Here is a 72,089-nt window from a genome sequence, read left to right as displayed (position 1 = left end):
CTGGAATGTTAGAGAGTATAACCCCTGGAATGTTAGAGAGTATAACCCCTGGAATGTTAGAGAGTATAACCCCTGGAATGTTAGAGAGTATAACCCCTGGAATGTTAGAGAGTATAACCCCTGGAATGTTAGAGAGTATAACCCCTGGAATGTTAGAGAGTATAACCCCTGGAATGTTAGAGAGTATAACCCCTGGAATGTTAGAGAGTATAACCCCTGGAATGTTAGAGAGTATAACCCCTGGAATGTTAGAGAGTATAACCCCTGGAATGTTAGAGAGTATAACCCCTGGAATGTTAGAGAGTATAACCCCTGGAATGTTAGAGAGTATAACCCCTGGAATGTTAGAGAGTATAACCCCTGGAATGTTAGAGAGTATAACCCCTGGAATGTTAGAGAGTATAACCCCTGGAATGTTAGAGAGTATAACCCCTGGAATGTTAGAGAGTATAACCCCTGGAATGTTAGAGAGTATAACCCCTGGAATGTTAGAGAGTATAACCCCTGGAATGTTAGAGAGTATAACCCCTGGAATGTTAGAGAGTATAACCCCTGGAATGTTAGAGAGTATAACCCCTGGAATGTTAGAGAGTATAACCCCTGGAATGTTAGAGAGTATAACCCCTGGAATGTTAGAGAGTATAACCCCTGGAATGTTAGAGAGTATAACCCCTGGAATGTTAGAGAGTATAACCCCTGGAATGTTAGAGAGTATAACCCCTGGAATGTTAGAGAGTATAACCCCTGGAATGTTAGAGAGTATAACCCCTGGAATGTTAGAGAGTATAACCCCTGGAATGTTAGAGAGTATAACCCCTGGAATGTTAGAGAGTATAACCCCTGGAATGTTAGAGAGTATAACCCCTGGAATGTTAGAGAGTATAACCCCTGGAATGTTAGAGAGTATAACCCCTGGAATGTTAGAGAGTATAACCCCTGGAATGTTAGAGAGTATAACCCCTGGAATGTTAGAGAGTATAACCCCTGGAATGTTAGAGAGTATAACCCCTGGAATGTTAGAGAGTATAACCCCTGGAATGTTAGAGAGTATAACCCCTGGAATGTTAGAGAGTATAACCCCTGGAATGTTAGAGAGTATAACCCCTGGAATGTTAGAGAGTATAACCCCTGGAATGTTAGAGAGTATAACCCCTGGAATGTTAGAGAGTATAACCCCTGGAATGTTAGAGAGTATAACCCCTGGAATGTTAGAGAGTATAACCCCTGGAATGTTAGAGAGTATAACCCCTGGAATATTAGAGAGTATAACCCCTGGAATGTTAGGGAGTATAACCCCTGGAATGTTAGAGAGTATAACCCTGGAATGTTAGAGACTATAACCCCTGGAATGTCGAGGATGATATAATGAATGATGAGGGCTGTGATGGTGTTTTGTCGATCACACATCACGTGGAAGTTGTGTGCACAAGGTGTTCTAAATGACATATTTGTTATACTAATTAAGACAATTATTTTTTCTGTTTCTCTGCTGTGGTTATGTGTCTGAAGGCTGAAGGCACATGCTGCTTTATGGACACATTCATTGACTCTATTTGGTTTAGCATGGTTAAGTGTCCTATCAAAAGATATTGTCATTTAAGGACGTGCTTCGTGTGTGTAATGTATGCATGTGTGCCCATGGTTCATATGTTATAAACGAGCATATTGATAATATTGATTCTGCTGGTCTGCAAGTTATGAAATATAAATATAGATATAAACTTTACAACAACTATTAAACAACTTTTTTCAGTTTATATTAATCACTCTTTTTGGCATGGATGTTAGCGCGCACGGGGAAGAAACCAGAGTACCGATAGAAAACCCACGTGGTTGGGTATAGGTGGCCCCGTACATTTTCACGTTCGATCGGGGAATCGAACCCCGGCCGCCTTGGTGAAAGACGAGTCTTTCCCACATGACCATCCAAAACCGAATGTCATTGATAATGTATTGTTTTTATTTTCGTAATGGTATAAGTTGGATGAAAACAATATATGATAACTTACGTCATATCATACTGTGTGTAGAAACATTTGCCATCTACTTAGAATGAACTAGAAATAATTGTAAGCCAACTAACACCCCCGCTGCTATATATAAACCAGAACGGTAAGTTAAAGGCTTACTAAGGCAAAGCATTACAAAGCAATCCATCGTCTCCCATGCCCCCAATAATGATTTCTTTATCAAGTATACAGGTCACTGACATACTTCCTGTAGTCCCTCCCAATGCCAAAACAAACCATATCTGTAAACTTTCTTCTTTGAAAATGGCTGAGTAGATTAGGAGAAGTTGTCAGGACAAGGATTTTTCAAAAGCGGGCCACAACTCTATAAAAAAGGGGTTGGAAAAAAATACCTGGATGCACAACATCAGGGGGTAATTATCATATCTGGAAACTTTCGTTCAAATTGGCTGCATAGTCTTGGAGTAGTTGTCTAGACAAGTATTTTTCAACAAAGGGCATTTACTCCAAAAAAGGGACGGATTGAAAAAAGTATACCTGGATGCACAACATCAGATGGTAGTTATCATATGTGAACATTTTCATTGAAATAGGCACCCAGAAGTTTTGGAGAAGTTGTGCGGGTAAGCATTTTTCAACAAAGGGCAATAACTCCGTAAAAAGGGTCAGAATGAAAAAAATAATAATACCTGGATGCAGGTGGTAGTTATCATTTTTGAAAAATATCGTTGAAATTGGCTCGTAGTTTTTGAGGAGTTGTCCGGACAAGCATTTCTCAACAAAGGGCCATAACTTTGTAAAAAGAAAAAGGTCAGAAGGAATTTCATTTTTAACCCGGATGGACAACTTCAGGTGGTAGCTATCATATCTGGAAACTTTCCTTGACAATGGTATCAGTTAGTTATGTAAAAAATATTGAGGGGAGAAAGAAAAGCTACAATTGTGTATAAAAACAGAAGATGATGCTGATATCAATGATGTTAATTAGTTGATACTGTAAAATAATATTATAAAAAATAAAAATAAAGCTGCGATAGTATAAAATAGAACAAAAACAAAGCATAAGAGTAGCACGAAACAATTTTAAAACTTCATCGGTATCAATTTCTTCCATGTCCCTGTGCCATCAGCAACCTGAATCGCAATAATTTCACAATCGAATGCACCGTGCGTAAGTAAAGACTCTAGAATCGAACGCGCCCATCATAACCTTCCAACATGGCTGCGAGATCGGAGGACGTTATTGCGGATAAATGGGACAAATGTATTGTGGATACTGCCCTTAAGACCAGTAAGATTTTTGAATTTATTTTAACAATCAATGACTGCTATAAAAATGAATTGGCAAATATTTGTACTTTGATTCATGACTGATGTGTCAGTTTGGTACTTTTCTCCAGTGTTACCTGTTTTGACGCATTCGATGTTTACCAACCAGGTTTCTCATGAAAGTTATGGGACATTGGTATAACAGTATACAGGTACCGCTACGTTCATACCGTAACTATTCTGCTAAGTAATATTATTGTAGTATATATATATAGCCTATTTACAATCAAGCAAAAAAATACATGTCACTCTGGTACAAAAAAATAACTGGCCACTTACCGTTTCGGTTAGGGAGAATATCTCTTCAGCTCATTTGGTAGAGCGTAAGACTAGTAAACCAGAGGTCCCTGGTTCGAATCACTAGCAGAGGCATTGAAAAAATATTGACCTCTGTTACATACATTGCATTAAATTAATGCGATGTGCTATAATGCCTGATAGAAGAAAGAAATCAGACTTAATTTTAATTTAAATATGTACAGTATATTTAAGATGACCACAGGTCTATCCTTGATAAGACTAATTTAGTACTCTTTACCCGGTACAATAGCTATATATGTATAGTCTACTGATAGTCTGAATTTTTACTCACGTTGAAGTAAGAGACAATTATATAAGTTCGTGTTTATTTCTGTTCCTCAGTCTCCGGGGCCACCATTGGAGGAATATTATCACTGACAAGATTTGGGAAAACTAAAGGTAAGTTGACTGACAGATCGGAAGAGCTTAAGTTAAACCTTTCAACCCTGTGTAACTTTAGTAGACTCGACCATGCATTGATCTGGACGAGTCCATTGTGGTCTAGTGGTGAAAGGGTTAAACATGTTTTAAAAATGTATTGATGTCAATTTATTTCATCATTTTTGGGAGGCCAAACAAAAGAACCTGTATTTATGATAAGGGTGTGTGTACAAAAAGGGAGTATCAATTTTTGTTTTTTAATTATTTTTTGTCCTCGAGAGGAAATGACGTAGTGGGGAAAGATTTAGTGGTCAGACAGGATGTCTGTTGTCACTTCACTTTCTTGTCCAGAAAATAGCCGGAATTTCCTCTGTCCCTGACACCAGACAGACATTTTGACAGATAGATTGCTATCAGACAGATAGATGGCTATCAGACATCTATCTTTCAAAATGTCTGAGTCTGGTGTCAAGGACAGAGGAAACTCTGGCTATCCAGAAACTTACTTCAGAAGGAATGATTGCACAAAGCTCCAACTTGGTATGTGATTTGACCTTGGGAAGAATAATAATTCAATTTCGGATAATTTGTCACTGTAACTGAACATAAAAATATCCCGAACAAACTTTGAGACAACAGATTCAAACTGTAATGAGAAATAGTTCACTAGAACAGCCCTTCCTAATGGAAATCCCTTTATGTATCAAAATTTAATGTTGCTCAGGGTTTTTTTCTGGGGAGGAAATGCTGGTGTTTCCAGTTACCTTAGACTGGCTACCAGCCCCTAAGATTTATGAAGAATTTCTCGACTGCATTTTACTACTAGCTAGAGATTATCTCCCCCTAGTTTAGAGCTTCGGTCTAGAATCAGACATCCAAGTGATCAAAATAATTATAGATAAAAAGAAAATCTTAATAATTCCATATTCTAGAGACGGGGGGCCTACCCTAATTTTTTGTGTCCACCCTAAACTTTTAAAGTCAATTTTCAAAGAAGCACTGTTAAAATCAAGATTAAAATACAAAATATTTTGTTAAAATAAAACTTGTTAGGTACCTACCTACCATGATTTTTTCCAACAAGTTACAGGAAACATGTTTTTTTGTGTCTTGCCTTAGCAACCCCAAGACAGAGACTAGAGGTGATTTATCATTGTGATTTATCATTGTCCATCTCACCATTGTCTCCGCAAAAAAAACTTGAGTTCTTGTGGTCTTAATCTACTAAAGTTTCATAACGTGTTTTCTCACTGTAATAATTTGAAGGGTGAAGGTCAAATTCACTTGAACAGTGCTATAAATAGAAAATGAGTTTCAATGACTCAAGTTGAAATTTGTCGATCAAACTCAAAATTCAAATACTACTTCCTTAACAAAAAATCCTGCTTAGGATTGGCTGTCAGGTCTGAAGGTCTCTGTTTCTAAAAATAGAAAATTATTTTTCCACCCACTAGCTCAAGTTGGCTGGAAACACTCATTACTGTTTCTTACTGAAAACACTCGCTTGGGATTGCTTTTTGGTATCAATCAATACTCAAACAGTCATCGACTTCAAACACTGATTTGCGATGCCTTAGGCCAAAAATAATTATGTATGTTTTCCGGTTTCCTTATCGACCCTAGTTTTTCGTGCCTACCCTGAAGTTTTTATTGGCATTTATTGATAAGCACTGTTAAAGTCAGAACTCCTGTTCTTTTTAAGCATAATAAAAATCTTTTCAAATATTTCAAGCACAAACACACATATATTTTTTTTTGCCTTATTCAAAATTGGTTATTTATGATAAATGTTTGCATTTAACACTATCATCTACAAACCATTGATGTTGAAAGTGACCTTAGGTAAAGAACTAATAGCCTTTATTTTCTTGAACAGGTGGGACCCGGTGGTCGCTACTTTTCTTTACTGGTGTAGGATTTGGGATGGGACTAGCCAACTGTAACAATGAATTAAAATATCCAAAACTCTTGAAGCTGAAACAGGTGAGGATGCACTTAATTTGGAAGTGTTTTTTTGTTATCTTCAGATGAAGGTTGATGTTCAATATTTCTTGTTGAGGATATATAACTAGAGTCAGTTTTCAAACCATTACTTGGTATATGTCAATATATTTCAGGCATCCATATATAATAGATTGATTGTCAAAAGCAAAATCTTTTCTCCAATGTGTTATGTGGTAATTTACATATGGTAATTTGTGACATGTGATTAATGATGTGTGTTGTATAGGAATATAAACTACTGTAATTTAATGCACCTTCCTTACAAAAGTACCTCATGATCATTCAGAACCACAAGTATCTCCACAGAAAGTTACAATAGATAACATACAGGTTTTACTGCAGATCTTTTGTAATAATATGCACAAAGAGATTGGAAATATTTCATAAAATACATTGGTTTTATTTTCAGGATGCTGGGACATCATAGTGATCATGTAGAAGTATCAATGACATTTGATTGGATGAAGAGTTGTGAGACATATTTGTGAGCTAAAACAATATAAGTACTACTGACCCTGATGTTTCAGAGTTTGTAGCCTTTCCGAGTGGGAGTTATTCCCCTTGGACCATAGAGTGCAAACGATATGTATAATACACTATTTTTAACCCACCTGTAACAAATGGAGACAAATCTTATGTGCTGAAGATAGTAAATACTGGGAAAGAGGAAAACCTGTTTTTATTTTCTGATGACATATTTAACCTGTGGTTAATTTATGTATGGTTCTATATAGTTATGAATGGTAAATTATAATCTAAGAGGTTTAATTTCCTTGAGTAAAGGTGTGGTCACTCTACTTCATGTTGATCCGGACCAGCTTTTGCATACAAGTACAGTAAAACCTTATTACACTGTCACCATTTGGCAATATAAAGAAGTTTGCCGATATGTAGAGACAGACAATAATGGAATTGTTAAAAAAAAATAAAAAGGGGATCCGATCTGGATGAGTCTACATTATTGTCTACAATGTTGAAAGGGTTAAAAGCATTGATGATAAGCGACATTGTAAATGAACCAAGGGATGTTATATTGAGATGTGTTATTAACGTAACACATGTCAGTCTATTTTACCATGTTTCAAACTTCCACAAATAGGTCTTATGATAACTTACTTAATTGAACAGTCTTTCTCACTTAAGATCCAAATTTCTTGCTCTGAGGTTTTGAGACTGAGTGAAAGTTCCAGTCAGTCTTCATATACATCATGATCTCGTATTCCAGTCTCGTTAATTGTTGCAGGAAAACCTTGAAATGTTAACTCTAGAAGTTAAATGTGAATTCATCTGAATTTGAAAAATGTTGTCTTCTCAAAACTGCTTAAAGTATTACATTTTGTAGGCTTCATGATTTGTTGGTGTTCCCCGGGGGAAATTCAGCAAGCTGAGTGAATGAGATAAAAGTTTGGGAAGCAAAACCAAGTAAAACACTTAAGAGTGATTTACTCATTCACCCCTGAAATTGCATAATGAGCTATTCCAAACTTTGAACTGTAAGAGCTTAAATGTGTTTTCAGGGGTAAATGAGTTAATCTTACAGGGTCTGACTTTCATGATTTGTGCCTGTACTCTAAATTTTGTTATGTTTTTTTTCAAATAACACTGTTTAATTTTTTTTTGATTTCATTATTATTTTCACATTGACAAATAGTCTGTATAGAATTAAGGTAAAATATTGGGACTAAGGATAAAGGGAAAGCAAAATATATAACCGCAATAGTAGAACACACTGTAACAGTTATAAACACCAGTAGCAGAAATATTGCATTTTTTTTTTACCAGCAATGAGGTAGATGTGTAAAGAAGTTATAATCTTTGTTTTATTGTGAACAATACATAGTTAAAGATGAATTCTGTTTTCACTTATTTTTGGTTATCTATGATTCTCAGATAACTATTATATACTTCTGTAGACTTTCCGAATTGAGCCAGAGTATCTGAACTTCAAGTCTGGTCTTAACCTTATCTTTGGTTTCAAAGTTTGTTCAAATGATTGACCTTGACCCACATCTAAGGTTGATTTATAGGTTTTACGTCCGCTTCACTACTGAGTAGTTTGGTTATCCAGCAGACTCATCCAAGGTTTGGTATGGTTTGGTTTGGTTTATTTTTTTTTAGCATCCTATTGACAGCTGAGAATATTTAAGGACCAGTCTTCATGTGTGTAATATATGCGTGTATGTATGCTTTTGAAGGTATGTTGGTGTATTTGCCTCCTTGTGATAGCACAGATCTGAAGACGACTTCAGAGTGCTACCTCACTGTATTCAACCTAGTGACGATTTACTGAAATGGAACTCAACAGTATATATATAAATAGAATGGCTACACTCCAAAGACCGGCCCAGTGTAATAGGAGTTTAGGAAAATAAACTCTCGATAAAGTTTTTAGCAATCTGGCCTGAAGGGCCTGGTGAGCTGATGTCATGATCCGGCTTCTTGATGACAAAAAAAGTCTCAGGGTGATGATATTAAGCCAGAAGCATGGTGGAAGATGGAACTCTCAAAATATTCAAATGAATGACCTTGAGCTACTTTCTCGGTCAATGGGGTGAAATGGGTTTAAATTTTTAAATTACTTCCCCTGAATAAGTTTTGGGGCGTTTTCATTTGAACAGTAGCATACTAGGTTAATCAGTCATCAAATTTGTTAAAATGAATGGCAATACCATTATTTAAAATCAGAAAGTCACAGGGGCCAAATTTGTTATAAAATGTTTAAGCAATTTCTCCTGAATTGAATTGAATGATGTTGACCTTTTCAACTCACAGGAGTTAAAAGTGCTAAAAGTTTGAATGAATTCTTCAGAATGACCAAGAGACACATGGTGACGATATTTGACATACTGGGATGAAAAGCTACCAATATTCTGTTAAAACAAATGTCCTTGACCCACTTTCAAGATCACATGGGTCAAAGGTTTAAAATCTTTAAACTCCTTTTCAATAACCAAAACTCACTGGGATTTTTGGCCAGTATGGCCATTTTGTTAGAATAACCTTGACCTATTTTCAAGGTCACAGATATCAACTAGGTTATGATGTTTAGCCCTTAGTTTTAAATTGTCCATTTTAATATATTTGACTTTCATCCACTTTTAAGGTACAAGTGGGAGATTAATATCAGGTGAGCACTGCAGACCTGTTATGCTCTTGCTATCTTTTCTTTTCTCTTCATAGAACTGTTAAACTTAAAAGAAATAAACACTAAGTGAGCTATTAATATTAAGGTACTTGGCCCTCTTGATTAGCTGTCAAACAGGGATAAGGGGCATTAAAGCGAGACATTGGGGAAGTGTGTCGCATTCTGCTTATATGTCAGTAGCCTAAAGATGCAGTGTGTTGAAATCCTGCTTAAATTGTTCTGATTTACATTAAAGCAACGACACGATAGAAATTAGAGGAACAAATGTTTTATTAACATTTAAAAACAACAAGTTAACAACAATATAGACACGTCATCTTCAGCACAATGTCGATTGAAAGTTGATTTCTTTTTTTTAAAAGCTTGTCTGAAACTTCTATTTCTTTGAAATGAACATGCTTATGTGGATTAAGAAAAAAAAAACTCACAAATAAGTCTACGGTTACATAAACATTATTAATAAGTATATGATTTCATAAACAACAATGAGCTAATACTTATTATTTCTAAAAAAAACAAAAACATATCGGACTTTGAATAAGGTACCTTGTAATACTATGTATTGGTATATAAAGAGCAGCCTTCATCGCGTAATTTTGGAACAAAAGCAGACAGAGATCATAAGACAACTGACAAAATGACCTACAAATCTTAATTATTTTGGTAGATCACCTGCCGAAAGGGAAAGTGAGCTTATGCCGTAGCCCTTCATCCGCCTATACTTCGTTCGTCGACTACTTTTCCTTAAACAATTTCTTCCTGAAGAACCAAAAGGCTTAGAGTAAAGATGTTTTGCTTATAGCTTCCTGGGGTAAGACCTTACAAATGGTTCAATTAAGATGACCCTTATTTGCATTCAAGGCCACAGAGGCCTAATATGTCAAAGGCTTCAGACAACTTCTAAAGAACCACCAGGCATAGTCATTAGAGTCATGCTGTTTGGCTGGCAGCTTCCTGGGATAGAGCAAACACAGGTTGAACAGAAGACTGACCTTGACCTACTTTCAAGGTAACAAGAGGTCAAAGATGTTATAAAATCACCATGATGTACAATGTAACCATACTTTTGCCTTTTTAAATAAACTTGAGCTTGTCCGTCTTTGAAGGTCAAAGATGTGATATGAATAACAGGTAATACAGGCCTGCTGGGCCTCTTGTATGTATCTTAGTCAACTAAATATATAAAAACTTATTTATAAAAAATGTACACATAACGCATCGAATCACTGTTACTTTGATGGCATTTTGGTGTGGTAATTTCGTAGCGCGAAAATGATGATTTGTATTAAAAAATATGCTATTTGGGTTGAATGAAATAAGAAAAAAAGAACGGAAAATAAAGAAAAATATTGTACATTTTGGAATAGAACATCATCGATATCCAGGGGTTACATTCACTTTCGCTCTCTACACCGCTGGAATATGTCGTAGCAAAATTGAAGGTTCAGTGAACGATGTACATTAAAAGAATCTCGCGGTCACATAACGGTAAAAATTGACAGGCTTTGAAGTCGGGCGTCTCTCCTTTGTAATCTTTAAAAGACAGGTATCAGCCTAGCGATTAGTCAGGTTTTTTACGTGAAACCAATCAAGCAGCTTGCTTCGTGTCTTCAATTTTTCTATGACATTCCAGGGATGTAGAGAGCGAAAGTGAGCGTAACCCCACGATGTCGAGGATGGTAATAGAACTGATAAATATAAATTTTGACGAAATTCATAAAGCAATATAATGACCCCCCTACCACTGTCGAAATCTGTAACAACGTGTTGGAAACAGTATTTCCGGCATAACTAAGGTTTGGTATAACGTTATGTGATTGCACAGGATATATCTCTGAATAAATGTTTTTATAATATAAAGTAGTTTTCAAAACCTTTTGCCATTTTAACAAATGGATTATATTTGTGAAACAGTTTCCTGCCATATGCGCCAACCTCTTAACTCGGCGAAACTCTACAACTACAACGTACGACTACTATATGGAGATGTATGTGATAACACACAAGACGTTATTCTATCCTTGGAAAAGACCGAGTATATGGGTCTTAAACTCCAGAAACAACATTGGTAGGTCGAGCAAGATGAACCCACCGAAAACGACCGTGAGTACGGATGCTCCTAGGTATCCCATGGCGGCCGAGGAGGGTCGAGGATCACTGGCGCAGGTTATCCTACGTAGTGTTCTAGATGTATTCTTCTTATTGACACTCGTGGCTCTCCTCAAGTCGTCCAGCTTTCTCTGCAGCTTCTCTGTAATATCAACTTGGTTAACGATGTAGTTTGGACAAGAGCAAGGGCCGCAATAGTTTTTGCTGTGGGTATAGCACGACGCACCTAGAATATACAACAACACAAATATACTCGACATGATACCTACGTTAGCTATACTTGTCTAACGTCCTATTAACAGCTAAAGTCTATAAGGACGTGCCTCCATGTGTGTTGTGTATGCGTGTATGTGTGCTGAAGACAGGGTATGTTGGTGTACCTGCCTCCTTGTGAAAGCGCGGATCTGATGCCGACTTTATAGTGCCATCTCACTGAAATACCATGCCGAAAGCATCCAACACAGCATTCTGCCCGGTCACATTATACTGACAGCGGGTGGACCAGTTATTGCCATAACCTTAAATGCTGAACATTAAGCAGGGAATAACAACTACCATTTCAAGGACTGCGGCATGTCCCGGCCTGGGGTCAGAACCCATTGCCTATGTCTAGCAGCACAAGAAGCAATATAACCCGCACATGGAACTGTATATATGACAGAACATCTGATCAGTACCAAACCTGAGTATGGTAATACCAGTAGTGAGGTTATTATTATACAGGTCAGGTCAACAACAGTAACGGTATGGCAACTGAACATTGTTGATTGGGACACTATTTGTAGTTGTGTTGTGAGTGTGTGTAATGTTGTGTAATGCTATTTTGTATTATGCATTGTAAATATCGCACTTTTGTTACTTTGACTCGAAGCAATAAAAATACTTGATCTTCTCAGTAACGACATTGTAATTCCCCTGTAATATTATGTCAACTTGGTAACGAAACAGCCACTCGCCCACACTTGATGCAATTCAACTGCATCTAACGTCAAAACACTAACGGTATAGAAACTAAAATGTTTTATAAAGTATAATTTTGGTGTTGCAAAAAGACATGATTTTGAGGAAGACGAATTAGAAAGAATGGCTTGGACAAATGAAAAGAATTGTCAGTTCATACGATAGACTTACTGTTTGTCAACTAAACAAAAATCATCTGAACATTGAATTTTTCATGTGATGTCAACAAGAATATATAAGTACAGACCATATTTTATTTATGACTTGATGTGTACTAATGATAACGTTAGACGTCTTTCCCTTTGTGTATCATCCCGTCCGTCCTCGATATCCAGGGGTTATGCCCACTTACGCTCCCTGCACTCCTGGCATATATCACAGTAAAATTGAAGGCATAAAGACAGCTATTTGATTGGTCAGAGTAAGCAAACCCTGACCAATCGCTAGGCTGACACCTGCCCTTTGAAGATTACACAGGGACGACATTTAAAGTTAGTAATTTTTTACCGTTACGCGACCGCGATATTCTTTCGCTGTACATCAAAGGATCGAACTAGTCTTCGAACAAGGTGGCGCACACTGATCCTTCTATTTTGCTATGACATACTCCAGGGGTGCAGAGTGAGTGTAACCCCTGGATAAACCAAAACATATCCAAATCCATGGCTGAACCTTACCTCCTCCCTTACATGCTGAGCAGATGACGCCATTGTATGTAGATACGTCACAGACGGAACTACTCCAGGTGCCGTTACCATTGGTGACCACGCACGGACCGTTAGGCTGTGTTGTGTTGATACCATTGTTCCAATCCTGAGGGCTGCCGGATGACGTCATGATTTTCCCACTGGTATAATTTACTGTATAGTCCAGATAGAAAATGTTTGCATTACTACAAAAGAGAATTGAATATCATGTCATGAGCTACGTCTATAACGATTGCATTAGTTGATGATATTCCTATATTGTTTTTTTGTGTGTGATTTAATGCCCTACTGATGCAAAAACAAGCCTGCCCAGGTCAGGAAGGCAATGGGTTCTGTCTTCAATACCAAAGTCTTTAAAAATGGTAGTTTTTATTCCATGTTGAACGTTCTGCATTGGGGGTTAATTGCAACAACTGGTTCACCCGCTGTCAGTATAATGTGACCGGGCGGAATGTTGTGCTGGATGCCTTCGGCATGGTTTTTCAGTGAGATAGCACTATCAATTCGGCATCAGATCCGCTCTATTACAAGGAGGCAAGTACACCAACATACCCTGTCTCCAGCAAACTTGCACCGTTACACAATACACATGGAGACACGACCTTAGCTGTCAATAGGACGTCAAACAAAATAAAACCATAAAACCTTAAATTTCATACCAATGATAATAAAAGAAGTAATAGGAATTCAGTTGTTGATATATGTCGGCTTAATCTAGATTCAAGACCTGTTATAAATCGGTGAACGTTTTATGATTATCAAAGTTTAAGAAATTGAATGATAACTCTTTAGTTAAACACGCATACAAATTTTAAAAACAATGAATTGTGACTAGAAAATGTGACTTGAACGTAAAAGTAATATAACAAAGCAGGTGACAACTTGACCCTTGACTTGCATTAACTTTATGTATTAAATGTTTAATCATAGTTTTTTTCGAAATCTAATTGAAAGATTAGGACTAATGGTATTTGTTTTATCATAATGTATACATTTTACTTTAATTTTGATTTTAGTAACTAAGAATCTTTAATGCCTGATCGATGAAGCTTGACTGAACTGTGTATTGGTAGCTTCCGGCATTGTTTCTAGATATGTTAATCGTCCTTCACACTTTTACATCAAATACTTTTGAAATTCATATAATCAATGAGTTTTTCGCACATATCTTCATTTTCAACTGTATTTTGTGATATGGATTTTTTGTTTTGCCCCACAGCATCACCGAAAAGTCCCGGAGAGACCATTCTCGATACTCCAGGGATTACGCCCACTTTCGCTCTGTACACCCCTGAAATATGTCATGGCAAAATTGAAGGCTCAGTGTGCGCCACCTTGTTGATGAGACAAGAAGACTAGTTCGATCCTTTGATGTACATCAACAGAATATCGCGGTCACGTAACGGTAAAAATTGACAGGCTTTGAAGTCGGCCGTCTCTCCTTTGTAATCTTCAAAGGACAGGTATTAGCCTAGCGATTGGTCAGGATTTTTTTACCTGAGACCAATCAAACAGCCATGTTCGTGCCTTCAATTTTGCTATGGCATATTCTAGGGGTGCAGAGAGCGAAAGTGAACGTAACCCCTGAATATCGAGGATGCGGAGGGACAAATAAAGTGCAGTGGAAGGGCTAAGTTCACCCTTAGAGATACACTATGGTAGAACCTGCCGCTGGATTTCTTTATCCCCGATGCTTGCCGTAACCTTCATAGTCACAATTATTGTGTTTGAGTAGTGACATGGTTAATAAGAAATACACTTTACTCAGAAGTAATATATTCGAAATCGACCGTTACTCTGCAAATTTCGGAAAGTCAAGTATTTAAAGGGTTTAACGAATCTCCCCTTCTGTTTCCACCGTATAGTTTGGACCTATTTCGATTTCCAACTCGTTGATCCCAGACTCATCGGTATGCTGTTTGGTGCAATGTAGTTCATTTTTGCCATACTGTATATAGGTCAAAATTTATTGCGATTTGGTTAAGACACTTATTAATACAATTTGATAAAATTATTGCATGATTCTAATGTGCATTAATAAACAAAATAGGAAAAGTTGTTGACATAATTAAATATATTTATAACAGGTTCACAGTGACCTACTTATCGACTATGTGCTACTTTTTATGATTCGCAGCTTTAGTGATACACAATACATCACAATTATGAAGAAACTTGAAAAACAATAACATGTAGTTTTGTCCAAAAGAGAACATTTGTTTGTGAGTTTGGTCCCCCACTTTACCCCTTCATATTTCAGAATGGTCTTCAAGCTGAACTTAATATCTGGTCATGTCATGATGGCATAACTCCAAGGTATGTTTATACAAAAAAAAGGAAACTGATCGGTAATAGTCACCAGAAGGCCCGAATTGGCACCCACCCTTTTATGGGTGTTACCACCTGTGTGTATCTTGTATAAAAGTTTATCTTTTTAATGTGTCATATTGGATTTGTTTTTATTTGAAAATTTGAAAATATTTCTTTCACCTTTTCTAAAACTGTAAAATCAACTTAAAGTGATGCTATTTTATGGCTGCGCTGTGTTACCTGGTTGAGATGAGATCGACAACAACCTCATTAGCCTCTGAGTTAGGTATGATAGGCAGTTGTCCTCCCTGTTGTAAACAGGTATCGTAAGCCTGGTTTTGTATCCTGGCAGTTGCGACTAGCAACCAGTAACAAATCACCTGTCCGTGGTGATTGTACCTTTGTGCATTTATGGGACACTTTGATCCTGCTGTTGTCGGATTAGTTGACTGTGAGGTTGTTGTTGTTGTTGTTGTTGTTTTAGTTGTTTGTGGGAGGGTCGGATTTGTGGTTTGCGAGCTGGCGGTCGTACTCATAGGTTGGGAGACATTGACCATTATTGAAGATTGCGGGGTGGCATGTGTAGTTTGCGGAATGGTCACATTGGTAGGTTGTGGAACGGTCACATTGGTAGGTTGCGGAATGGTCACATTGTAAGGTTGTGGAACGGTCACATTGATAGGTTGCGGAAAGGTCACATTGTTAGGTGGTGGAATAGTCACATTGGTAGGTTGCGGAAAGGTCACATTGGTAGGTGGTGGAATGGTCACATTGGTAGGTTGCGGAATGGTCACATTGGTAGGTTGCGGAATGGTCACATTGTAAGGTTGTGGAACGGTCACATTGATAGGTTGCGGAATGGTCACATTGGTAGGTTGTGGAACGGTCACATTGGTAGGTGGTGGAATGGTCACATTGGTAATTTGCGGAATGGTCACATTGGTAGGTGGTGGAACGGTCACATTGGTAGGTTGTGGAACGATCACATTGGTAGGTTGTGGAATGGTCACATTGGTAGGTTGTGGAAAGGTCACATTGGTAGGATGTGGAACGATCACATTCGTAGGTTGTGGAATGGTCACATTGGTAGATGGTGGAACGGTCACATTGGTAGGTTGTAGAATGTTCGGACTTCCGGTTGTTGGAATGGTCGTCGCATTTGATTCATTTTTTGGCCCTTTAAAACAGAAAACAAGCTAGCATTATGTAAAAGCTAGAACCGGTATCGATGTCAAAACTAATAACTTTTCATGAATAACTCAGATACAAGTTTACATTTTTTGTTTATACTGTATAATTCCAGTTTGACTCACCGTGACATCCATTCAACGGTTCTACACATCCATCATGTAGCGGTTCTTCGTCTCCCATACACACCTATAACAACACAGAACCGAGTATGTGATATCATTGTTATATCTAACATATCAATACATTGATACATACTGTGGCTACTAGTCCCTCACCGGTTATCCATCCGTTCGTCAGTCGGTCCATGCGTCACTTTGTCCAGGGTATATTTTGATTTGAATGGCTCATTGTCGAGCACTAAAAGACGATATCGTCACCGACAACATACAGAGGCGTGGTTCTATGCTATCACATACAGTTGCCATTTTGTATGAGGGAACTGCTTGAGATGGCAGCGTGTCGCGTTCTAACATTAGGACTCCTGATCTACGTTTGACATATTTATGGCCCTTAGTTCTTTGTGGTAATATTTGTATCGAGTTTGGGGTTGTGTATTGCTTTGAATACGCTGCCTTGTTTCGTCAACCACATTTGATATATACACTTATATTTTGTTGTGGTTCATTTTACAGATTCGGATGCTACAGAAGGGCGCCATACGGTAAAACGAAAGATTCCTTTTCTTGTAAACCATCTGTAATGAATCCTTCCACGAATACTGTACTTGGAAAACACGCTATTGCTCATGTTATTGTTTGCAATCGTTAATAACGAACTGCTCTTTTATTGAAATAAACTTTTGAGACTTATGGGTTAGAATTCGTAGCATAAAGTTAGAACAAAGATGTTACTTATGAACATTGTTTAAATTGTTTGATTCCTAACTTACTTGGGAAAGGCAGAGTACAAATTCTTACAATACTAACTAATAATTCTAGGTTTTTATATACCGCTTTATCACAACCTAGTTTGTAGGTCGTTTCAAAGCGGTTTACAAATTATTACCCGTGGTTATAGGGCTTTTGCAACCAGCTAATATCTTCTATAACTTTCAGTGTAGCATACATCCGGTGCTGCCATTTCGGTGCTCAAAGTTAGCATTCAACAATTCCAGCACCGCACAACAACGTACTCATTTAAAAGCTGAGTAGACTGAAACAAACGGAGTAAAGTATTTTGTTCAAAGATACAACAAAGTACCGTGACGTAACTCGAACCCACAGCCCTTTGGTCACGAGCCCGGCGTCCTACCACTAGACTACCGATCCTACTGTTACAATGTGCCTATCAAAAGTAGTAAGCCGTCCCGGTTCGTCATGTTGTAAATATACAGTGTCCTTTATTTCAAGCCGAGAAGAGTATATACGATCTATTTTGTCAATGTATGTCTTGTTATTTAAAGACAGCATATTGCCGATAGAAGTGAATCTTAAATTGAAGGAACTGCATGAGGTTTTGTTACCAGTCCAGATAAGATCCTCGATAAATATAGCCTGATATGGAAACTGAAGTAAGTCAACTAGAAGAGTAGCACATATTGTTCCTATATAAATGCCAACAGTCTCCTGGAAAATCAATTCAGCAAAGATCTTTCGACCAGAATCATTTTCACAATTTTATTCTCATTTACATTCATGGTTTTCGTGGTTGCTATTGAACCAATGTTCAAAATCCACATTCCACTTTTTCAGTATGCATAGTCACAAAATGGCTGTATGTTGTATTTGGTAGCGTACCAATTGTAGTAGCGTAACGTTAAATCAACAACACTAAACGACGTTACCTACCGTATGTTGTCTTGGAGTGTTCCTGCCGAGTGATGTGATGAAGAGTCTATCATTATTATCTTCACTCCACATATACCCACCGAAAAGGTATGGGTCCTGTGATTTTATGAAGTGCACTGTATTATTATAGAATACATCAGCACCTCCCAGACGTCCGACACCAACAACGTCGTCCACAAGACGATCGCGAACATCCATGGTGACTGAGTGTTCATTCACCTCAAAAGAATCTTCACTTCCATTGTTGAAAGTAATTTTGACTTTCATTGCCATGTCTTTGAACGCGGCCGCTTTGTAGTCATTACGGAACATCGACACAGGAGTAACATAGTACATATTATGATTGTCTGCTCCGTTGTACGCCATGTGAACTACAACAATAGGTTGGCTTGATACCACGATTTCATTGACAGCTGACATGGTAACCACATGACTATCCCCGCTTTTCCTCAGTTTTGTTTCGTGGCAAGTATCGTCGGCATAGGTGATGACAGTTGTGTTTTCCATTGTCGACACAATCACATACCCCTCAACCGAAAAACGTGGTTCATTGAGTGCCATGACGATGTACTGTAGACCCATGTCTATCTGTCCGGGGACCTTATCAGAGCGGTAGTCAGGTCCATTCTGGGTGCTGCTATAATCACACCCAGAGAACATACCTATGGGTACATTCGCTTTAACAGAGGTTCCCGTCAAGTCTGCCAAACTCTCTACCAGAGCAGCGCTGTACGCCAGGATTTCTAGCACGAGGGTGTCTCCTCCGTAGTAACTAATGGCATTGTAGGTAGTGAACAATGTGTTTGTTTGGCTTGAGGGGAACGTTATGCGAACTTCTGAGACGGCGTTTGCCACCATATGTAGGACGAAATAATTGGAACAGTTGGGTGTAACGGGAAAGAATAACTTCCTAAAAAAACCTACGTGGAATGGTTTGATGAGATTTCCGAGGTTTGGAGTTACACTGTACATCAACAGAGAAATATCATTACTGCACTGGACTGATATGGCATTGTTTTCATACACACCGGTAGCGTCCATATTCATATCGGTCGGTAGTGTTATAGTTGTGAAGCTGGAGGCCATGATGGACACATCATTGGAGTTGTCAGCCATCAGCCCAGAGGTATCGTTCTTTAGCCCCTTGATTGTAGCGACAGCAGTGAATGATGAATTGTTGAAAATGACGACCTCAGTGACAGCCACACGTGAAGTAGAAACAAGAAAGTACGTGCTGCTCGTTGCCGTAGAAACTGGATAAACAACAACACAAATGAATTACATGTGACGTGTAAATATATATGCGTTATAAACAAAGCTGAAACTCTTTTTATCAATGGAACTGTTACTTTTACCATCAATGAAACTGATGATATAAATCGCTTAATTTTGATTTTGAATTTTGTTCAAGTTGAGTTGGTTTATTTGTGCTTTATGCCATATTAACAGCTATGATCATTTAAGGACGAGTCAGATTTTGGTGGTTGAGGAAAGCCGGAGTTTCCCAGAGAAAAAAACTCCGACCTTCGGCCAGTACCTGGCGACTGCCACACGTAGGCCTCGAACACGCGACCCAGTGGTGGAGGACTAATGATCGTAGATGGTCAGACACCATAAGGGCCTATCACCTAAAACGGAACAAAAAATAAACAACGGCGAGAAAATCGGCAGAGCTCCGTCGAGTAAGCACTTGAAAAATCTAATTGACCATAGCAAAACCGATGTAGTTCCGGCGTTGCCGTTGTGATACCGTTGTTCTACCGATGTAAGAGCCGATGTGCTACCGAATACCACTTTTCTGTCACTTCAGTGTTACCGATACGCTGTCGATGTTATACCGAGGAACCGCCGTTGTTCTACCGATGTGCCACCGTTGACCGGAGCTATAGCGGAGTGATACCGTTGCGGTGCCGATGTTACGGTAGTACATCGTTAGTACATCTGCGGCGCATCATTACTACTTCGGTGGTATTCGGTAGTACTACGGTATCACATCGGTACCAGTACGGTACACATTGAGGCCAGCGGAGAGCAGCCGATCGATTACGGGGCGCTACCAGTGCTCTAGCGACATTAACGATGCTACACCGGAGTTCTCCCGATGTACTGCCGTTGTAATCTCGTTGCTCGTTCCGGCACCACAACGGCGGACATTTTTGAGCATGTTCAAAAATTTCTACCGTCACCTGCCGTTTCTAAATTTTTCGCCGATGCTCTGACGATATCCAGACGATATCCTGACGATGTACTACCGTTCTTAGCGATTTGATACCGTTGCGCTGCCGTACTAGTACCGATCCCCGAAAATCGCCAAATTTGTGCTCCGGTATGGCTCGGCGACCCAAATCTGCTAGGTGTGACAGGCCCTTTGACCACTCGGCCACCGCGGCCATCTCTGATCAAGTAGTGGCATGAAGGAAAACGAAAAGAAATATTTATACCCATATACATCTCTAAACTGTTCAAATGAAAATTAAGGTAAACAATGTTTCATTATAATCAATTACATTATGAGGTACATTGTTTTTAAGTTGGTAAGTAACTGTATGGTGGATATCATCAGGACACACTGGACCTTACAGAGTATTCAGTTTTGCATATGTTTTATGAGGAATGATGATGTTTTCATTTTGTTTTAAAGGTTTTTTGTCTCGCCGCCACGAAGTAGCGGAAGCGAGACTAAGGTGTTGCTTTTTCCGGCGGCAGCGACGGCGGCGGAGGCGGCGTCAGCATTAAGTTTCTGCGTCTAAGTTAATTTCACTAAAAGTATGAGTGCTAGCCCAACCAAACTTGCACCATATATGCATAGTAGGTAGTATACAGTTGTTTCATGCCTTATCAGTCGGCCTCGGGAAACAGTTCATCTGGAGGGTCCCAACTCCTCGGGAAAATAGTTTTGACTGTTGACTGATAAGGCATGAAACAACTGTTTTGTTACTTGACCAATGAAAAACCAAAAAGTTCTATGTCGAATGTGATGTTTAGATCTACCGACAGACAACCGTCAACAATCCAGTACCAAAAACGCTTGGTCATCGGGGTGCTTGTAATTATAGGTGCGTTCGATTACCTAACATGTGACCAGTCAACAGTTGCACGCGACCAGTCAACAGTTTCACGTGACCAGTCAACTGTTTCACGTGACCAGTCAACAGTTTCACGTGACTAGTCAACAGTTTCACGTGACCAGTCAACAGTTTTACGGTGACCAGTCAACAGTTTTACGGTAGCACACATTACCTATAGTTCGTTTGGTGAATTGTCTGGGAAACAGTCGAAATTTATTAATATGCATTTATATAGCGAGTCAGGTAACAATACCTCTTAACCCATATGTCAAATGCTGGATGCGGCCTATCTTTCATAGTCCATTGTCTTTGTTAGCATATCCATCAACATTAAGTTTTTGCGTTTTAATGTGCATTGATGGTCATAGCGGGGCACAGGCAAGACATATTAATCCGAATGGCCTGTCTTGTTAAAGAGGTTGTTTTTCTTTATGTGCTTTGCATTACCATGATGTTTTTGTTTTTTTTTATTGTTTTTTTTACCTTTTTAGCTAAGGCGTTAGCCGCCAGCTATTGGTATTACTTTAGTTAATGAGCTCAAGATATTCATAAATGTCGATTTCACACAGACGGCCTCTAGCGGTACCCACTGGTACTAAATTGAATCATATACCGGACCTACTGTCTTTATTATGCGTAACTTTGGACTCAAATGCACTTGAATGGCTTGTAAATATCATTCCTTTCCTTTGTAGAACATATGATCTTATCACAACGTCGTATTCTTATTGAAAATGCACCCTGTTTATCTCAATCGGGAACTGCTACTTGACTGTAGGTCATGCATGCTACACGCAACTTCCGGTAAAAATACTTCAGTTAATGAGCTCAGATATTCATAAACGAGACATAACGTCACCTACCAGTAATACTAAACAAACTGCAAATAAAATCCATTACCACGGACTCAAGTTCACTCACACGTCATTGGATATAATCTTATTCTTAGTAAGAACTAAGTATCCTTCTAAAACTTCGTATTTACTCTTGGAACTGTCGCTGGATTAACCCTTTACACGGAAATATTGTCCTGTGATTGGCTAAAATTGGTGACATTTACGTCCCTGTTTACATTTATATATTGCGTGGTCAGAGCTATGAAGCAGTCCTGTTCCAACTAACTGAGGAAAATCAAAAGTGCTAATCAGTAATAATATATATGATTCACGCTTCATATGATTATAATGTTATCAAAATATTGCATATTCGTTCATCGTTGAAATAACAAATCCTTACTAAAAACTCTAAAAACAGAAACGACGGCCATGTTAGATCACGCGTGATGTTATCCGTTTCCTTATATGGCCTTCACGGCCAAATATAGTATTACTACTGATGCGGTCATGTTTACTACAATTTCCATATTTGGTCATGACACCCATATTTAGACGTCTGACCTATATCGGAAAGATTGAGGAAGTTTCCAACATGGCAGTCAATTAGGATTTCGCTTGCACTTGTTACGTAAACTTGATAATTTAACGAAATATAAGGCGGAGTATAACTTACAATTATGTAGGAGATCAACATAAAAAGTTCATATTACAAACCTATTAATGGATACGGATCCTGTCAATTAATTCTAAAATCGCCTCCGTGTGATTCACACCAGGCTTGCCTAACTAAAATGGGATCAACCGGCCGGGGCAGATGAGACCGGGAATCATGTTAGAACTAGCCACTGTCCTTCTCTAGTTCCATATTGGTATTCTAACCTGAAGGCTTTTTTTACCTTCGCAGTATTATCATTTTGTTCTATTTTCATCATAAGATATGCTATTGCATTTTTATATCGCCTTCTCGCTAATTACAGCTCAGCCAGAAACGAAAATATGCTCCGATAGGCCTACATTTTATATGTCTGTTGGTGTGATTTGTGTTTTTCGTTTATTGAAGTATTACCATATAACAGGACTCTTTTATTTCAATATACACAAAAACAACAACACCTTCGGAATGATTTCAGACATATACTGCGGGAAAACACGAGTGATCTCCCTTACATTTAGACATGCGCACATTTTACTTTCGTTTTGTGTAGGCCTAGACATCATTCGCAACGCGAAGCGGAAAAGACGAAAATGCAGGCGAGTGTTGACTTAATGTTAGGCATGTTGTTTAAGCAGCATTGACAATGAACAATATACATACACTTCTGCAACGTTTACCTACTACTGATTCATAAATAAGGCTATGTATCCCGATTTCGGTGACTTGTGGCCAAGCATGCGGCCGAAGCCGCAGAGAATGGCGCATGTTGTCAGCGGCGATGACAAAAAGGAAGGTGCTTCTACGGTATGTATAGCAGTTATTATGCAAAAACAAACATAATAAACGGACGTTTTACTCTAGTGAATTACAGCGTCACGAGGAACGTCTTTCTCCAGACGTGTTGCAAAATTTTCGAACTGCTTAGTTGCAAACTGATTTCACTTAAGCGTTGTTTGTGAGGATATTTGGCCTTACATTTCTTCTCATTCAGTTAAAAAAAAACATGTTATAAACATTGTATTATTAGATTCATTGTGATGTTGGCTTTCATTGAAGTTTCAATTGTTATACTACTTGATGTTTTGGAAACTTAAACAAGTATAGTAGTTCTAAATATTATGAAATGACAGAAACATTAGGCCAAACAAATTACTTGTGTTTCTACTATCAGAAAAAAATAGGGTAGGTATGTATTAGCTAGGCATTTTATTGTTAATTTGAAAAATATCTTTACTGCGCTAATATAGAGCAGGAGTTCTGACTTTAACAGTGCATATAAAAACTTAAGGGTATTGTAGAACACAAATCTGAGATAAGTCTGGTTAACCACACTGGTGTCGAACACACCAATAAGTATAGTGTGTATAATATATCATAGTTTATACACATCATATTACTATTAGTGTGTCCAGTATCTGTGGGGTTAGCATAAACTCAATATTTGTTTTAAACTTTTAATTGGCCTTATATAATGATCATTTATAGGTCAGACAGGGTTTGGTTTCCAATTCGGAAACTAGACCTGTTAAAACAGTTATCATTTGTAATTTAGAGATTAAATATTTCTAAGCAGAAAAAAATGAACTATAAATATTTTTCAACCTTTTCTGAGTTGTACAATTTTAGAGTATCTTCTGTCTGAAATCTGAACATAACTTGTTTTATGATAAATGTGTAAAACAATTCCTCATACTGGGGTAAAGTTTTTCTATATATAGTCCCAAAAACTACAGATAAAATCCTTGAGCACGTACAAGATACAAAAATATATATTTTACGTCCATTTTGCAAAACATACAACATAAGCTACAAAGACAAAACATGAGTATAATAACAGAGACCAAAATATTACAACATGGAAAAATAAAATAAAAACATGTATGTACATGTAGTATACTGTAAGCTCAGAAAAAGAGTTTATCACTTGGAAAGCACTTAATAGGCACATTGAACACGGTAAGCACATCAGCACATGGTAATTTAAGCACATTTAGAACATTTGCATACAGCACATAAAAAACAAAACCATAACATGGAAAGCTTATTAGCACATAGTAGGCACATTTGCACATTGTAAGCAAAATAAAGGAGTGCAATGGACATCTCCATGTTTCCTGGTTAATTTCTTCTTTATGGAAACAACCAGGGGAGAGTGATGTTCTGCTTCATCTTTTGTATTAATGAAAACCGTGAATATCTAAGTGCGTGTGTTTAAACTAATTTTGTTTTGTTTTTACTGGTACCTTTTTATGTACACATGTTTTACCACCTAAGGAATTAGATGTCTTAAGCCCCCATATGATGTGCTGTTATAAGTTGAATTTAATGTACATTTTGTTTATATTTAGTTCTGCTACCAAAGAGATTGACTTATTGAAATGTTTTTGAAACATTTTAATGAACTCCTCAGCTTTAATGCCTTATTTCTCACTATACAAGCTCATATTGCTATGCCTCCTATTTGTTTGAATATCATCTCTAAACATTATTGCTGGTGCAGAAATTATATGGTAACTATGTTCTATTTTAGGGGGGGAAAGCAATCAATATTACAACAGACAGGGATGGTTATTGATGGGAGAAAGGAGGATGAGAAATAGGAACTGTACCAACTCTCTCATACCTTTGAGGACTTCATGAACTTTTTCAAAAGGCTGCAAGAACTATACCAACAGTGACATGACATTTTGAAATCTGTCAGTTACTTTATAGAGGAGGAACCTCTGACTAAATCATTTTCTCTCAGACACATGAAAGCCGAGTCCACAGATCCTTCCATCAGCGAATAGTTCAAATGTAGTTCAAATGCTTTCCTCGCAAACTTTTCCTTAATGGAGAAGTCAGTGATCTTTACTTGGAACAGATTGAATCTGTGAATATTGATGCTGAAAGCCTGATGAATGTGATTGAACAGCCCCTACTTGATGCTGAAACCCTGATGAATGTGATTGAACACCCACTACTGACTAAGGGCACAAATGTTGGAAACAACGTTTGTTTTGATCAATATAACACTATGGGTGGTGGGAGCAAATTGGAAAAAAAATTAAAAGTATGTTTTTAAAGATAGAAATACTGGTCATGGCTTCCTTTTAGTTTTTGTCCAATGAATTAAAAGTCAACGCAAATGTTAAGTAGTAAAAGAAATGTAAGATCCCTGGTATACATTGTACTTTTAACAATGCTTATGATCAATATCAATAAAATAAAATAAAAGTTATAATATGTAACTTGATATTTGTTAACTTCGCTCGATTTTACTGTGTCCAACATTTGATATTAAATCTTGTGTGATATATGAGAGGGATAGCACACAAGATTGTATCAATGTCAATGAAAGCAATTATTTCTTAAGTTTTCAACCATATTTCTTGAAACTTCATTTCTAAATTTCATACATCAATTGTTCAAGACAGTTTTAAGGTCAATTTCATTCAGTCAAGGTGAAGGCTACAGCTTCACAACCTGTTCATGTACATGTGACAGAGAAATTGTCAGTGCATTCCTAACTAAGTATTCAAACCAAATTTTATAAACCTTGATCCATCATTCTCAACATTAAATCATGCACTACCTGTTTGCATATACACAAGCAACCTCAACTTTCAATAAGTCCTGTTGTCAACATTTGTTGCACAATGCTATCAGTTCTGAAACCAACAATCATGACAACTGTAATAACATAGTATGTGTTCTAGCTGGTACATTTGCAGTACTCTTTTGAAATGTATTTGAAATTAATATGTGCATCTTATTTCAAATGCTAGCCTATGAAGATGATAAAGCTGAACATATGCTATAAAGTTGTTGTTTTCTTTGTGAAGAATTTATGCAATGGAAATAGAGGGAAAATAATGTAACTCTCCTAATCTTGTGTGTGTGTGTGAGTATGTATGTTTATATTTTGTTTATCTTATTCAATATTGAAACATACAACAATGTATCATATTGAATTAGAGTGCTTTTTATATTATTTGTTCATGGGAACACAGATTCAAAATAGTTCCATTTTTCATAAGAAGAGACCTTTTCACTGCAGTGAATATGTAAAACACTTTATTTAAAAGTTTTTCAAAATTATTGAGAGACTTGTAAATTTATAGGTAGCAGTAATCCACTTGCTTATCCACAATTTAGTTTCGGCAAGTAAACATCCTTATAAATATTGTTCTGTAACAATATACACTGACTGATGCAAAATTGAAACTTGAACAAAATTCACACGTATTAAAAAGCATGCCAACCCTGGTCGATGTGCACACTTTACAAGATAACTTGCTTGAATATATATTGATCAATATACAAACTTAGACGATAAGTTCAAAGTTGAGTGAAATCCATGCCTAATTAATTAGCATACTGTACTCTGATTGGTCAATGGTTTTATGCCAAGTAACTTTGTTAGATAAGGCAAGGGTTGATATCTTATTCAACAACAAAGGCAAAGTTCAAAGATGTTCACAATCTGTGCATAATCTATTCAATGGTTTAAAATAATCAGGTATTGGTCAAAGGGGTAAATGCCAGTTTCAGTTTTTAATGTTCTATGAAATACATTGTATGGACAAAGGGAAGCAATTCCTAATTCCTATGCAAATTAATTATCCAAAGGTCTAAAATGATATATTCTAGAGGAAACTTGGTACCCTTCTTCTGACAAACCTATAAAGATATACTGTACACACAAGAAGAATAACTTCACAGTGGTACACTTTTACATAAAACTTTGATTCATAACAAATTAACAGTAAATCCTCCTGTACAATATGATGGGAACTTCGTCTTTATTTTGTTCTCCATTCCAAAAATAATATATATATATCTTTTGCCTTAGCTTTCAGTACTTTCAGTACTTTGATTTATTTTTAACATCGAATTAAAATACAGCGTTCCATTTTGACAAGCCAGTCTTAACCAAAATGGTATTTGCTATCCTCAAACAGACTTTGTAACAACTTGTTTACAGCTTAGCAACGAAACAACTCATTTGTGTTACAGCATAACATTTCTAGGGTTTGCAAACGATGAGAACGTGTCTAAAAGTCACGAAGAACATTTGGCCAAGAGTATCGCAAGTTGTTGGCAAAGAGATTGATGGGGATTGTTAACATATAATAAACACCTACACAGAAAACTGTCGATATTATATAACCTTTTACGATTAAACGATATAATATTTACACTATTGAATAATGGCTGTTTATCGTTTGACATTTATACCGGCAGCTAGGTTTCTATATATCTTATGAAATTAAGAAAAATGTTAACAACTCTATTTTGAGTATTCTACAGAAAAGAGTACCAACGTGTTAAATGACTACTTTTGATACAGAAACATGACTAAAGGAACCAAGGGGGCACCTAACAAAGACATCAGGAAGCCCAACAACACACGAAAACAGATGCTCTGGAAAGAGGGTTATGTACCCAATGTTTTTGGAATCAAAGATGTATATATTTATTACTTACCTTCCGCGAGAAGTAAGCACGCGGGCAGTAGCCATATGCAACATCCTGTGTCTGGCATCCTTCCCGGCTAAACAGTCCTATCAAAGCGCTGACCACAAGCTCACTGCTGGACAACCGTCTCTGAGATCAATTACATCTGTGCTGTGATCTAGGATGTATTGTTCGAATGTTTCCGTTTACATATGCATAAAAGGGATTCGGGTGGCTCTTTACATACGATTATTTACATGGTACATTATCTTTAAGTTTACATATAAAGATCTTCGTGTACAGACACCACTCACAGATTTATGTTTTACATGTCTAAAGATATCTTATTGCCATAAAACTGTTTTCAGTATCCAGAATTGGAAGGATTTTACAAACAATCATTCGCAACTGTTAGCCTGTACATGTTCAGGTATTCAAGGACAAACCCTAACAGCATAATATTAATTTGAGATTCTTATATACCGCTTTATCACAACCTAGTTTTTAGGTCGTCTGAAAGCGGTTCACAAATTATTATCCGTGGTTATAGGGCCTTTGCAACCAGCCAATGCCTTTCTCAACCCCCCTGGGAGCATACAGCAGGTGCTGCCATTTTGGTCGTACGCATTGAATATTCAGAGAAATTGTTTTTCTCCTGCACACGCAACTCCAACAACCCAGGTGGAGTATAAAAATGGTCTGAGGTGGATGTTGCGGTATCTGCGCTTGAGCAATCAAGTGAGATTGCACTATAAATGATACCGTTGGAAGCACGGTCACACTACAAAAACAGAACACAATACATCTTCAGCACACACTCAGGCATATGCACATAGGGAGATATTAGCCAGGTGGCATAGGGCTATTAGTTAGCGCCTGCTAAGGCAGCTCCTGCGAAGTTCTCAAAATTATATTGATTCGTGTATATATGCTAATTGTATGGATTATATAAATTGTATGTCTATGTACTCTTAAGCGCTTTAGCGTGGTTTATTCTAGCTAGATAGGGCGCTATATCAAATGTTGTGTATTTATCTATTTGCTATCCACAGTCAGTAAACCTTTCAGCTGTCCCTCTGTTAGAAAAATATATTTTTTGTGGTTATTGATAACATAAGATATTTTTTGTTTGAACAGGTAATGAAGCTATTTTGTATAAAACGCAGATCGCTCGGCACTGGGTTTAAAACATCAAATACTTACCAACAACGTCTGTTCGTATGAATGTCCCTTTAGGAGACTTATAGCCGTAAACAATGTACTATGTTTACATATCATACAGTATTTTTTCTTTCGCGAAGCAAACCTATGGTATAATTAGGCTGTCAAATAAACTGAAACTTGTCCATGAACAGAAATTGTTTGAGTCGGGTATTTTACAACTTTTTGACATTTTCTGCCTGCTTTAGACCTAAAGATCATTGTGATAGTGGCAGCCGCTACTACTTGTAAAATAGATTCAAATAACATAATTGATTTCCATTTTTTTATGATTTGTCATCAATATTTTTTGATTATCGTTAACTAATAGAAAGGCTGAACGCGTTTTTCTTATATCTCCAGCATTAAATATTTTTGAACTTTCCATCAACTTCTCCTTTGAAACCAAAATCAAACGATAAAATTGATTTTAGATTTGTAACGGCATATAAATCTGCATAAACCAAAGCTGTTATATATCAGGAGTCATATTGGAGGCACGGTAGTCTGGGGTGTTCCATGAACGCATACATCTTTAGAACAATAGGTAGAAACATCAAAGGGAGGGTAATTATAGTTTGTATCATATATGTACTATATTTACCTGAGATATGATATAACTTGTATATGGTTCCAAAGAATAGTATCATCATCATCATCATCATCATCATCACCAGTGTGAAAGAAAACTACACACATTTCACTTTTCATTTATATCATGTATTGGGAAAATAATACTTCTTAATACTCTGATGTATTCAAATGTATTCTAAAAGATATTAAATAATGGAACTTAATCAGTACATTACAAAGTTGTTAGTTGGATAAAGGAACTCACATATCAGTAGGGGGAAAACTAGGCTCAAACTTACTAATATAGAGCACTATGAATTATAAAAGAAGGTATTTACATGAGGTACAATACTGTCACCTGCCTTATACTGGTGTAAATTAAATACAAGTAAGAATAATGCTTTCTTAGATAATGTTAAATTTGATTCAATATTTTTATTCAAATCATAAAAACGTAACAAATGAAGGCACGGTAGTGTAGTGGTAGGACGCCGGGCTACAGGAGGCACGGTAGTGTAGTGGTAGGATGCCGGACTACAGGAGGCACTGTAGTGTAGGGGTAGGACGCCGGGCTACAGGAGGCTCGGTAGTGTAGTGGTAGGACGCCTGGCTACAGGAGGCACGGTAGTGTAGTGGTAGGACGCGGGGCTACAGGAGGCACGGTAGTGTAGTGGTAGGACGCCGGGCTCGTGACCGAAGGCTTGCACGTTCGAGTCACGTCACGGCACTGTGTTGTATCTTTGAGCAATATTCTTTACTCCGCTTGTTCTAGTCTACTCAGCTGTAAATGAGTACGTGGTTGGGCAGTGCTAGAATTGTTGAACGCTAGCCGTTAGCGCCGAAATGGCAGCTCCGGCTGTATGCTCCCCAGGGAGTTGAGAAAGGTATTGGCTGGTTGCAAAAGCCCTATAACCACGGATAATAATTTGTGAACCGCTTTGAGACGGCTTACGAACTAGGTTGTGATAAAGCGGTATATAAGAACCTCGAATATCATTATTATTATTGTTATAATATTATTGATCTATTTCATCGCATATATCGCATATAACATAACACTAACCACGTATTGTTCTGCCGCGTTGTTGATTATCCAGGTATATTGATTACTGTATGTGAACAATACATTATTTTTGGACATATTATCACGTGAAAGTGTCTTAAAGCGATGAAATAAATTGGCTTTTGATAATATTTGTATTAGATACGAAACAACTTTAACAAAATCATTAAAACCCAAGGCTGTGTTTGGTTTACAAATTATTTTAGTAATGCCCTAATTGCGATGGTTCATTTTTGTTGAAAACTATTCGAACGCAGTACACTTAAACGATATGTGTGTAGCTGATTAATCAACGTTGAAACACAATCATCCTAGAAACTGAAAAATGAAATACGTGGATTCGATAAAGATTTGTTCATAAAATCTGTTCACTAATACATTCACTTCATTTCAATGTAGGTCCATCATCGACACTAAAATGTGGAATTTCAACCAATTACAGGCATTATGCAAATCGACTAACGGAGTCCGGGAACTCAGGCATCTGGTATTTCCTCACCATCTTTGAGTTCATCTCATCTAAAACAGATAATGTGTGTGGTCCTTTTGTCCTAAAACTATCTATTAATATCATTACTCACCTAAGGTTGATACAGATAATGTGTGTGGTCCTAATGTCCAAAAACTATCTGTTACTATCATTACTCACCTAAGGTTGATACAGATAATGTGTGCGGTCCTAATATTATAAAACTGTTCGTTACTTTTATTAACCGCCTAAGCTGTCATCCTTCGTCGATCTGTGCAAATTGTCTTTCCAGATAAAATGACAAGATCATGAAACTGCTGGATCACTGGGATATTCTTTGAAAATACATAAAAATATGTCCATACTATCTGGAATAATCATGATCGTGACTTGGCTGTATATGAGTTTGAAGATGACACTATACATGTAGGTAAACAACAGTTAACATTTGATATACTGTTAATACTGCCACAAAAACAAGTATTTCAAATTATTTTTTACCGATTTGTTCCAAATATTACATCAATTCATTTGGCAGAATAACGCCTATTTAAAGTTTGATTTATATCGATAAATACAATATCTAAATTTAAATTTCACGATTATCCTTTGCCTTTATTCGATCAATAATAAATCGAAAAACAATGTAACAACTGTTTGCAGCAAAAAAAAACATCATTCTTTTCTAGTAAACAACACTCAAGTTTACTCATTAGTTCGGTAAGTCAGTCAATATTGTGATAAAATACCCCCGCATTTAGAGACAGGTCATATATAATGATACAACAATCATACAGCCAACAGTCGACACACGAGAGATCGCAGCTGATGCACCGTTTGTTCTGTCTCCTTTGTCTTCAATGGCGGCGTACATCTGCGCAGGCGCACAATTCTTCCTTTGAATTTGATCATATGGACATAGACAAAAGAACCACTGTCGGGAGGTTTGTCCATATTTGCCACATTTTCGATTATAAGGATTCCTTCCTTCATCACAATTCGATGAACCGGGAACAATCCGCTCTGTCCGTAGTCACCTGAGGGTGTGTCGACTCCTAGGGTATGTACGTCACGCTTGTTGACAAGCCATTGCGCAGCACTCTCGTGGAAGCCAGAGAAGTGGAGCGATAAAAGGTCCTCCCTGTATGTTGAGGAGTTGTAGACTCGTACAAAATCAGGATAACGGGAGCCCCAGCCAGAGTTCATCAGTACAATAGCTCCTGATGGAATTGGGCCGTGATTTTCCTCCCATGCCATCAGATCTAGGTCAGTTACTCGATAGTCTATGTTACTGGCGACCTTGGCCTTGACATTGATCACCACACCCGGACCCATCAGCTGTTCCATCCCCCCACCCCCGCACCCCATGCACCTTTAGGAGTCCACATGCGTGCCCGTGTGTTCTCCAAATTCCACGTTTCCATACTTCAGCCTGCAAATATGATAGCTTATACTTTGAGTACAGCAGTGAAGAATACCATTTCTGCAACATGTTTTCATGTATGCAAATTACACTGTTTTCAAAGAATAATTTTCAGTATACAACGTTCTTATAGAAACCAAAAGACAATATTGAAAAAATAAAAGATGTAATTGTTGATATTATATAAACTATTATCAAAAGAAGATGACGTTTTGAATTGCTGGAAAGATCATTTTGAGAAGGTGTTCAATATGGAAGACCCAGAAATAGAAGCAGTCATTACATCGGTCGAGGACATCTTAGACATCAATAAAGAACCACCTAGTATCGATAAAGTTAAAAAAGCAAAGAAAAAAACAAGCAGTTTTTAGAAAGGGACGATCATGTGCGGACCAGATATTTACCCTCAGACAAATAGTAGAGCAAAGTAAGGAATGGAACTCGTCAATGTATATCAACTTCATTGACTTCACAAAGGCTTTCGATAGTGTCAACCGGTTGGCCTTGTGGAGATTACTCAAACACTACGGTATCCCAGACAAACTCATCTCCATCATGAGGATGCTATATGCAGACTTCAATACCAGTGTGATATGTGGATCAAGTCTAACAGTGGCGATCAAACTGCGGACAGAGATAAAACAGGGGTGTTTGCGTTCCCCGTTACTCTTCACATTTTGCATAGACTGGATAATGAAAATGACCACAAGAAATACAAACAGCGGGATTAGTTGGACATTTAGAGAGATGCTGGAATATCTAGATTTCACAGACGATACCATGCTGCTGTCTCATCGATATCAAGATATACAATGCAAAACCAACCATCTGGCTACAACAGCAAAACAGATAGGACGTTCGACTTAACATCAATGTCAGCAAAACCAAGATTATGAAAGTCAGCACCAGATCAAATGAATACATTACCCTAAATGCATCAGACATCGAGGAAATGAATGAATGTGTCTACCTAGGAAGCAAAATCACGGCAGATGGTAATTTTGAGATTAATGTACATCTGGAAGTCCACCAAGATAAGCACCAACACCAAATTAAGGATTTCAAAAGCAACATACTGGGTGTCCTTCTGTATGGCGCAGAATCCTGGAAGACAACAAATGCTATTAACAACAAGCCGAATGTCTTCCAAACTCGATGCCTCCGCAGAATTTTGCGCATCTTCTTGCCACAGATCATCTCAAATGAGTAGTTGTATCAGAGGACAAACACCATTCCTCTTTCATCAGAAGTCAAGCAGGAAGATGGAGGTGGATTGGACATGTCTCCGGATCTAGAATGCACCCAGATTCCATCCCTAGGGTAGCAAGAAGGTGGACACTACCAGGAAAAAGAAAGAGAGGAAGACCAAAGGAAACCTGGCGGCGGTCTGCTGAGAGAGAACTGAAAGAGAAATACTGGATATGGGGACAAATACACCAGTGGTCACAAGACAGACAGGAATGGGAACCTCTGGTGATGGTGGCCTTATATGCAACCCAGCACGAAGAGGACTAACTAACTAACTTAAATGACTATAATTTCACTTGCTATATATACGGATTGTATTTTACTGTTCTCATCAGTCCTTATTCGCTTTAGTTTAATTAAACATTTTCATTTCATCAAATTGTATTGACAAGATGTCATAGTCAAATGGATAGAATAACAGGCAAAGCCTATATAAATTCTCTCCGTCAAATGGCCAAAGTGGAATAAACAATGAGACATAATAGTTTAGACATGTTGGAAATGAAAAAAAATTAACACAAAATAATTCATATTGGTAACACAAGGCTAAGGGGAAGTAACTCATGAAGGAAACATCTCGCACACCTCATACACACTTACACACACATACAAGTACATGTACAAATACGTTTATTTCAGCATATATATACACTATTATAGACAGATATTGGCAGGCTTAGACCAAAAGTCCATGTGCATATATTGCACAGGTCACTACCAACATCTGTTACAATTCAAAATAATAAATTCAATTAATACATATAGAGTGTAATTATTTACAATGACAAGATAAGTACATGCAATAGTCAGGTATGCTCAACTAGAATCTCCTGGATGTAATATATAATATTTTTGTTTTAACATGTACATCGTGGCTTTAAGTCATATAAAAATTAAAACGACGGGATTTTCCAATAAAAATATGCACATCGTCAAGTATTCGTCTTTTATAAGCCCCTCACAAGCAGGTCAATGTGATTGTGGTTGCCATAACTATTGAGAGAAGTGAACAAATTAGTTCTTCGATTATTAAAAATAGGACATTGCAAAAAGTAATGAGATACTGTTTCATGTTCAGCAGAGCAGGTACAAGCTGGACTATTAGTAAGATGGTCATGGTGTAAATCAGAATTTAAATTACTACAGGAGTTTCGAAGTTGACATAGAATAATATTTGCTCTTCTGTTACCTTCTGTTTTGAAAATTGATACAGATTCACTATCAGAAACAATATCTTTGTTCAAATAATTTGTTAATGCTGCAGGAGAGGGAGAATTAAGAAGATCAGAATTTACAGTGTTAATTGTGCGGCACATTTGAGGGTAAAAACTGTTGAAATAGTTATTAGTTCTACATAACGGTGGGCTAAAAAGCTTCGTTTGTCTGAGAGGGTAGGGGTTATCATTTTGATTATTAATAAAGGGATTTAAATCATTTTGTAGGTATTGAGGTGTCAGCCCATGCATAATTTTGTACATCATTACATGTTTGTGTTTATTTCGTCTTACAGATAGTGTTTCCCAACCTAGTTCATTGTATAGTTTGTCATGTGATACCCCAGAACGAAGACCTGTTATTATCCTGGCTGCTTCTAATTGTACAGATTCAAGAAGATCTTTTCGAACATTTTGAAGCGACGACACCAATGCTATACGTTCCATGGAACAGTGCCGTAGGGTCCTGCGTGCTGGATCGAGAGGTTGAATCTTGGATTAAAGGGATATGTCAAGCTGGTTTGGTCAATGTCATACGATATGTCAACAACTCCAAGATATGATAGTCATAGCCGATAGCCTTTTCAGTTATTTCTATATAAAGAACTGGTTGTAAAATTCTAGAAATAAATCACTTTTTTTTCTCACTTAAAATAATACACTTCTTGGAAATTACTTCAAATATAGAGTATTTCCGAAAACATTAATTCTGCGGTCGTCGGAGAAAGATACGGATCATATGGTGCCTGTCACCGTATACACTCCGTGAACATGCTTACATAATACTCGCACGTGTTCCCAATACGTGGGCATAGCCGGCATACTATTGAATTAGTTTGAATAAGTTTGTATTACTTAATTTACTTTACAAACTCAGTCTGTAATTCCCCTTTCGCTGAATAAAGATATAAAATAAATCACCCGAAAAAACTTTTATTGTTTACAAGTTTTTCATGTATCAACAACTAAGTCGTAAATGAGAAGAACTATATGATAGGCAAGTAAATATAATCTAAGTGCTAACATAGAAAGACGTCCTTTTTAGTTCATTTGGCTAATTATATCCCAGAGACTTTCGCCTTCGATCAGAAATTTTGTCGAACTTTAGCTTGTAATCGCATTTGAGGTCTCCGTTTGTATTCGTGGTAATATACTGTGATGCTTGATTGTAGGCTTAATACCATTGTTGTTAAATTAAATAAAAAACAAAAACAAAAACAACCAACTTTTTGTTAATTGATTCTCTGTTAATAAATTGAAATACAAGTTTTGAGGTATTTAGCACACACGCCTATTCACAGCATACGCTACAACATGTGTCGTCTGCTAGATGGTATTTGTGTAGAATGTAATATTAAGCTTTTTGTGATATGCATGTAATCATTGATTATTTTCGATCGATTTGTATTGATCGATGGACTGTGCATTGCAGTAGATGTGGGGTAATAACTATACAATATAGACATATTGTGTCTCTACTAAACGTTGTCGGGACAAAGGAATACATTTCAAAAGTTGACAGTGCTATCAGTATCCACAACTCACCGCTAAGGGGAAGGGAGAGGAGAGATGAGAGGAGGAGATGTTATCAGCATTATCAGCTTAACCTGTGGTTCCTGCTTTCGTAACGACAGCAGATATTTTCATAATTATGTCTTTTATAAAGTTGGAGCAGGCCCAGCTTCTAGCCTCATCTGTCAATAGACCTTATAGGTGTAGTGACAGACGGGGAACAGGTCTGCAAGATAGCACACCGTCAGAGAAGGCTTGGGGAACTTAATGATATGAATGCATTTTTGTATGGGGGAGGGGGGGGGGGGCGGTATGCCGTTAATACTAATATGTAAACTGTCGCATCTACATCACAAGATTAGGTCATTATGAAGCAGCGATTGCTTTGAGTAAGTATCGCTCCGAACAGGGCCTCTAAGAGCAATATACAATGTAGCTGTTCTCAAAACCAACTCAATTGCTGGAATACAATAACAGCAAATTGCAAAGGAAAATGCGTACGTTATGTTGTGGCAGTGAATCATAATATCAATGTTCTCAATTCCGATTAACTTCCGACCAGTGTTTACTGTTTTCTCCTCCATATCTGCCACTCTCTTATTAGAATCATGTTGCTTTCAAACACTGACACTGGTTTTAATTATCACATACTCATTTTTGCAAACTGCATTTTATTGACATCATATGAAGTCACAAATATACGGTTCCGTGATACCAGATCAGTGACCAGTATAAATGATATTGGTGATACCTAAGGTCAACTTGTTAAGCCCCCTAGGTTGGACAGATGTAGCTTGATTGCCATTTTTGTAGACTCTGGATACTTGGGTTCAAGTTCTCGTCTGGTTCTACGTCGTGTCTTCAGCTCTCACAAACAACTTGGCAGCTGTTGAATCTCAACTGAAATGAAAATGTATAGTTAGGCATGGCTTCAGATTTTTCTTATTCTATAACACAGCGATAACATTTAGAAGGAATCTGAGAAAGACTCTCTTAAAATGGAAAATTAAACTGAGCTGTACTTGACATTATATGAAAAAAATACCATTTATCTAGAAAAGGAGGAAGACTCTGAATTGTGCAATGATAAAGATTATATCGTACAAGGTGGTGCGGCAGTAGCTTGCCTTTGCTGATGAGATAATCTGCGAATGAACACAATACACCATAATGACATACAGAACTATAAAGACAATTATCTTTTTTTTTGTAATAAGTTATTGAGGAATTATGACAATATGCATAAAACTGTTACTAAGATCGGCCTTCTCTATATGACCAAATCACCAAAATGATGAAGAAACTTTTAAAAAATAACGTAATTTTGTAAAAAAAAAAAAAAAAAAAAAAAAAAAAAAAAAAAAAAGCATCCATTTGTGATTTTGGTCCCCCACTTTACCCCCTCATATCTCGGAATGGTCTCCATGCTGACCTTAATTTCATGTCATATCATGATGGCATTACCCCAAGGTATGTATATGCAAAAAATACAACGTATCGGTAATAGCCACCAGAAGGCCAAAATTGGCACCCTCCTTTGGTAAGCAAGTACAATATACAGACAACGACTGAGGACGAGTTCGATGTTAAGCGAAATCTACGTTACATAAATAAACATACTGCGCTCTGATTGACGGTTTTCCGCACAATGAATTAGTCCAACATGGCTCGATTCTGATTAAATATTGTTAATATTTACGAGGGCCTTCCAATCAATTATGTCACCACACAGCTCCCATACAAACGGGCTATAGAATATATGCACGTAAAATCTATTCTCCTTCTACCAAAAGGTTAAACGATGACTTCGAAAAACTTTGAAACTCTAAAATGGCGTGTGTTTTTGGAGGCAACGGAGATCATGTCCGCGATAGGAGAATACATTTTACGTGCATATATGAGGCCAAAAGAAAAATTATACATGTTTCCAACGATACTAAGCATTTCTCCGTAGATCAATTAAAAAAGTTGTTTTGATGCAAGAAAGTTAGGCAGGGTAGGCTTTTCGACATTGAGAGCTTTCCACCCATATATCATTGCATGGGGGTGTCATTTTTACCGAAAGTCGATCTAAACCCTCAAAACATGTAAAATTACTTGAGCACCTTAGTTTCGGTCCAAATATAGCTGTAACAAATTTTCCGGTCCCTAAGGCATGTAACAACAATCAAAGAACAATACACGTGAATAATTTCGACAATCCGACAGAATTGATGACGCACCGAAGAAAGCATTGCTACTGCTAAAGCAATAATTAAGGACATCCCACTCTTCGTAATACAGATGTTTTTCTTGTCGACTTTTTGTCGTGTCGTCATTTCCGTATTGCTTATCGGGCATTTCAATGCCGTAGTGTAAACTATAGTAACACCGGGTAAACAATAATAGTACACGTGCGTGACGATGATATGTCAACACTCGATATCGAGACTTTACTGGGAAAAATGTAACGACACGTACTTCAGAAATAAAGCTTCCGATACAAAGACATAAATTGACACATGGAAAGACACTGACGCGAGACCAGACGACTTCACGAAGGTCATACATGAATCACATGGAATGCAGACTGATGTGTTTCGTGTACCGACCTCACATGTGCATATCATGTGCTTACACCATTTCACCAATCTCGAGGTCATTAGATTTTCGCTGTAGAGCGAGTTACTCTCTGTCGAGTAAATCGTCGTTTATACAAACGCAGTGCACGTACTCAGGGGCGTTTATAGGAATTTTGAAAGAGGGGGCGTAGAATAAAAGCTTTCGCAGAGCGGATCGAGGCGAAAAAATGTTTGGACCTTTCATCACTGCAAAACAACACATAAAATAATTGTGAAATGCACTAATGTAACGATTTCACTATATCACGTGGTCAACAACAATGGATACTAATCGCAGAGTCGAATACGGCGGAGAAACGAAATTTTACGGATCACCCTTCGGATGGGGGAATCAGTATAAAAAGAAATCAGAGTATTTGTTTAATTAATGAATATGATAAATTGCCATATTCAATACAAAATTAGCAGATTACGAGCCCTCACCTGGACCCGCCCCTGGTACTCTGTGAAAATAGTGGTTTGTAAAATACCAAGATCTCTATGAAAATGCATGTGTAAGTGTACGTGTGAACTGGTCACATATGTACCCGACAAGTAAATATATCATTTGTTAGCAGGCTGTGGAATGATGTCAAATGTATACATGATTGAGAGTATTTTGGTTCCAAAAAAGAACAATAAAATGGCAATTTTGATAACCTAATTTTGATTTATTTCCAGCATTTTTGATGTATCTATAAAGTGCCATTGTGTAAATTTAATCCCTCTGCAAAAAGTTCCGATTTTTTCAAGGAAGACAACTCTCACCTGGAACAAGTGATAAAAAAATGTAAAGTTAATTAATTTAAAACCGTTGTGTTTATTTTGTTCAATTTTCCACATTGTCTGTAAGAAACTTTGTATCCTGTTTGGTTTTATCTGTAAAATTTCAATAAAAACACTTTGTGTAACGCGTTTTATATATTTTGTGATAAAGAAATTAAGTGTAGGTTTAATCGGTAATGTTTGTTTTCATTATTTTTTATTATTATTATTGTTCCAAACAATGCCTCCCACCAAAATAATTAAAAAAAAATGAAATTGAAGGAAAAATCCTATTATTTTGTTTTGTATTTTTGTTCCAAAAAATCCCCAGTCTATTGGAATGATTAGCTTTTTATCAAATAACCTCTACACAGTTGCAAAACCATTTTGTGAAAATTTCAACGAATTCTGCTGGTTTATTGCAAAAGGGTAAAACCTCCTTAAAGATGATGGTCAATAATTGGCATTTCAGAAGGCAGTACACATCATATTCTGACAGAGTGCTTAAAATTAAAGAAGCTTTGTGTCAGATTGATCGCCTAGTTGCTGATATTTGAGCAGAAGGCCAAAATATGAGTGCGATAATTGCGCCTCCAGAAACCTATCTGAGTTACTAAATTACCAGGGATGAGACCTGGGTCTATTTTTTATTTAAACACCAGAGGCGCATAGTCGACAATGGTCGTCGAGAAATAAAGAAAAAGCGTCAAGAAAGTTCTGTATTTGTCAATCGGGCACAAAGATGTTTTTTTTTAAAATTCTAGTGAGCCTGTTGTTTAGATATCATGCACGAAAGGAAATACTACCACTGTCAGAGACGAATAACTGAAGTATGTACAAAGATTCTACATTAAAAAGCGTCCAAGTAAAGGATTGATGAATGACATCACGCCAATGCTTCATCCCATAGAAGCAATATTGTAACGCTTCACTCATTCCACCTTTTCATTGCACGAGAAAGTAGTACAGATTGCCCACCTACTTGATTCACTATAGGTTAGTCCCTGTGACTTCTTCGTGTTTCCTTTACTTATTAAAATGATCTCAGGCAAACTGTAGGCCTCTAGGAGTACTAGCGGAGAAGAAGAGAAGAAGATCTCTGATTGGTCGGATGTCCAAAAGGTTAAAAAGAAGAACTCTGATTGGTTGGAGGTCAGAGAGGTCAGAAGGAAGAAGATACCTGATTGGTAGGATGTCTAAGAGGTTAAAAAAGGAAAACTCTGATTGGTCGGAGGTCAGAGAGGTCAGAAGGAAATAAGACCGCTGATTGGTCGGAGGTCCAAGAGGTCAGAGAGAAGAAAACCTCTAATTGGTCGGATGTCCAAGGGGCTAAAAAGAAGAACCCTGATTGGTCGGAGGTCAGAGAGGTCAGAAGAAGACATATGTTTTGTAGGATGTCCAAGAGGTTAAAAAAGGAAAACTCTGATAAGTCGGAGGTCCAAGAGATCAGAAAGAAGAAAAGAAATAAAACAATAAGTCGACCACCTTCGTTTTGAGGACTTAATGGTTGATTACAGTCACAACTTTAACAGCATCTTCTCCGTTTACATTTACATACATCACGCTAGAAGTCTAATGAAAACATACTGCTTTATATCTTCGGCTTTCTTCATGTGTGTTACCAGGTGGGAGTAGCCTAACACCTTATGCTTTCGTGCCAGGAGAAATAGCTTGTATGCAGGATAACTGAAAGCTTACACGGAAACCAATTTTTATTTTGAGGGTTGAGTGATAAAATGTTGATTTTTAATTAATTAGTTTGGAATTTACACGTGTGCAAACATATGTGTTAAGCTAAATAGTGGCATTCGCCTGTATGCTTTAAAACATGATCTGGTCTGGTCTGGTCTTATTGTATAGAGTAAAAGGTGAATGAATCAGGATTAAATTGTGTGTCGGTTTGTTTCAACATTGAGTGTTGCCTGATACGGCTACCCTGTCCCCCTCATCGAAGCATAAAAAAAAATCATAGGAACTAGGTATCGCTGAATTTAGTGATCAATAGTGATATGAACTATATGAAAATTTCATTCAGACCAGACCATGTTTTATAGTATGCTCAAGTATGGGAAACCCGTACGAGTATTTATATTGTACGTTATTCCTCGTGGAATGTAAGCATGTTCACGGGGTGTATATGTGACGAGCACCATATGATCTGTATCTTTCTCCAACGTCTGCAGAATTAATGTTTTTCTGAGCTTTCGAAAATACTCTATATTTGAAGGAAATTCAAACCAGTGTATTATTTAATGTGAGAAGAAAGTGCTTTATTTCTGGAACATTGCAACCAATTCTTTATATAGAAAATAATTGAAGAAGTAGAAATGGTTGGATTCGTGTTAATTTGTTCGGCTATGACTATCTTCATACCCGGAGTTCACACTCGGAGAGTTGTTGACCTCTCGTATGACATGGACCACGACACCTTAACATATCCCAATAATCCAAGATTCAACCTCTCCGTTCAGCACGAAGGTCCATACGGCACTGTTCCATGGTACGTATAGCATTGGTGTCGTCGCTTCAAAATGTTTAATTAAACTAAAGCGAATAAGGACTTATGAAAACAGTAAAATACGATCCGTATATATAGCTAGTTAAATTATAGTCATTTTGCTCAATAAGTTATGTCAAAAGACGCTACATATAGCTGTTATTTTCGCGAATTTGAAGTTCTCACGAAAAAATGTTCTCAAACTGAAAATCTTTCGATTAGTACTCCTGAAAATAATTAGATTGACAGTATTTACCTTTTAATACAGCATTAAATCACCGTTCAATACAGAAACACAAGTGTATACTTAAGATAACACAATCCTCAATACAACAAGTTTCCTAAATGCTACAACTTTATTTGTTATACAAAACAGTTCAACACTACGAAAAGTGTCTTATGTATAATTGTTCACTTTACATGTCTCATGTTATCTATACATGTCGACGTGACATGTCTTATGTTATCTATTAATGTTGACCTGACATGTCTTATGTTATCTTTAAGTGTTGACTTGACATGTCTTATGCTATCTATAAATGTTGACATGACATGTCTTAGGTTATCTATAAATGTTGACTTGACATGTCTTATATTATCTTTAAGTGTTGACAGGACATGTCTTATGTTATCTATATATGTTGACTTGACATGACTGATGTTATGTATAAATGTTGACCTGACATGTCTTATGTTATATATAAATGTTGACTTGACATGTCTCATATTATCTTTAAATGTTGACTTGACATGACTTATGTTATGTATAAATGTTGACCTGACATGTTTTATATTATCGTTAAATGTTGACTTGACATGTCTTATGTTATCTGTAAATGTTGACATGACATGTCTTATGTTATTTATAAATGTTGTCTTGACATGTCTCATATTATCTTTAAATGTTGACTTGACATGACTTATGTTGTGTATAAATGTTGACCTGACATGTCTTATGTTATCTTTAAATGTTGACTGACATGTCTTATGTTATCTGTAAATGTTGACAGGACATGTCTTATGTTATTTATAAATGTTGACTTGACATGTCTTATGTTATCTTTAAGTGTTGACAGGACATGACTTATGTTATGTATAAATGTTGACCTGACATGTCTTATGTTATCTTTAAATGTTGACTGACATGTCTTATGTTATCTGTAAATGTTGACAGGACATGTGTTATGTTATCTATAAATGTTGACAGGACATGTCTTATGTTATTTATAAATGTTGACTTGACATGTCTGATTTTATCTGTAAATGTTGACTTGACATGTCTTATGTTATCTATAAATGTTGACTTGACGTCTTATTTTATCTGTAAATATTGACTTGACATGTCTTATGTTATCTGTAAATGTTGACATGACATGTGTTATGTTATCTATAAATGTTGACTTGACATGTCTTATGTTATCTATAAATGTTGACTTGACATGTCTTATGTTTTCTATAAATGTTGACATGACATGTCTCATGTTATATATAAATGTTGACATGACATGTCTCATGTTATATATAAATGTTGACTTGACATGTCTCATGTTATCTATAAATGTTGACATGACATGTTTTACGCTTTCTATAAATGTTGACTTGACCTGTCTTATGTTATCTATAAATGTTGACTTGACATGTCTTATGTTATCTATAAATGTTGACATGACATGTTTTACGCTATCTATAAATGTTGACTTGACCTGTCCTATGTTATCTATAAATATTGACTTGACATGTCTTGTTTCCTATAAATGTTGACATGAAAAGTCACTCAACATGTTACCTGTTATCTATAAGTTTTGACTCAATATGTTTCCTGTTATCTATAAATTTTGACTCAATATTTCTTACGTTATCTATGAATGTTCACTCAAAATGTCAATATTTATGTCTTGTGTTATATATATAGAAAAAATATGATTAACGACCGACTAAAAAACTAGCTGCTTTCACCCTTCACAGGGCTCTTCAGGTTTATAAACAATAAGAACGCTATATTCTAAAAATTGTTATTAGAAAACAGTGTAATTTGCAAACTAAGAAAATAATTTTATAGAAATGCAATATTCAAACTGTATATTTTATCATATGTGCAGGGTGCAGTATGGAAACGTGGAATTTGCAGAACACACGGGCACGCATGTAGACTCTCCTAATCACTTCGCAAAGGGGGGCCTGCAGGCACATCAGATCAAGATGGAACAGCTGATGGGTCCGGGTGTGGTGATCAATGTCAAGGCCAAGGTCGCCAGTAACATAGACTATCGAGTAACTGACCTAGATCTGATGGCATGGGAGGAAAATCACGGCCCAATTCCATCAGGAGCTATTGTACTGATGAACTCTGGCTGGGGCTCCCGTTATCCTGATTTTGTACGAGTCTTCAACTCCTCAACATACAAAGAGGACCATTCATCGCTCCACTTCCCTGGCTTCCACGAGAGTGCTGCGCAATGGCTTGTCAACAAGCGTGACGTACATGCCCTAGGGTCCGACACACCCTCAGCTGACTACGGACGGAGCACATCGTTCCCAGTTCATCAACTGGTGACGAAGGAAGGAATCCTTATAATCGAAAATGTGGCAAATATGGACAAACTTCCCGACAGTGGTTCTTTTGTCTATGTCCCTATGATCAAGTTTAAGGGAGGAACTGGTGCGCCTGCGCGGATGTTCGCCGCCATTGAGGATGAAGGAGACAGAACAAACGGTGTTTCAGCTGTAATCTCTCGTGTGTCGACTGTTGGCTGTATGATCGTCCTATCACTCTTCATGCTCTAAGTTGTATTTAACAAATCTTTTTAGCAATAGTTGGATATTTTTTCCGAAAACTAAATCTGTGCTTTTTATACTAGTGTAGCGGAACTAGACCGACTTGTAGAGCGTCCGTCTAGAGATCGGAGGGTCCCGGGTTCGAACCCCGGTCTGGCCGTGCATTTTTCCTCACCTTTTACAGTAGTGCCTGTGACCAACCCTTGTTTCAAGCATTGTAACCTTGGCAAGGGGATACCCGAACATGAGTTGTAAATAGTTGTGTCTTCGGGTGCGAAGACTTAGAAAAAGAAGGTAGGAATGAAGCGGAACTAGACTGGGTCGATTAATTGTCGGCGACCAGATAGCTCAACTTGTAGAGCGTCCGTCTAGAGATCGGAGGGTCCCTGGTTCGAACCCCGGTCTGGCCGTGCATTTCTCCTCTCCTGTTTCAATAGAATAGGTCTGATGATCAGACGCAAACAGGTATTTACACTGTGTTTAGACATTGTACATCTGATTAAATAAAGCGTTATACGTTACTTCTTCTTCGGCTATATGTTGTTCATCAAGTCCTCATTAGCAGAGTTGCCTAGGTATTAACAGAAACACTTCTATTCAGTATATTAAAGTGTACCTCAGTAATCACGCTGGTATATTATCCAGACACTTTGGCGGGGATTAAATCGTCAGGATTGACGAGGAACGGATGAAGTGACAAAGGTATACAGATATACTTTGTAAAATGAATATGTTGATAGCAGTGCTGCATATTAAGCACCCATTAGGGTTCTTAGATTAAAATTATCCTGGTTATCGGTTATACCAAATTGAGAAATGTTAAGTACTAATTGCATTCAAATATAAAATGAAACGCATTTTCATTTTCATGTCCACATCTACATACAGGTGTGTTATTTAGATGATCCATAAACAAGTCACTATTAGGGTTGCTGGCATGATTTATTAGCTGACAAATTATGATATTAAATTGTCTTGGCCCATAATATTCAAATGTAGCCATGTCTTTAGTGTTGTTTATATTATCAGACTTGATGGATTTTTAAATTGTTGAAGAAAAGAAGCATTTAAAGTTTCCGCAGATAGAAGATTACATTCTCTACACATTGAGGGAAAATAACTATCAAAATAATTCTCAGTTCTACAGAAAGGGGGATTGAAAATACGGCTATTTCCTAGTGGATATCTTACATTTATATTGTTGTAAAGGTATGGTTCAATGACTTCTTTTAAGTAAATAGGCGATTCATTATTTGAAATTTTGAACATAAGTATTAGTACAACAAAGTGCTTCAGGTCCAGTTTCTGCATAAAGCTTACTATGAGAGATCCCTCTACGCAATCATGTAATAATTCTTAAAGCTGCTTGCTGGATTGACTCTAAAACAAATATTTTGGTTTTGGTTAACATCTGAAATAAGCGTCCTCTGTAGCGACCAAAGCCAACCCTTACACGTAAGTTGGCCCAAGTCTAATTTAGTTTTTTTTTATACTGAAGTAGTCTGTGAGCGGTAATATACAATGCTAGGACAACTTCACCATTCTACACACTGTATCTGTATTTACATAAGGTGTTTATAATAGTAACAGACAATGCTAGGACACAAGTACCAACCCATGCACAGATATTATCTCTATTAACCTAAGGGCACCCTCGATGCTCAAGGGGTTACGCTCACTTACGCTCTCTGCACCCCTGGAATACATTGTATGTCATAGCAAAATTGAAGGCACAAAGAGAGCTGTTTGATTGGTCTCATGCAAAACAAAACCCTGACCAATCGCCAAGCTGATACCTGTCCTTTGAAGATTACAAAGGGGCGGCGCCCGATTTCAAAGTCAGACAATTTTAACCGTTACGTGACCGCGATATTCTTTTGATGTACATCAAAGGATCGAACTAGTCTTCTTGTCTCATCAACAAGGTGGCGCACACTGATGAGTTGTCAATTTTGTTATGACATACTCCAGGGGTGCAGAGGGCGGGACCCCTGGATATCGTGGTACAGATATTTTAGGACATTAGATCAACACACATTAATAGTAACAGACAGTTACAGGACATTAGGACCACACACATAGTTTGTATCAAACTTAGGTGAGAAATAGTAGTAACAGACAGTTTTAGGACATTAGGACCACACACAAAGTCATTGTTTAGTTCCTTCAACATCCAGACACATGTACCATATTCGGGATTTATTTTGTCTGATCTTCTTATTCCATGGATGCACATTCAAAATTCTTTGACGGTATAGTAAACAATGGCGGCTTCCTTTTGCGACGTTCGACAGCGTCACTACCAGAAGAGTGTGTCAATTTGTGTAGATAACGACCGTTAAAAAGTAATAAATATGTTAACGTTGCCAACTGCGTTCATACTACTGTATACGCCGTCAAAATGCAAGTCAATCCTTAAATCCTTATAATTATATAATAATAATAACATACAACATCTGATATAGCGCCCTATCTAGCTAGAGTAAGCCACTCTAAAGCGCTTATACATTTTATACAATCAATACAATTAGCATATACATTAATCAATAAAAAAAATGAGGAATTCGCAGGAGCTGCCTCATCGGGTGCTAACTACTCGTCCTATGCCACCTGGCTAATATCTCCCTATCTGTGTATGCCTGCGTGTGTGCTGGAGATTCATGCTTCAAAGCTATGCCACAAAAGACTTCTTGGTCATTTCAGCTACTAAAACATAAATAAAGGATCTTACATCAGTGTTTATCACATATACGGACACATGTTAACTATATAAAGTTGTCGTTTGGTAAAATGAAACGATGATGATACGGTGTCCAAAATCTTTATTACTTATCTGTTAGTCTACATTTCGATAACGAAGTCTATTGTAGAGTTAGGGAGGCTGAATCTTGGATTAAAAGGATACATCAATTCAATATTACAACGTTTTGTTTTTGTTTTTTTGTATTGTTTAACGGCCAATCGACAATGTGAGTCATTTAGGGCCAACAACACTGTAAAAAGAGACATTCACGAAATAAACACATCAAACCAAACTTTAATAGCTTAAAAGTATACAGGATTACGAAATACATCCATATCGAACAAATTGGCTGCACAATATATCATATTTTATTGCAAAGATCAATAGAGTGTAAATAGTCATATAGTAATTGCACAGAAACTGTATCTCATAATCTTTTCATAGACGGTACATCATACAATCTGTCACGTATTTGTTTGAAATCAGCGCATTAAAACATAAAGTGTTTGACTGTAAATGGTTGATCGTATGAATAAAATGTTACAAGGAACAAAAGTGTGAACATATTGAATTGTACGGTAATGAAATTTGCCTGTAGAAGGCTTGGGTGATCTATGTCACAAGTGTAAAATCCAGACCGGTTGCGGAGCTAACATACAGCAAGCATTAGAATAAAGTGATTTTGAGCGAGGTTTGTGTCGATTTGCTTTCATACTTATCGTCATGTAAACGGCAAAAGAGGATACACCGACCAACATAAGTTGTCTGCTTTTGTTCCCTGAACCAGGTATTATTCTACAGTTTCTTGTTTAATGGAATGTGAGAGGAGCCATTTCGAGTTGACTAGTGTACGGTCAGATGGAGTCTACATAAAAACATGGAATTTGTTTTGAAAGTCTTACCATTGAAGGATTTATATATTCTCTTTTAGAACTGAAATATTCTTTCTTTTCGCCGGATTATCCTTGACTTCCGTGTGTAGTTGCGAAGACGTTAAACCCCAAACTAACAAACAAACCGGCCCGACTTCTGGTTGCAAGCGCACAGTTTAGTATTAACGTATACAATATTCATACAGTTTATCCTGGGGTAAACCCAGGAAGGTATTTACACATACATATATATATACATAAGAATATACAATAAAAACATAATTCTGTCAGATCTTCCGCTAGGCCTTTCTGCCCTCTAGTGCTTCTTCAGGCGGATTGGAGAATAAGAATATACATTCATTCTCCAAGCATCTCACTAGTCTACTGTCACATCGGATATAAGTTTAGTGCTCGTACTTAGTCAAACTTAGTATATACACATGTATGTATATATACAAGTATAGTGCGATAATATATATTACTACTACTGCTATGTGGCGGGGCGATCCCCAAACATCAGAGCTACTGCAAATAACAATTTATATAATACAAGATAGATATGTTGATATGTATACAACACGTGTGGTATCATATTGAAAGCCAAAAGTCATGTACACGTGACTCTTTGGTGGAGTAATTCCCAAACATCAGACCAATGTATAAGAGTCTCTGAACCTAGCATATATTGGTCAGCCAGGAATCCCTCTGTTCTCCACTTGAGCCAGTATTGGCTTAGTAGATTGCCTGGATAGACTCCGTCGGTCAGCAGATCTAGAGAGTAAGATACTTTAGTACTGCTGTTAGCTTTATTGCTTTCCCTCGACTTGCCCAGGGGAAAACGAGGTAGACGTAGTAAACTTGACCCCGTCTACCTCGACTTGACCACGTTTCCCTCAACTTGACCATGTTTCCCTCGACCTGACCATGTTTCCCTCGACTTGACAATGTCTCCCTTAACTTGACCATGTATCCCTCGACTTGACCATGTTTCCTTCGACTTGACCACGACTTGACCATGTCTCCCTCGACTTGACCATGTTTCCCTCGACTTGACCATGTTTCCCTTAACTTGACCATATCTCCCTCGTCTTGACCATGTATCCTTCGACTTGACTTTACTTTCTTTTCTAAAACAAAGAAGCGAATAACTCTATTGATGTCGTGTTATTGTGAAACCTTTCATAAAAAGATATAAAAGTATAGGAAAACTTACCACATTTACCCATATCACATAATCGTTACTGATCGCCATCCTGACACTACAACATCGATATGAAATATGATGTAAATTTAACTATGATAAAGTGTACTTTTAAACGTTTTCCTCTGAACTCATAGCACAGCTATCTATATATTTTCTATGAACACCAGAGATAGCGTACAATTTCTCTTTGTATATGTATATGGTCAATTAAAACTTTAAGTAATTAGAAAAAAATATGTATTGATGTTATGAAATATTCAGTTAAATGATTTCATGAAGGAACACATTTCACTCTAAACAATCATTAAAATATGTACTTCGTGTAGTCTTTTTAACTTTTAAACACTGTAGTGCACTGGAGTTCACATCGTAGTGCACTGGAGTTAACATTGAAGTGAACTGGAGTGCATTTCAATGTTTTGTCTAGTGTACTTCCTTGTTCATTACGTGTGCGCTACAAAGTGCGCTAGATACTATATAATTATATGACAAACATCTTCAAAGATCTATAACTTCCATCACTAGCATCAAGACAAAATCAATAGAGGTTGACATTCTATTACAAAATTGTACTCCTGTATCCCTGCAGTAGGGGCCCACATTTAGCCGACATTGGATATATTCCGGATATATTTTACCACTCCTGTTGTTTTTGGTTCTTTTGTTAGTCCCTGGTAATACACTTCCGGTATAATTTTGGCGCACATGTAAGTTTGTTATGATTTTTTTCTCTGGTTGAATTTCGTAGTTTACCAATGAGTACTGACTCTTAACATAAAGAGCAGCTTGTTGGCTTGCAGTCAAACAACTATTAGGTGAGCACTGGAAAGAGTCGAGACCGGTTTCAGTGTTACACTGAGTGTATGACAGAACTCTGTCCACAGGGGTTCGTTCACGGTTACAAATGTCTGAAATACGCATATACTATACACATATGTGTGTTGTGACCAATATCGGTATAACATATGTGTATTTCAGATATTTGTAACTTACCCATGTGCTCAATAGTTTTGCCTAGCACGAGTTTCCTCTGGCCCTAACATGTACACCAGACTTATAAATTTTGACATATATAGATGTCTGGACATATATATGTCAAAATGTCTAAGTCTGGTGTTAGGGCTACTCCAACAGTGTTAGAGGTTTACACGGCGAGATACTTTTGACAGGCAATGTGTTTTAGTCGGCAAAATCATATACGATAGAAAAAAGCCGACCACCAGACCCCTCTTATGTTAGGTCTAAGATTTTCCATAACCACAGGGTTCGTTACAAATGTCTGAAATACACTTATGCTATACTGATATGGGTCACAGCACAGGTACAGTGTAAAGATACACAAGTTGTACAAGTTGTGCCATAACCATATATACATCCAGCCTCTGACAATGTTTAATAATATTACAATTTATTTAAATCAATCTTCCATTTAATTCCTACATTCACGTATCCCAGTTGAAAGGGTACTGTAGAAGTGGCGCACTAACATATTTTCCACGATAAACGAACGCACTTGGACCATTCTATAAGCAGAGCTTAAAATGCACAGTTTCGGAGAATAAATTACAATGTATAAGAATATTTTGCCATTCTTTCACGCGTCCACTGCATAAGAATCATATAACCTATTTTAGAAACTACATGTGGCTTGACATTGTTTTAGAAAGAAAAAAGCAATAGTCAGCATTTTAGTTTCGGTCTGATATGTCGGAACCCCTCAATCAACACATGCCCAATATTCCTGAGGTCGGCCTCGGTTCAGATCTGTGCCTGTCATTTTCTTTCCAGGTTCAACCGTTTCAACCATTTACGGGAAAGTGCCCCTATATTTTATTGCTCAATTTTCTATAGATCTCGACTTTGTTGAAATGTAACTTATGAGCAGATCCAGGTCATTTAGCCCCAAATCCAATCCCTTCATTGAATAATTGACCTACGTACATCATCATATTGAAGATTACGTCCAAAGTTGCTTTGTCCTTATAAATATATTTTTTTAGTTTATAAATATCAGTTCAAATGGGTTTTTTTATGATAAAAATCTCACCATGTTCATGTCTCACGAACGGAAGAATTGTACGTTTTGTGCAGATTTAGCGTGAAATGACTTGAGGAGACCAGGGACGTATAGTGAAGGGGATTAGCAACTCCTTCTCTGCCTTACCAATTTTATGACACGTCAATCTAGACTTACCTCCCCCTGATTCTGGAGCAGATAGCGAGCGCCACCTATCTCAATTTTGACAAAGCAAGATGGCGTCGATACCGCTTCGTTAGATGCAGAAGTTGGTGTGAAAACAAACAAATCTCGATAAGTGTTCTTACGTCTTTTGTTTATCCCATTGTAATAAGCTGATTGTATTACGTTTAATTGATAAAATCTGTGGTATCATAGTAATTGATGTCTCCTTTTTGGGGTATATTTTTCTATTTCAAAACGTGATGTAACGCGTGGTTCAGAGTATTGTGGTGGGCGTCGATAGACAAAAATGCGGGATAAAAAAAAAACCACATGTATGTGAACCACCTCACTCCAAAAGTATTTGACCGATCTTTTTTAAATTAGCAGCAATAGAAAGCTGAATAAATTTTATAACGACCCAACCCATTTTAATTGCAAATAACATAATTCAACTTGTGTTATTTTTGTGACAAAAAGACTAAATATCAGCATTATTTTTCACTGGAACGTAAATCATTATTGCAAAAGTAGTTGGTGACTGCTCACTGTTTTGATCAAATTTTATAAACTATCGATTATATTTTTTAAAACAATTAATATCAATAAACAGCTGAGTAATTTCTATGTTAAGTAGGCCTGATTTGATTTGCATTACTTGGAACGATAGCGATGTCACAGATGAAATTACTCGTCTGGTAACGAAGGACACGTGTTGTTTAAAACCCTAAACAAAAATGCGTGATAAAAAAACCCCACATGTATGTGAACCACCTCACTCCAATAGAATTTGACCAATCTTTTTTAAATTATCAGCAATAGAAAGCTGAATAATTTTTATAACGACCCAACCCATTTTAATTGCAATTAATATAATTTAACTTATGTTATTTTTGTGTCAAAAAGACTAGATATCAGTAATATTTTTCACTGGAACGTAAATCATGGCGAAAGTAGTTGGTAACTGCTCACTGTTTTGGTTAATTTTATAAACTATCGTTTGTATTTTTTAAAACAATTAATATCAATAAACAGCCGAGTAATTTCTATGTTAAGTAGGCCTGATTTTATTTGCATTATTTGGAACGATAGCGATGTCACAGATGAAATTACTTGTCTGATAACGAAGAACACGTGTTGTTAAAAACCGTAAACAACCGGAAATGTTAAACGCAACAAAAAAGTATCGCCTGCATTCGAGGATCAGCTCATTTAAAAAATACTTCTTCTTGAAATTTACAGCGATAGAAAGTTGAATAATTTTTTGATATGTATTACTAATTTTTATGGCAACAAATAACAAATAACTTGTGCTGTTTTTGTGTCAAAAAGTGTCAATATTAGCATTATTTTCACTGGAACGTGCTTTACAAATGTGATTTGTTGTAATAGCCACCAACACAGCCGAAAGGCTAGACATAGTGGCAACGATAGCCCTGTCCCTGGAATAAAAAGAAGACCTACTAATACACAGTCCGAGTTAGGGCTAACCGTTATCAAAACACTTCGATCTCGGCGACATTGTGACATGACACAGAAAGCAGGTGCGTGCTTAATTTTAACGCTAGTGCGCAAGCGCGGGCTGAACGAGAGGGGCTCTCGATGACTTCGCTGTTCGGTGAACAAACACAAAAGCGACGTGCTATAGAATCTTGACTGGGGCAGAGTTGCCAATCCCCTCTATATACTGTCCCTGAGGAGACAAACAGGATTTAAGGCAAATCAACCTGACACTGCCAGATCTCCTGTCTAGCTGAAACTATCAATCTGTCTCTTATTAACACATTCTAGTTTGGTACCTGAAATAGCGATTTTTCCATCTTTTTTGTGAAGGCCAGAAAAAGCTGCAGATTCGTAAAACATAAAGTTAATGGACACACAAAAGAACAATTTTCAGCACTTTAAAGTGTACCCTGAATGAAAATAAGGATGGATCTGTATTTTGTTATTCTAAATGATCAAAAATACAAAAATGTTGAAAACCAAATAAAAATTAGTCAACCCAATGATGTGATTTATATATTGACAAGTAATCATAATGTGTGGTTCACCTGACCTTTTACTGCTAATCAGCATAATCAGGTAAATATTACCTATACCAATCAGACAGAACACACCATATAAATATAGCTGTAGAGTTCACATATCAAATACACTATTGAATTAAGCTTCCCATTAAATTATAATAAGGCTGTTTTGACAGCGTTAAACTTGTGACGTCATATATATGTACAGATGTGGTTTACCCATATCGAGGTGATTGCTGCTGAGGCAAAGATGTGTTTTTCAGAAAAATCACATCCCTGAAACAGAGGTCATCATGATCACGATGTTTGCTCTTTTTAACCTTTTGTTGCATATTTAGTATGAGGTATTTCATAGTGTAATATAGCTTATAGCAAGTCAATCATGTTACACTTTAAGAGTGTCAAAATATCTCTCTTATGAGGTCAATTGGTTTAATATTTAGTACTGCTGGTTCATAAAAGATATAATTGAGACCTCAATTGAGTTCATCACTTTAATTTATTCAAACTATTTTTTGTTTTCACAGAATAATCGATTTTCACCATAGAAGTGGAGTATATTTTTAATGGTTTAAAAATGGCAGAAGTTGGGTCTGAACCCGGTGGGCGAATTAAGGTTTGTATTATATATGATTATATTTACAATGTAATTTCACGTGCACTCCACTTTGTTAAAGCTTGTCAGTTTCTAGTGATGGGCAATCAGTTTAAAATCGTGATCGATAATCAGTTTGTAATCAGAGGAGGTAAACTGATCGCTGATTGATTGCAAATAATCGGTTCCTAATTTTATGGGACTGAATACCACAATAAAGTGAAAACACTACCATAATATCAAAAGGCAGCGTTGCTTACCATGCATACATCATTATAATTACTGCCTTTTGTATAAGCTTACATTAATTATATAAGTCAAACAACTTTCACCAAGCTGACACATTATTTTTTGCAAATGATTCAAGTAACTTAATAGGTAATTAATTATAACCTATACCTATAGTCTTGTACAACTATATTGATTTCAAAACAGCAAAATACTAAAAGTCAGTGGGACCTCAACTTTTGGTGATGTTAAAAAATGTTCAGAACAATGAGACTATACCATTTAACGTAGATATATCTTAAATCATCTGTATAATCTGATGCCAACTGGATTATTTTCACGATTTTGATAAAGGTTTACATTTGTTCTTGGAAAATTTTCAGGGTACAACTATAGTGAAGCCATTTGTGTATGGTAACATTGCCAGGTACTTTGGAAAGAAGAGGGAGGAAGATGGACACACCCATCAATGGACGGTCTATGTCAAACCCTATAAAAATGAGGTATATATATACATATCTGGACAGTCTATGTCAAACCCTATAAAAATGAAGTATATATATATATACACCTAGACAGTCTATGTCAAACCCTATTAAAATGAGGTATATATATATACATACCTGGACAGTCTATGTCAAACCCTGTAAAATGAAGTATATATATACATACCTGGACAGTCTATGTCAAACCCTATAAAAACGAGGTATATACACACCTGGACAGTATGTCAAACCCAATAAAACAAGGTATATATATATATGCATGGACAGTCTATGTCACACCCTATAAAAGCAAGGTATATATATATATATACACCTGTACAGTCTGTGTCAAACCCTATAAAAACAAGGTATATATATATATACACACCTGGACAGTCTATGTCAAACCCTATAAAACAAGGTATATATGCATGGACAGTCTATGTCAAACCCTATAAAAATGAGGTACATGTAAATATACACCTGGACAGTCTATGACAAACCCTATCAAAACAAGGTATATATACACATGGACAGTCTATGTCAAACCCTATAAAATGTAGGTTCATATATATACACATGGACAGTCTATATCAAACCCTATAAAAACAAGGTATACATATACATGGACAGTCTATGTCAAACCCTATAAAAATGAGGTACATGTATATCTACACCAGGACAGTCTATGAAAAACCCTATAAAAACAAGGTATATATACACATGGACAGTCTATGTCAAACCATATAAAAATGAGGTATATATATACACATAGACAGTCTATGTCAAACCCTATAAAATGTAGGTTCATATATATACACATGGACAGTCTATGTCAAACCCTATAAAAACAAGGTACATGTATATATACACCTGGACAGTCCATGTCAAACCCTATAAAAATGAGGTATATATATATACACATGGACAGTCTATGTCAAACCCTATAAAAATGAGGTATATATATACACATGGACAGTCTATGTCAAACCCTATAAAAACCAGGTATATATATACCTGGACAGTCGATGTCAAACCATATAAAAACAAGGTATATATACACATGGACAGTCTATGTCAAACCCTATAAAAACCAGGTATATATACACCTGGACAGTCTATGGCAAACCCTATAAAAACCAGGTATATATACACCTGGACAGCCTATGGCAAACCCTATAAAAACCAGGTATATATACACCTGGACAGTCTATGGCAAACCCTATAAAAACCAGGTATATATACACATGTACAGTCTATGTCAAACCCTATAAAAACCAGGTATATATGTACCTGGACAGTCGATGTCAAACCATATAAAAACAAGGTATATATACGCATGGACAGTCTATGTCAAACCCTATAAAAACCAGGTATATAAACACCTGTACAGTCTATGTCAAACCCTATAAAAACAAGGTATATATACACATGGACAGTCTATGTCAAACCCTATAAAAACAAGGTATATATACACATGGTCAGTCTATTTCAAACCCTATAAAAACCAGGTATATATACACATGGACAGTCTATGTCAAACCCTATACAAACCAGGTATATATACACATGTACAGTGTATGTCAAACCCTATAAAAACCAGGTATATATACACATGGACAGTGTATGTCCAACACTATAAAACAAGGTATTTATACACATGGACAGTCTATGTCAAACCCTATACAAACCAGGTATATATACACATGGACAGTGTATGTCAAACCCTATAAAAACCAGGTATATATACACATGGACAGTCTATGTCAAACCCTATAAAAACCAGGTATATATACACATGGACAGTCTATGTCAAACCCTATAAAAACCAGGTATATATACACCTGTACAGTCTATGTCAAACCCTATAAAAACCAGGTATATATACACATGGACAGTCTATGTCAAACCCTATAAAAACCAGGTATATATACACCTGTACAGTCTATGTCAAACCCTATAAAAACCAGGTATATATACACCTGGACAGTCTATGTCAAACCCTATAAAAACCAGGTATATATACACCTGTACAGTCTATGTCAAACCCTATAAAAACCAGGTATATATACACCTGTACAGTCTATGTCAAACCCTATAAAAACCAGGTATATATACACATGGACAGTCTATGTCAAACCCTATAAAAACCAGGTATATATACACCTGTACAGTCTATGTCAAACCCTATAAAAACCAGGTATATATACACCTGGACAGTCTATGTCAAACCCTATAAAAACCAGGTATATATACACCTGTACAGTCTATGTCAAACCCTATAAAAACCAGGTATATATACACCTGTACAGTCTATGTCAAACCCTATAAAAACCAGGTATATATACACATGGACAGTCTATGTCAAACCCTATAAAAACCAGGTATATATACACCTGTACAGTCTATGTCAAACCCTATAAAAACCAGGTATATATACACATGGACAGTCTATGCCAATCCCTATAAAAACCAGGTATATATACACCTGTACAGTCTATGTCAAACCGTATAAAAACCAGGTATATATACACATGGACAGTCTATGCCAATCCCTATAAAAACCAGGTATATATACACCTGTACAGTCTATGTCAAACCCTATAAAAACCAGGTATATATACACATGGACAGTCTATGCCAATCCCTATAAAAACCAGGTATATATACACCTGTACAGTCTATGTCAAACCCTATAAAAACCAGGTATATATACACATGGACAGTCTATGCCAATCCCTATAAAAACCAGGTATATATACACCTGTACAGTCTATGTCAAACCCTATAAAAACCAGGTATATATACACATGGACAGTCTATGCCAATCCCTATAAAAACCAGGTATATATACACCTGTACAGTCTATGTCAAACCCTATAAAAACCAGGTATATATACACATGGACAGTCTATGCCAATCCCTATAAAAACCAGGTATATATACACCTGTACAGTCTATGTCAAACCCTATAAAAACCAGGTATATATACACATGGACAGTCTATGCCAATCCCTATAAAAACCAGGTATATATACACCTGTACAGTCTATGTCAAACCCTATAAAAACCAGGTATATATACACATGGACAGTCTATGCCAATCCCTATAAAAACCAGGTATATATACACCTGTACAGTCTATGTCAAACCCTATAAAAACCAGGTATATATACACATGGACAGTCTATGCCAATCCCTATAAAAACCAGGTATATATACACCTGTACAGTCTATGTCAAACCCTATAAAAACCAGGTATATATACACATGGACAGTCTATGCCAATCCCTATAAAAACCAGGTATATATACACCTGTACAGTCTATGTCAAACCCTATAAAAACCAGGTATATATACACATGGACAGTCTATGCCAATCCCTATAAAAACCAGGTATATATACACCTGTACAGTCTATGTCAAACCCTATAAAAACCAGGTATATATACACATGGACAGTCTATGCCAATCCCTATAAAAACCAGGTATATATACACCTGTACAGTCTATGTCAAACCCTATAAAAACCAGGTATATATACACATGGACAGTCTATGCCAATCCCTATAAAAACCAGGTATATATACACCTGTACAGTCTATGTCAAACCCTATAAAAACCAGGTATATATACACATGGACAGTCTATGCCAATCCCTATAAAAACCAGGTATATATACACCTGTACAGTCTATGTCAAACCCTATAAAAACCAGGTATATATACACATGGACAGTCTATGCCAATCCCTATAAAAACCAGGTATATATACACCTGTACAGTCTATGTCAAACCCTATAAAAACCAGGTATATATACACATGGACAGTCTATGCCAATCCCTATAAAAACCAGGTATATATACACCTGTACAGTCTATGTCAAACCCTATAAAAACCAGGTATATATACACATGGACAGTCTATGCCAATCCCTATAAAAACCAGGTATATATACACCTGTACAGTCTATGTCAAACCCTATAAAAACCAGGTATATATACACATGGACAGTCTATGCCAATCCCTATAAAAACCAGGTATATATACACCTGTACAGTCTATGTCAAACCCTATAAAAACCAGGTATATATACACATGGACAGTCTATGCCAATCCCTATAAAAACCAGGTATATATACACCTGTACAGTCTATGTCAAACCCTATAAAAACCAGGTATATATACACATGGACAGTCTATGCCAATCCCTATAAAAACCAGGTATATATACACCTGTACAGTCTATGTCAAACCCTATAAAAACCAGGTATATATACACATGGACAGTCTATGCCAATCCCTATAAAAACCAGGTATATATACACCTGTACAGTCTATGTCAAACCCTATAAAAACCAGGTATATATACACATGGACAGTCTATGCCAATCCCTATAAAAACCAGGTATATATACACCTGTACAGTCTATGTCAAACCCTATAAAAACCAGGTATATATACACATGGACAGTCTATGCCAATCCCTATAAAAACCAGGTATATATACACCTGTACAGTCTATGTCAAACCCTATAAAAACCAGGTATATATACACATGGACAGTCTATGCCAATCCCTATAAAAACCAGGTATATATACACCTGTACAGTCTATGTCAAACCCTATAAAAACCAGGTATATATACACATGGACAGTCTATGCCAATCCCTATAAAAACCAGGTATATATACACCTGTACAGTCTATGTCAAACCCTATAAAAACCAGGTATATATACACATGGACAGTCTATGCCAATCCCTATAAAAACCAGGTATATATACACATGGACAGTCTATGTCAAACCCTATAAAAACCAGGTATATATACACATGGACAGTCTATGCCAATCCCTTTGTTAATAATGTTTGATATTGAGTGAAGAAGATAAATAACTTTGTAACTACGGTGTGATACCTTAACTCAATACCATCATGTATTTACAGGATCTGTCAGGATATATCAAGAAAATTCACTTCAAACTTCATGACAGTTACCCAAATCACAACAGAGGTAGGTACATGACAGTATTCTCAGTACAGCCCCCAAAGGGCCAAGGGAGCATATGCTGTGTCGCGGCGTCCGTCTTTGGTCTAGATGAATGACCTTCGCCCATATTCAAGGTCACAGGGGTCATGTATGTTGAAATGTTTAAATGACTTCTAAAACAACAAAAGGCCTAGGGTAATGATATTTGGCTAGAAGCATATTTGGATGATGGGCTTCCAAGTTTGTTTAAATGAATGACTTTAACCTATATTCAAGGTCACAGAGTCAATTATCTCAATAAAACTTTAAACAGCTTCTTTTGAATAACCAAATTGACCAGGAGGATGATATTTGGCTAGTAGCATGCCATTATGAAGGACTACCAAATTACCTCCGCCTATTTTCAGGGTCACGGGAGTAAAATATTTTGAAATTTTTAAACGACTTCTAAATAACCAAAAGGTCCAAGGTAATGATATTTGGAGAGTAACATGCAGGCATGAAGGGCTACCAACTTTATGCAAATAAATGACCTTCACCAATATTCTAGGTCACAGGGGTCAATTATGGTAAAAACTTTGAACAACTTCTTCTGAATAACCAAAATGCAATGGATGCTGATATGTGACCACTAGCATGATCAAATGATGAGCTGTCAAGTTTGTGCATCTGAATGACCAATTGTTTATAAATCTTTCAAAGTCATCTTCTTAATAAACAAAAGGAGTAGGGTGTTGATATTTGGCAAGTTGCATTCTGAGATGAAGGGCTATAAAATTTGTTCAACTGTATGTCCTTGTTTAACTTTCAAGGTCACAGGGTCAAATGTTTTCAAATCAGTTTCTTTTGAATAACTTTGAGTCAAGAGACCGATATTTTGCCTGCAGCTTTATTTTAGTCCACTTTTAAGGTCACAGCTGTGAGATTTATACCAGGTGAGCTATACAGGCCAACTGGGCCTCTTGTTCTGTACTTTAAGGAATGAGTTACAGTAGTTTTAGTAATAGGAATGTCCTTTTAAATTAAGGTTGTTCTGTAATATAAGTTTAACTTGAATAGTAAATATAGAGCACTCTGATTTGATACTGATTTTGATGTTTTCCTTTCAGTGGTAACAAAGCCACCATATGAAGTCACAGAAACAGGATGGGGGGAGTTTGAGGTCATCATCAAAATTTACTTTGTGGATCCTAACGAAAGACCAGTAAGCTAAAATAGAGTCTCGTGTGTTTTCAATAGTGTCACCAAAACAGTTGGTATAGTAGATACAAACACATCAACTGTACAACAAGCTGTGTTTTAACATTTTGTAAAGACACCCAGAACTATTGTCCGAGTTTCCTCTGGCCCCGACACCAGACTTAGACATCTATCAGAAATTGACTATGACACAACACGTACCTCACATATATCGATAAATGGAGTATTTATTGATCCAAATCCGCTCTTATAATCACTAATAGCTGCTAAATTCCATTAGTAGAGTCCTCGGTTTACAAACGTGTAAAATTTCCCACCTGAGCTGACGCCATTTATGCAGGTCATGGTAGTGACGTCAACTAATTAACGGAATATATCATTCATGTTTAGAAAATTTTCAGACCGCCTCTTTTTGTTGATTAGTCACGAAGTTTGAACCATTGTAAACCAAGGACTTAAAATTTATATCTAATGGAGAAAATGTGTTTGTTGAAAATGTGTTTGTACATTTTGTAACATGAGAAGTATATAAAGTTGGGGAGCGTTAAGACAATTAACAAATACTTTTACAGAAGAAAGTGTGTTTGTTGTTGTTGATGGGGGGGCTTATATAGGGAAGAGACGTTTAACTCATTCACCCCTAAAGTTTCATAGTGAACTATTCCAACCTTTGAATTGGAAGAGTTCAAATGTGTCTTCAGGGGTGAATGAGTTAATACAGAGAATGTTACCAGTAGAAGCCTTTGTTTGTTGTACTTCAGGTGACAGTGTACCACCTTTTGAAGCTGTTCCAGAGCGAGACTGACATCATGCTGGGCAAGAAATCGCTGGTGGTGGAGTACTACGATGAGCTGGTATGTTAGCGGATGGTAGTTACTGTACCTGTAAACAGTTCTGTATAGCAGGGGTATGCTATATATAAATAGTGGGTGGTAGTTACTGTACCTGTAAACAGTTCTGTATAGCAGGGGTATGCTATATATAAACAGTGGGTGGTAGTTACCTATGAACACTTTTTAGCTCACCTGGCACGAAGTGCCAAGTGAGCTTATGCCGTGGCGCGGCGTCCGTCGTCCGTCCGTCCGTCAACTTTTCCTTTAAACAACTTCTTCTGAAGAACGGACAGGCCTAAAGTCATGATATTTGACTGAAAGCTTCGTTGGTAGGAGCCCTACAAAGTTTGAGAACGAAAATGACCTTGACCTGTTTTCAAAGTCACAGGGGTCAAATATGTCAAAAACTTCAAACGACTTCTTCTAAAGAACTAAAAGGTATAGAATCTTCATATTTGGCTGATGGCTTCCTGGGATAGAGCCCAACAAAGTTTGAGAATGAAAATGACCTTGACCTACTTTCAAGGTCACAGGGGTCAAATGTGTCAAACACTTCAAACGACTTCTTCTGAAGAACTGAAAGGTATAGAATCTTTATATTTGGCTGGTGGCTTCCTGGGATAGAGACCAACAAAGTTTGAGAATGAAAATTAGTTTGACCTACTTTCAAGGTCACAGGGGTCAAATATGTCAAAAACTTCAAACGACTTCTTCTGAAGAATTAAAAGGTATAGAATCTTCATATTTGGCTGATGGCTTCCTTGGATGGAGCCCAACAAAGTTTGAGAATGAAAATTACCTTGACCTTCTTTCAAGGTCACAGGGGTCAAATGTGTCAAACACTTCAAACGACTTCTTCTGAAGAACTGAAAGGTATATAATCTTTATATTTGGCTGGTGGCTTCCTGGGATAGAGCCCAACAAAGTTTGAGAATGAAAACTAGTTTGACCTACTTTCAAGGTCACAGGGGTCATATATGTCAAAAGCTTCAAATGACTTCTTCTGAAGAACTGAAAGGTATAGAATCTTTATTTTTGATTGATGGCTTCCTTGGATAGAGCCCGACAAAGTTTGAGAATGAAAATGACCTTGACCTTCTTTCAAGGTCACAGGAGTCAAATGTGTCAGACACTTCAAACGACTTCTTCTGAAGAACTGAAAGGTATATAATCTCTATATTTGGCTTGTAGCTTCCTAGGAAAGAGCCGAACAAAGTTTGAGAATGAAAATGACCTTGACCTTCTTTTAAGGTCACATGAGGCAGATATGTCAAACACTTTAAACGACTTCTTCTGAAGAACTGGTAGTTATAAAATCTTAATATTTGGCAGGTGGCTTCCTGGGAAAGAGCCAAACAAAGTTTGCGAATGAAAATGACCTTGACCTACTTTCAAGGTCACAGCGTTCAAATATGTCAAACAGTTCAAACAGCTTCTTCTGAAGAATTAAAAGGCATAAAATTATAATATTTGGCTGGTGACTTCCCGGGATAGAGCTCACCAAAGTTTGCAAATGAAAATGACCTCAACCTACTTTAGAGGTCACAGAGGTCAACAACATTTTAATGGATTTGTTCTTGAGAACTAAAAGGAATGGATTCATAAGATTTGGCTGGTAGCTTTTTGGAATAGAGCTAACCAATTTGAGAAGGAAAATGACATTGACCTACTTACAAGATCACAGGGAAAAATATGTCAAGCAACTTCTGAAGAAGAATCAAAAAGCATAGAATCTTATAATAATATTTTGCTGGTAGTTTCAACAGATGGAGCCAACAAAGTTTGCGAGGGAAATATTTTTAGTGCAATATAATATTTAATGAGAATATTTTGCTATGACTGCTTAAATATTCAGGTGAGCGATACAGGCCCTCTTGGGCCTCTTGTTTGTTTAGCAATTTGGCGGGTCAACATCTACTGCGGTAGGTTTGTAAAATATATATATATTGCCAAAGTTTAAAATGCCAAATAAAATGTCACCAGTATTTTCATCTTTGGCTATTAAGTGTTCAAACTGCCAATAAAATTTGATCCTTTTTGAGAGAATGTAATGACATTTTGCGCCCAACGAAATATACTCACGGAAGGTGGTATAGTCTTATGTGTCTTTGAGGTCGAAGACTTTGATAAAGGAGGGAGTAATGTAGCAGATCTAGACCGGTCAATCGTCTGTGACCAGGTAGCTCAGTTGGTAGAGCGTCTGTCTAGAGTTCGGAAGGCCCCAGGTTCGAACCCCGGTCTGGCCGTGCATTTTTCCTCTTCTGTTACAAATGTATTCTTCATTATGTTTCAGGTGTTCCAGGATCCTACGGTATTGATGCACCATGCTCTAACTAACACACGACCGATGTCCCTCGGCACATACAAACACGACACAGATTGTACGTACCTCAGAACATATTCTTAGGCTAGAGTGTATAAAATATACGAACACGATACAGATTGTACGTACCTCAGAACATATTCTTGGGATAGAGTGTATAAAATAGTTTACAAAATCTATAAAAAAAAAATACGAAAACTTTATTTGACACAGCCATACATTGTAATGGTTAAGGTCGATCTGCCACCTATATCAGACACTATAACTATGGGTGAATTGTTTTACTAGCAACACATGTGTAACAGTTAACATTCTACGCCCTCTAGTCAAATGAGTCCAATTCCCCTGGATTGTTTCCATATGGGTTCCTCCATCAATAAAAAGATAATGTATTCATAAAAAAATCTTATGTTAAATTTAGATTCCCCCCCCCCCCCCCCCCCAAAGATCAGAATTCCTACACCTATAAGTTTGCTCTTGGTCAGGATACTCATAGTAAATTTTTAAAATGATTGAATGAGGACTTTTCCAAATATATAAACATCATCGTATCAGGGGGTGCGGTAGTTTAGTGGTAGGACGCCAGGCTCGTAATCGGAAGGGTTACAGGTTCGAGTCACGTCACAGCACCGTGTTGTATCTTTGTAGAAGATACTTTACTCCGCTTGTCCCATTCTACTCAGCTGTAAATGAGTACGTCGTCGGGCAGTGCTAGAACTGTTGAATGCTAGCTGTGAGCGCCAAAATGTTAGCACCGGCTGTATGCTCCCCAGGAAGTTGAGAAAGATATTGGCTGGTTGCAAAGGCCCTATAACCACGGATAATAATTTGTAAATCGCTTTAAGACAACCATTGAACTAGGTTGTGATAAAGCGGTATATAAGAACCTCAAATTATTATTATTGTATGTATATGAATTGATGATTGATTTGGTATTAAATGTCACTTAATATAGTTTTAAAAAAGTTAGGTGTTAGGGGTCACATAACAAAGTGACTGCCTGTCTGTTTCCCCCTCCCCTCTTCCTCTAGTATATATTGATTTCTGGAATAAATGCCGTAAGATGTTCTCAAATTCTCTGTTTCCAGTTGATGAAAGAAAGGAGAAGACGCTCAATAACATAGTAGCAGCCAATAAGAAAATCCGCTACGAGATACAGGAACTTAACGAACGCTTGAAACAGAAAAAAGAAAACATCAACAAACTGAAGGAGCATATCAACAAGGTAGAAGACGTTGACCTACAGCCTGACGTGGAAAGCGTGACGTGATGTTTGTACCTCGGGTGCGCTTCAGTCTGTTCATCGTTCAACATATAGGACATATCTCTATCAAGGAAACATTATATCAAACATTCTAGGGAATGTTGAGGTTGTTCTATGATGATTTTGCTGGACAAGTTGGTGTTATTTTACACAATATAGGGCTACATTGGCGTATCCGGTTGAATCAGTTGAACCGGTTAAACCTGTAAAGAATATGACGGGCACAGATCTGAACCGAGGCTGACCTCCGGTGTAGATTGAGGGGTCCAGACGTAAAGTTTTAGCTCTGCTTATCGAACAGTTAAAGTGCGTTTGTTTATCTCGGAATATTTCTGCACCACCTGTACCTTTTCAACCGGTAGACGCGAATGTAACCTTAGTATATATATTCCGGACACCTACCACCAACAGGACAGTCTGGGTTATTTTGACGTTACTGGGTTGTGCTTCGGATTGATTCAATGCTAAATATCAGAAAGTAGGACCATTGTCCATGACAATATATCGGAGCATGATTTGTGAACTTTCTTCAGGAAAATTGAATGTCAGTTGTATGCCATGAATAATATGGAATATTTCTTCAATAAAACAATCCCTATTTGTATATTAAAAACCTGTAAAATCTGACCCGACTTTTCTGACTTGTCATATTTAACGTACAGCTGTAATCACATTTTTTATGAAAACTTACCAAATAAAACCTTTGTATTCCGACATCCGGTCTAGTCTAACACACAGCTGAAATCAAACCAATGAATCATTTGTACTCTTACACCCTGTCTTATCCAAGTAATTTGTCAGATCTCACTGGGTGTCAGATCAGTTAGAAAGGATCAGTGTACTATTGAAATTATGCTTTTTTCTGATAATTTATCAAATAAACTCATCAAAAATCTCTAGTTGTAACCGCCAGATTAAACGCGCAGATCCATTTGTCCTCCTACTTGAAGGGACTTGAGGTTTGCTCTCATTGTGTCGCTATGTCCAGGGTATGTATACCTCATACAGAGCCGTACAGGCAACATTGATCCTTAAATTGTGTAAGGTAAATATAGTATGTCGGGTACAAAGAGAACAACGTCAGAAATAAATCACTTCAATGAGGTAAATTTATTGATTAAAGACACTTTCAAATGTTGAGCAAATTACTATATATTCTGTAAAATTCTTTATTTTCATGTAGATTTAAATCTTCAATCCAATATTCACAATAACATTTTTCCATGAAAAAAACCCCAAGACATGATCTATCTGATAAAACCGTATCTTGATATATGCTCTGTACCTTGATATACGCTCTGTACCTTGATATACGCTCTGTACCTTGATATATGCTCTGTACCTTGATATACCCTCTGTACCTTGATATACGCTCTACCTTGACATACGCTGTACCTTGATATACGCTCTGTACCTTGATATACGCTCTGTACCTCGATATACGCTCTGTTCCTCGATATACGCTCTTTACCTCGATATACGCTCTGTACCTTGATATATGCTCTGTACCTTGATATACCCTCTGTACCTTGATATACGCTCTACCTTGATATACGCTCTGTACCTTGATATACCCTCTGTACCTTGATATATGCTCTGTACCTTGATATACGCTCTGTACCTTGATATATGCTCTGTACCTTGATATACGCTCTGTACCTTGATATACGCTCTGTACCTTGATATACGCTCTGTTCCTTGATATACCCTCTGTACCTTGATATACGCTCTGTTCCTTGATATACCCTCTGTACCTTGATATACGCTCTGTACCTTGATATACCCTCTGTACCTCTATATACGCTCTGTACCTTGATATACGCTCTGTACCTCGATATACACTCTGTACCTTGACATACGCTCTTTACCTTGATATACGCTCTGTACCTTGATATACGCTCTGTACCTTGATATACGCTCTGTACCTTGATATACGCTGTACCTTGATATACGCTCTGTTCCTTGATATACGCTCTGTACCTTGATATACGCTCTGTTCCTTGATATACGCTCTGTACCTTGATATACGCTCTGTACCTTGATATACGCTCTGTTCCTTGATATATACGCTCTGTACCTTGATATACGCTCTGTACCTTGATATACGCTCTGTTTCGCTGATGTAGCAGAGTGTAGTGTATGAAATGGAGCATAGATCAAGTTATGGTTTTAATCAGATGGAACAAAAATTTACAGACACAAGTACATATGAAGTATAAATGCACTTGGCATCTCTCATTAACCTTAGTAATTAAATACACTGTGTTCACCATAATCATGACTACATAGGTACACGTTCGATCTATCCATTATCCCTTTCACCACTGTAGACCAAAATGGACTCATTCAGATCAATGCAGGGTAGAGTCTTGATCTACTAAAGCTACATAGGGGTGAAAGGGTTATTGTTGTTTAATTTAAGTCAACATACTGTAACAATGACCGGCCGATCAAATGCATGTTTATAGTCTATATAAAAAATCTCTGTGTACTTTTTTGAAATCTGTGTAAATTGGATCCTGCTAGTTTGTCAACTTTAGTAAAGCTGTGTAACAGTAAATCAACAAGGAGAATTTATATTAATCTACCGTTTAAACTAAAGAGCATCTGGATAATATTGCATGCTTTATAATGAAGCAACTAGTGATTAATTTCATGGCATAACTAAGACACCAAAGGAGAGTCCATTTGTGTGGCATTACTTTTCAATTGGGGAGATGCTTGTCCATTTCTTAAAGCAAGAGATACTTAAAAAAACATATTTAACTTCCTTAGTCACACAAATGTCTCCTCTGCCCCTTAGTCACACAAACATCTTCTCTGCCCCTTAGTCACACAAAAATCTCCTCTTTCCCTTAGTCACACAAACATCTCCTCTGCCCCTTAGTCAAACAAACCTCTCCTCTACCCCTTAGTCACACAAACATCTCCTCGGCCCCTTAGTCACACAAACATCTCCTCTGCCTCGTAGTCAAACAAACCTCTCCTCTGCCCCTTAGTCACACAAACATCTCCTCTGCCTCTTAGTCACACAAACATCTCCTCTGCCCCTTAGTCACACAAATGTCTCCTCTGCCCCTTAGTCACACAAACATCTTCTCTGCCCCTTAATCACACAAAAATCTCCTCTTTCCCTTAGTCACACAAACATCTCCTCTGCCCCTTAGTCACACAAACATCTCCTCTGCCTCTTAGTCAAACAAACCTCTCCTCTGCCCCTTAGTCACTCAAACCTCTCCTCTGCCCCTTAGTCAAACAAACCTCTCCTCTACCCCTTAGTCACACAAACATCTCCTCGGCCCCTTAGTCACACAAACCTCTCCTCTGCCCCTTAGTCACACAAACATTTCCTCTGCCCTTAGTCACACAAACATCTCCTCTGCCCCTTAGTCACACAAATGTCTCCTCTGCCCCTTAGTCACACAAACATCTCCTCGGCCCCTTAGTCACACAAACATCTCCTCAGCCCCTTAGTCACACAAATGTCTCCTCTGCCCCTAAGTCACACAACCATCTCCTCTGCCCTTACTCACACAAACATCTCCTCGGCCCCTTAGTCACACAAACATCTCCTCTACCCCTTAGTCACACAAACATCTCCTCAGCCCCTTAGTCACACAAATGTCTCCTCTGCCCCTAAGTCACACAAACATCTCCTCTGCCCTTACTCACACAAACATCTCCTCGGCCCCTTAGTCACACAAACCTCTCCTCTGTTCCTTAGTCACACACACATCTCCTCTGCCCCTTAGTCACACAAACATCTCCTCTGCCCTTACTCACACAAACATCTCCTCGGCCCTTAGTCACACAAACCTCTCCTCTGCCCTTAGTCACACAAACATCCCCTCGGCCCCAGAGATTCAATCACAGAGCCTAGGCCTCTTGATTACAAAGCAGGGAGCTTATCCACTACACTACTGCTAATACATTTATATACTTTTCTGCAACATTTCTGGAATCATTTTAAAAGGTTTCAACTCTCTTGAGAAAATAGAGTAAATTTAACAGTAATACAACTGTTCAAGGCCTGTAGCAAGAAGACAAGTACATATAAAGCGGGACTCTCTACATTTAAGTAATAATCTTCAGCCACACAGAAATTGCTTCAAATTGATTGCACATAAGTAAAGGAACAAAATATAATGTTATTATACATTCATCATTCATACAGTGTAATGTGATTGTCATACGGCCATATTGATAACATTAAAACTTATTTCATTACGAGGAACACATAATACAGTCAAAAGCTACGTCCAGACGGGACTACATGAGCTGATCGTTATACTGGTAACAGGAACTAACTTTAATGCTGGCGCTGTTCTTTTGTACCCAGAGGCAAGAATAAATCAATATTCTGACAACTTTTCAATCATGTATATTTTAAGAAAAAATAACATGTATGCCCTATTTGAAAAATATGGAAGACGGCAAAAATGCATGTACATATCATTTGTAAAATATTGACAATTATCAAACAGGCCATTGTAAAGTTATCAATATTTAGCAAAATATGAATTTAACATACACACTTAAAATGTAGTAAATAGACATTTAGTACATGAACAAAAACATTAAATAAAATATAAATAATGTAATAAGGTGTAAGTACTGGTATAAACAACCCGATATTAGTAAAGATTAAACGTATTTGGCAATATAATTGTGAGAGTAAACAAGTGGCCCAGAGGGCCTGTATCGCTCACCTGGATAATATAGTAACCATGGGAAATTATTCTTATTACATAAAATCCCTCCAATAGTTCAAAAGAAGAAGGATTTTAAAGATTTTAACCTCAAATTCCTCTATTGGGCCCCGCAACTCTGCACCCAGAGGGGCCACACCCTCCGTTTATACAAAATTTAGTCCCCTTTGCCCAAGGATGCTCCAGGTCAAATTTGGATGAAGTGCCTCAAATGGTACAGAAGAAGAAGGATTTTGAAGACTTAATCCTCAACTTCCCCTATTGGGCCCCGCAACTCTGCACCCAGAAAGGCCAAAGTGCAGAGGGGCCACACTCAAAGTTTATACAAAATAATGTCCCCTTTGTCCAAGAATGCTAAAGGCCAAATTTGGATAAAATCCCTCCAATGGTACAGAAGGAGAAGGGTTTTGAAGATTTAAACCTCAAATTCCCCTTTGAGCCCCGGGGAATCGGCCGCCATTCGCATTTGTAGCGTGGTTCCATGTGCTATATATACCGACACGCCATTACTGACCGCTTGTCTGTTAGTGTAGGGGCCACAGAGGGATAATATCCACCTCGTTAGTTATTAAAGCGAACTTCTGGCGCGCTATATCTATAAGTTAAATGACACGTGTTCCATAAATCTCATATAAACGAAATGCAAACAAATTTAAGATCCTTTCTATAACATGATAAAACATTTCTGCAATAATGCAAAGATATGTTTGTCGTTGTTAAAGGCAAAAATTCTGCCATCTTGGCTCTGTCTATCGTCTCAATAGGACATTAATATCATACTACATGTATAATCTGGAGTTTACGACAACATTTTGTTAGGTCACCTGAGACAAAGTCTGTCGTCGTCCGTCGTGCGTCCGTAAACAATTTACATTTTTGACTTCTTCTCCAAAACCCCTGAACCAA

At 37.2% G+C, this 72,089-nt stretch overlaps 7 protein-coding genes and 1 long non-coding RNA gene across 8 annotated transcripts; 4 read left to right on the top strand and 4 right to left on the bottom strand.

The window, feature by feature from the left end:
• Positions 1-3,160: 3,160 nt before the first annotated feature.
• LOC110458840 (MICOS complex subunit Mic10-like) lies at positions 3,161-7,835 on the top strand. Its single transcript, XM_021510794.1, has 4 exons — positions 3,161-3,261; positions 3,942-3,998; positions 5,857-5,963; positions 6,394-7,835. Exons 1-4 carry the CDS (start codon positions 3,189-3,191, stop codon positions 6,409-6,411), a joined length of 255 nt encoding a protein of 84 aa, XP_021366469.1. The 5' UTR covers positions 3,161-3,188; the 3' UTR covers positions 6,412-7,835.
• Positions 7,836-10,668: 2,833 nt separating this feature from the next.
• On the bottom strand, positions 10,669-19,570 carry LOC110458819. Its single transcript, XM_021510744.1, has 5 exons — positions 18,194-19,570; positions 16,529-16,592; positions 15,456-16,392; positions 12,876-13,090; positions 10,669-11,464 (listed from the first exon to the last, which is right to left on the bottom strand). Exons 1-5 carry the CDS (start codon positions 19,307-19,309, stop codon positions 11,145-11,147), a joined length of 2,652 nt encoding a protein of 883 aa, XP_021366419.1. The 5' UTR covers positions 19,310-19,570; the 3' UTR covers positions 10,669-11,144.
• Positions 14,488-17,245, top strand: LOC110458820. The gene is made up of 3 exons (XR_002463828.1): positions 14,488-15,221; positions 16,519-16,612; positions 17,039-17,245. It is a non-coding gene; the product is annotated as an uncharacterized LOC110458820 (long non-coding RNA).
• A 12,715-nt stretch (positions 19,571-32,285) lies between the features above and the next one.
• On the bottom strand, positions 32,286-32,864 carry LOC110458859. Its single transcript, XM_021510815.1, has one exon. The coding sequence runs from the start codon at positions 32,862-32,864 to the stop codon at positions 32,286-32,288; it is 579 nt and encodes a 192-aa protein (XP_021366490.1).
• Positions 32,865-42,378: 9,514 nt separating this feature from the next.
• Positions 42,379-45,703, top strand: LOC110458914 (kynurenine formamidase-like). The gene is made up of 2 exons (XM_021510888.1): positions 42,379-42,758; positions 44,855-45,703. The coding sequence occupies exons 1-2, from the start codon at positions 42,586-42,588 to the stop codon at positions 45,537-45,539; spliced, it is 858 nt and encodes a 285-aa protein (XP_021366563.1). The 5' UTR covers positions 42,379-42,585; the 3' UTR covers positions 45,540-45,703.
• A 4,213-nt stretch (positions 45,704-49,916) lies between these two features.
• LOC110458858 lies at positions 49,917-50,969 on the bottom strand. The gene is made up of 2 exons (XM_021510814.1): positions 50,923-50,969; positions 49,917-50,272 (listed from the first exon to the last, which is right to left on the bottom strand). The coding sequence occupies exons 1-2, from the start codon at positions 50,960-50,962 to the stop codon at positions 49,917-49,919; spliced, it is 396 nt and encodes a 131-aa protein (XP_021366489.1). The 5' UTR covers positions 50,963-50,969.
• Positions 50,970-50,996: 27 nt separating this feature from the next.
• LOC110458848 (YEATS domain-containing protein 4-like) lies at positions 50,997-67,101 on the top strand. The gene is made up of 8 exons (XM_021510804.1): positions 50,997-51,056; positions 55,083-55,171; positions 55,762-55,881; positions 60,812-60,878; positions 61,964-62,058; positions 62,816-62,908; positions 65,181-65,268; positions 66,299-67,101. Exons 2-8 carry the CDS (start codon positions 55,133-55,135, stop codon positions 66,478-66,480), a joined length of 684 nt encoding a protein of 227 aa, XP_021366479.1. The 5' UTR covers positions 50,997-51,056; positions 55,083-55,132; the 3' UTR covers positions 66,481-67,101.
• A 470-nt stretch (positions 67,102-67,571) lies between these two features.
• Positions 67,572-69,453, bottom strand: LOC110458920. Its single transcript, XM_021510895.1, has 2 exons — positions 68,343-69,453; positions 67,572-68,266 (listed from the first exon to the last, which is right to left on the bottom strand). Exons 1-2 carry the CDS (start codon positions 68,625-68,627, stop codon positions 67,604-67,606), a joined length of 948 nt encoding a protein of 315 aa, XP_021366570.1. The 5' UTR covers positions 68,628-69,453; the 3' UTR covers positions 67,572-67,603.
• Positions 69,454-72,089: the final 2,636 nt, after the last annotated feature.

Source organism: Mizuhopecten yessoensis, unplaced genomic scaffold, assembly GCF_002113885.1.
Source record: "Mizuhopecten yessoensis strain PY_sf001 unplaced genomic scaffold, ASM211388v2 scaffold9847, whole genome shotgun sequence".
In the NCBI taxonomy this organism is placed as follows: domain Eukaryota; kingdom Metazoa; phylum Mollusca; class Bivalvia; order Pectinida; family Pectinidae; genus Mizuhopecten; species Mizuhopecten yessoensis.
Note: the sequence above shows the minus strand (reverse complement) of the source record. Positions and strands in the feature narration are given on the sequence as shown.

What these genes read in the sequence shown, in the direction of transcription:
- LOC110458840 (XM_021510794.1), top strand. Translation starts at nt 3,189, where the DNA reads ATGGCTGCGAGATCGGAGGACGTTATTGCGGATAAATGGGACAAATGT. An exon ending in GGATACTGCCCTTAAGACCA is followed by an intron (nt 3,262 to 3,941) that starts GTAAGATTTTTG and finishes TCTGTTCCTCAG; the next exon opens with TCTCCGGGGCCACCATTGGA. An exon ending in AAGATTTGGGAAAACTAAAG is followed by an intron (nt 3,999 to 5,856) that starts GTAAGTTGACTG and finishes TTTCTTGAACAG; the next exon opens with GTGGGACCCGGTGGTCGCTA.
- LOC110458819 (XM_021510744.1), bottom strand. Translation starts at nt 19,309, where the DNA reads ATGGCTGACAACTCCAATGATGTGTCCATCATGGCCTCCAGCTTCACA. An exon ending in GTCGATCTCATCTCAACCAG is followed by an intron (nt 13,091 to 15,455) that starts GTAACACAGCGC and finishes TCTCTTTTGTAG; the next exon opens with TAATGCAAACATTTTCTATC. An exon ending in CTCAGCATGTAAGGGAGGAG is followed by an intron (nt 11,465 to 12,875) that starts GTAAGGTTCAGC and finishes TGTATATTCTAG; the next exon opens with GTGCGTCGTGCTATACCCAC.
- LOC110458859 (XM_021510815.1), bottom strand. Translation starts at nt 32,864, where the DNA reads ATGGGGTGCGGGGGTGGGGGGATGGAACAGCTGATGGGTCCGGGTGTG.
- LOC110458914 (XM_021510888.1), top strand. Translation starts at nt 42,586, where the DNA reads ATGGTTGGATTCGTGTTAATTTGTTCGGCTATGACTATCTTCATACCC. An exon ending in CCATACGGCACTGTTCCATG is followed by an intron (nt 42,759 to 44,854) that starts GTACGTATAGCA and finishes TCATATGTGCAG; the next exon opens with GGTGCAGTATGGAAACGTGG.
- LOC110458858 (XM_021510814.1), bottom strand. Translation starts at nt 50,962, where the DNA reads ATGTCGGCTAAATGTGGGCCCCTACTGCAGGGATACAGGA. An exon ending in CCTACTGCAGGGATACAGGA is followed by an intron (nt 50,273 to 50,922) that starts GTACAATTTTGT and finishes TCTTTGTTTTAG; the next exon opens with AAAAGAAAGTAAAGTCAAGT.
- LOC110458848 (XM_021510804.1), top strand. Translation starts at nt 55,133, where the DNA reads ATGGCAGAAGTTGGGTCTGAACCCGGTGGGCGAATTAAG. An exon ending in TGGAGTACTACGATGAGCTG is followed by an intron (nt 62,909 to 65,180) that starts GTATGTTAGCGG and finishes ATTATGTTTCAG; the next exon opens with GTGTTCCAGGATCCTACGGT. An exon ending in ATACAAACACGACACAGATT is followed by an intron (nt 65,269 to 66,298) that starts GTACGTACCTCA and finishes CTCTGTTTCCAG; the next exon opens with TTGATGAAAGAAAGGAGAAG.
- LOC110458920 (XM_021510895.1), bottom strand. Translation starts at nt 68,627, where the DNA reads ATGCTCCATTTCATACACTACACTCTGCTACATCAGCGAAACAGAGCG. An exon ending in GGTACAGAGCGTATATCAAG is followed by an intron (nt 68,267 to 68,342) that starts GTAAAGAGCGTA and finishes GCGTATATAGAG; the next exon opens with GTACAGAGGGTATATCAAGG.